This window comes from Capricornis sumatraensis, chromosome X (assembly GCF_032405125.1).
Source record: "Capricornis sumatraensis isolate serow.1 chromosome X, serow.2, whole genome shotgun sequence".
NCBI classification, from domain to species: domain Eukaryota; kingdom Metazoa; phylum Chordata; class Mammalia; order Artiodactyla; family Bovidae; genus Capricornis; species Capricornis sumatraensis.
The window spans coordinates 131,840,342-131,909,715 of record NC_091092.1 but is presented as its reverse complement, the minus strand read 5'-3'; the positions used below and the strand labels follow the sequence as shown (position 1 = coordinate 131,909,715).

The 69,374-nt window shown below is 42.0% G+C and overlaps 1 protein-coding gene and 1 pseudogene across 2 annotated transcripts; one reads left to right on the top strand and one right to left on the bottom strand.

Moving 5' to 3' along the window:
- Positions 1–8,793: 8,793 nt before the first annotated feature.
- On the bottom strand, positions 8,794–51,023 carry CLTRN (collectrin, amino acid transport regulator). Of its 2 annotated transcripts, none has more exons than XM_068962868.1 (6): positions 50,902–51,023; positions 50,236–50,294; positions 46,265–46,350; positions 25,669–25,782; positions 20,400–20,594; positions 8,794–9,254 (listed from the first exon to the last, which is right to left on the bottom strand). In XM_068962868.1, exons 1-6 carry the CDS (start codon positions 50,954–50,956, stop codon positions 9,098–9,100), a joined length of 666 nt encoding a protein of 221 aa, XP_068818969.1. In that variant the 5' UTR covers positions 50,957–51,023; the 3' UTR covers positions 8,794–9,097. The 2 variants fall into 2 exon arrangements, with proteins under 2 accessions (XP_068818969.1, XP_068818970.1); XM_068962869.1 differs by lacking the exon at positions 8,794–9,254 and adding an exon at positions 13,366–13,441.
- A 14,896-nt stretch (positions 51,024–65,919) lies between these two features.
- The window catches only part of LOC138071294 (carbonic anhydrase 5B, mitochondrial-like), a 9,157-nt pseudogene continuing 5,702 nt past the window's right edge, over positions 65,920–69,374 (top strand).

Below are 69,374 nucleotides of genomic sequence, written 5' to 3'. Positions count from 1 at the left end.
GTGATGTAATGGAGGTGTTAGTTAACACTATGGTGGCCACCATTTTACAATCTGTATCAAATCAACACATTGTACACCTTAAATTTACACAACATTATAGGTCAGTTACTGATATATCTCTATAAAGCTGGCAAACAAACAAATGAAACCAAGAGCTGCCCTAGGAATGAGCCCAACCACAGTCCAGATGTGGCTTCTTCCTCACCTGCCTCCCCGTCCCTACCTCCCATTCCCTGTGTGAGGACCTCGGCTTCATAGGCAGCCTAGCCCATCCTCCACTACTAACAGCCTGCCCAGTGAGTTCTCTCTCACTGCCAGCCCTCTCAGGACCCCATCTCTTCTAGCCCTTTATAATTTCAGTTTTGAATGGTTAGATCTAGGTGGGAGATAAGTGGGTGTTCATTATACTATTCCTCAACCTTTCCTTATGCATGATAATGTTTATAATAAAAAATATCAGGAGGTATAGTGGGATACCTGGGTTTGATCCCTGGGTTGGGAAGATCCTCTGGAGAAGGAAATGGCAACCCACTCCAGTACTCTTGCCTGGAAACTCCCATGGATGGAGGAGCATGGTAAACTACAGTCTGTGGGGGTCACAAAGAGTTGGACACAACTGAGCAACTTCACTTTACTTTTTACCTTTATACAGGGGCTGAGGGCAGATTGTGAGAGGTTGGGTTCTACCCGGAAAGAGATGGGTAGACAGGAGAGGTTTAAGCAAAGGAACGATATCGTCTGACTTTCCATTTGGGTGTTTGCTATTTATTTCTGTGTTGTGTAGTTTGTGAGATTTTAGTTCCCCAACCAGGGATTGAACTCAGGCCCTTGGCAGTGACAGCGCAGAATTCTCTCCATTGGACCACCAGGGAATTCCCTGGCTTTCCATTTTAACAGGATATGTCAAGGCTTCCTTCCTCCATTTAAATCTGACTCCATATAGGATGAGGAAAGTTGCAGTTCTGATTGCAATTTTACCAGAGCCTCTAAAATGCCCTTCATTACTCCCAAGCCAAGTATAAAGAGAAAATGACCTAAATCAAGCATAGCACAGGAATGGCCAACAATAATCTGAAGAGCTATACAAATGCTGAAGCAAAAATATAATCCACAGTTTTAAAACTTTCCAGTTGTGAAACATGTTCAATCTGTTTCAGATTCTAATTTCTCTGTATGCCACCACCCATGGTAATCTATTCAGTTTGGACCAAGAATAATCCTGGAAATCAGCCCACACATTACCCAGTTGTGGGGTTTCTGGCACCCCAATCCCAGCTCGTGTCCTCCACTGAGGACACAGCTAGCATGGCATAGATGACATGTTCAAGTTACTCTAGGAAGACAAATTGATGACAAAATCCTTTATAAGCGGAATAGAGCTAAATGTAGAAAAATAAGTTAAAATATGAAAACCAAAACAATGAGTGCTCAAACCCTCTAACAACACAGGAACATTTTTAAATGCTGCATGATTTGGGGCAAGATATTTAAATTCACTCAGCTGTTTCTACTTTCCTTAAGTAGGATTAGTAATAATTGCTTTTGAATAAAATAATGTGAAGCAGTAAAAATTCATGAATGAAATTAACCTTGTGAATAAAACCTATATATTCCTTATAAAAAGTAGTATTAAAACTCGAGTTCACAAAGAAAAGAAAACAGCATTTGTTTAGGGAAAAATTTTTACAATATGAATATGCAAATCTACAATGACTAAAGCTTAAGCAGGATAACCTATCTATCTGGAAAGAAACATAGCTCTGGGATGGAGGTGATGAAAGGAAATAGAGATATGTAAGGCATCTATTTGGATTCTCAACACAAATAAAAAAGTACTATACAAAACTCTGCGAAAAATTGCTAGGTACCCCAATTTCTAGCCCCCCACACCCTCAATTCTCCTGAAGAGACACCTGTATAATCCTTTGGGAGGTTTTCTAAATGGATTTTTTGATCTATTGGATTGTGCTGTGTCAAAGCACTGTATTTGAAACTGCAACCTGAGGTTTTTGTACTACTAAAATGAACCTTGGTATTCCCCTTTATAGCTAAGCAGATGATAATCTAGCAGGTAATACTATAATATGTGATGAGAATTTAATATGAGCCTCAGTCACCCTTGGAATGATGGCAAAGATATTAACATTGACAAGCCTCTGTCACTTCTGAGCAAGCAGATTTTAGTTCTTGCATTTATAGATTTAAATTTTCTTTAGTTCTTCAGAGACTTCCCTGGTGGCTCAGATGGTAAAGCATCTGCCTACAATGCGGGAGACCCAGGTTCAATCCCTGGGTCGGGAAGACCTCCTGCAGAAGGAAATGGCAACCCACTCCAGTACCCTTGCCTGGAAAATCCGATGGACGGAGAAGCCTGGTAGGCTACAGTCCATGGGGTCGCAAAGAGCTGGACATGACAGAGCGACTTCACTTCACTCACTTTAGTTCTTCAGAAAGCATGTTAGATTACCTGGAATTCTCCTAAATAAAAACCGAAAAGGCTTATCACATGAATTAATTGTTCTATTGCTGTCTTGTGGCCCCGTCTTCCCAGGACCTTTGAGTCTTTGCTAGTAACAGCCCCAAGTAACGAAGAAACAGGGATGGGTGACTCATTCCCACATACCTGGCAGACAAGTCACAGGTACCAATCCTCGATACAGGAGAATCTGAGTATCATCAGAATTTGACTGGATGCACAAAGTTCTACTGTGAATTAACTTGTCAATCCAACAAAACAGCTTGTCCATCCAGTCAGATAAAATTTTTTACCTGAATTGATAGGTAGGCCAGTTGATTCAACAAATATCAACTGGTTCAATGATAAGTCAGAGAATCAAAAAAAATCATTTAAAAATATAATCATTGTTACCTAATTGAATTAAAGTTATTACTGGAATAATTAGCTGAGTTGCCACAAGCTGCTCTGTCTGTCTCTTCAGGGGTTATATAGGATTATAGCCAATGGGGGGAAAATGAGGGATCATAGTGGTTAGAATTAATGTATATGGACTTGGATGATTTTTTCTTTGCAATTACACTAGTGGAGTTTTGTAGGTTTTAATACCTCTGGGCCGAAAATTCAAATAAATACTTCATCTATGTGTAGTTGTGTCTTCCTAGGCGGGCAGGCTATCTACTTCTGAGATTAAGCCAGTATAGTTATGACTTATTCATACAACAAAATATTTTCCTTAAATAAATCTTTATTACTTTTTATGGCCTCAAGTTGAGAAGTTTCACTATCAATTTTAATAAGTAAAAATTGCATTCACAGTGCACATTTTCTTTATTAATCCTGCTGTTTTTATTCTTTATTTCATTCTGTTCTCGCAATAGCTCTTTGGGCAGATAGGGCAAGTATTAGTTCCTTTTTAAAGCTAGTCTATTAACATCAAATGGAAATAAGTTATTTCACTGGACTGCTTCCTCTCCACTTTTATGAACCGCTACTCACCTGGGGCCACCCACTTAGTAAATGGTGGTCTTAGGATTAGAACTCAGGCAATATAGGGACTTCCCTGCTGGTCCAGTGGCTAAGACTCTGTTCTCCCAAGGCAGGGAGTCCAGGTTCAATTCCTAATCAGGGAACTAGATCCCACATTCTGTAACTAAGAGTTTGCATGCTAAAACTAAAAAGATCCTGTACGCTGCAAGGAAGATCCCACATGGTGCAACTAAGACGATGCAGCCAAATATATAAATATTTTTAAAATGATTCAGGAATAGAGGTAATACTGTGCTTATACCAAGTATTAATCTACACTCTGTGAGATCTGGGGCAGCGTCCTATCAGTAAACACTTGACTATTTCTGCATTCAATAATATTAAGTACAATAAATAAAGACCATTGAGTACAAGAAATATAGATCATAAAGAGTACTATATCTGTTTGGGTCAGGGGTTGCTGTCAAATGGTTTTTAGAGGGTTCTGGATTTTGGAGTTGCAGGATTGTGAAAGTGTGTTCTCTTAGCCTTGGTGCTCTCTCTCCATCACTGTGTGAAGCACGCATCATTTAAGATACAATGACTACTTAATGCACGTTTTATCTCTTATTCCAAGCCTTCTCTGAATACCAAGCAACCGTTGGTGGTCAGCAGAGAGAACCATTAAGCCCAAGCATTTTCTCCACCACCTTCATTATGCACAAGAGACAACTCTTAATTCTTTCACTACTGAGAGCTCAACCATACTTTACACATCTCTTAATTTTTCATCACTGGTATCTTTATTTCCCTTTCAATTTCTTCTCTGGATTCTTTAAGAACAGTTAGAGGGACTTCCCTGGTGGTCCAGTGGTTAAGACTCCATGTTTCCAATGCAGGGGGCACAAATTCAATCCCTGGTTGCTGGGAAGTAAGATCCTGTATGCTGCACAGGGTGGCCAAAAAAAAAAAAAAAGGTTAGAGAGAGGGGATGAGTAAAATGATAAGGTCATATCACAGAAAAGTCAAGAAGGGAGAGTATCAAAAGGTGGGGAGCAGAGTGCCCTACACTGTCAAAGGGTCAAAAAGATTCAGGAAGTTGAGGACCAAGACACTGTGACCTTGACAACCAGCAATTCACTAGTGACCTTTGAGGGGAGTTTCTTCAGGGTTATGGGAATGGAGGACTTCCCAGGTGGCGCTAGTGGTAAAGAACCTGCCTGCCAATGCAGGAGACACATGTAATGTAAGGGACACAGGTTTGATCCCGGGTTGGGAAGATCCCCTGGAGGAGGGCGTGGCAACCCACTCCAGTATTCTTGCCTGGAGAATCCCATGGACAGAGGAGCCTGGCGGGCTACAGTCCATGGGGTCTCACACAGTCAGACACGACTGAAGCAACTTAGCACACACACATGGGAATGGACCCCAGAAGGCACAGTTGGAGAGCATGTGGATGTTAGTGAAGCCAAGACAATAATTATAGACTTAATTTTTAATGAGCCAGGATTAACAACTTTTGAAGGTCTTCAGAGTTAAGTTGCTTTTACCAGTTCCATGCACTTCCTCACTCTTCCATTAAAATCTGCTTTTCCTCAAGCACTGACAATAAAACACAACCAAAGCTGGTTTGTATTACATTGTCTTCTTTTTGTTTGTTTTCATTAAACTGCTGACATTACAACAGTTCGTCTTCTAATATTTTACAACATAAATATACAATATTTCTGCTACACCATGGGTTAATATGCTCCTGTGAACTGGCTTGAAGGCTCCCTTACTATGTATGACATATTTACATGGGGAACATCATTCCTAAATTTCAAAGAACTGACTAGAGAACTAACAGCTTGAAACATAGGTTAACTGTCATCTTTGTCAATTTGATCTGGTTCAACCTCCTAAGTTTACAAATGCAACCTTGATATAAACAATATTGTCATATTAGTTCACTAATTATGGTGGACTATGAACTAATAGTGGAGGAGGACAGATGGAATCCAGGAGTGATGAACACGAGTCTTAACTGAACTTTTGCTAAGTTTTGCAAAAGGGGCCACTTGTTCAGTGCAGCAAGACACTTGACCATGGCACCTTCTAGGCTTGCCTGCCTATGGTGGCTAGCGCTCACCTTGGTTCTCACAAGAGCTCCACCATGCCCAGGAGCTCTTGTGCCACCCTTTCCAATGGTCTTGGATATGACCTAGCCATGTTGTTCTGGGAATCTACTTTCAGATTGGGCCAAAAGACATCAGACACTTGGGGAAAAAAAAAACCCTGGGATCTCTTTCTCTGCATCTGATTAAATGTCTCCATCCTAAACCCCATATTCCCATGCCCATATTCATTTAAACTAAAATTTCCTAAAAAAGAATGGTATTCTCGGCAATAAACTGAATCTAAATAATGAACAAATCCCTTCTAGGAAATTCTCTCTCTGTTTATATTTCCTGAACCTAGCATCTTATCTTACACAGAGCGTCTCCATTCAATAAATTCTTCAGGCAGGGAGAGAGGGATGGAGGGGGGGGTCAAAGGAAGGTTAGTAGAAAGAAGGAAAGAAAACTTCCATGCATCTGCTTATGTAATTGAAAGAAAACAAGATGCAAAATTCAAAAATTAAAAATAAATAAAAAACAAGGTGTAAGATGGGAAATAAAATACTAAGTTAAGGGGCCCATTGACTTTTGCAGTAAGGACTGGGAATCTGGAGTTTGAGGGATTTTACACTCTTTTTGGTTCTTCACCTGTGTTCTCTATTACTTGTTCCTTATCTAGGGATGAAAAATGTGTATACTTCACTTGATGATATTAATATCTGATCATGTATCATTCTAGATGCAAGAGTCCACTGCATTCTTTTATATAGTGATGTTTTGTATTGATTAGTCCTTATGGAAAATACAGTAGATGAAACTACACCCCCAAAACCAAAATCTACCTGCATTTACATTTCTTCTGTGAAACAAATCCAAATATCACCATCTCAGCTCATTTTTTCTGCAGTGACTTGGTTTTCACATGCTTCTGTCTTTCCAGTTTCATCATCGTTTTTGCTAAGGACTGGGAGATGAGCGTGACAGCCATATTTCCACTCAATTTACAACATTTTATTTCCACTACATATCACCTCACAATGTGTTCCTTTGTGGGACATTACAGGATCATTATTTTTAAAATGAAAGGTATGGTTTATGATTGACTGCTGTCTAATTACCTGCAATGTTTGTCAAAGCCAGTGCAGGAGACATAAACTCTATTTTGCTGTTATATTGATGGTCAATTTTACAGCGCATTTCTGCTAGCAAAGAAAACTTCCTTAGCAAGGATATTTAGTGGAACAGACTTTTGCAAGTGGAACAAACCCCCTCAGCTTCACGATAAACAGTGAAGAAAATGTTCTAGTGATCAAATTGGTCCATCCCATGCCTTCAAAATAAAAAGGGATATGGGAAGCGAGTTAGCGACTACTGCTATAACACCAACTGTTGGTGATGGCAGTGGGAGACTGAGCTGCAAATTTTCTATCAGTTCAGTTCAGTTCAGTTGCTCAGTCATGTCCAACTCTTTCGACCCCATGAACCGCAGCACGACAGGCCTCCCTGTCCATCACCAACTCCCGGAGTCCACCCAAACCCATGTCCATCGAGTCGGTGATGCCATCCAACCATCTCATTCTCTGTCAACCCCTTCTCCTTCTGCCCTCAATCTTTCCCAGTACATGTATAATAATTATTATTAGAATTTAGAACGATACCTATCTGGAAGTAAAATCAAGTCTATTAGTATGATTCTTTTAATTGGAGGATAATTGCTTTACAATATTGTGTTACTTTCTGCTATACATCAACATAAATCAGCCATAGGTATACATATGTCCCCTCCCTGTAGAACCTCCTTCCCACCTCCCACCCCATCCCACCCTCTAGGTTGTCACAGAGCACCAGGTTTGAGCTCCCTGCATCATACAGCACATTCTCACTGGCTATCTATTTTACATATGGTAATATAAATGTTTCAGTGTTCCTCTTTCAATTTGTCCCAACCTCTCCTTCCCCCCTACTGTGTCCACAAGTCTGTTTTCTATGTCTGCATCCTCATTGCTGCCTGCAAATAGGTTCATCAGTACCATCTTTCTAGATTCCATATATATGCATTAATATATGATATTTGTTTTTCTGAGTTACTTCACTCTGTATAATAGGCTCTAGGTTCATCCACCTCATTAGAACTGACTCAAATGTGTTCTTTTTAATGGCTGAGTAATATTCCATTGTATATATGTACCACAACATTTTTATCCATTCATCTGTTGATGGACATCTAGGTTGCTTGCATGTCCTAGGTATTGTAAATAGAGCTGTAATGAACATTGGGTTACATGCATCTTTTTCAGTTCTGGTTTTCTCAGGGTATATGCCCAGTAGTGGGATTCCTGGGTCATACGGTAGTTTTATTCCATTTTTTAAGGACTCTACACACTGTTCTCCATAGTGGCTGTTATCAATTTACATTCCCATCAACAGTGCAAGAGTGTTCCCTTTTCTCCACACCCTCTCCAGCATTTATTGTTTGTAGACTTTTTGATGATGGCCATTCTGACCAGTGTGAGGTGATACCTCATTGTAGTTTTGATTTGCATTTCTCTGGTAATGAGTGATGCTGAGATGTGTTTATTAGCCATCTGTATGTCTTCTTTGGAAAAATGTTTGTTTTGGTCTTCTGCCCACTTTTTGATTGGGTTGTTTGTTTTTCTGGTATTGAGTTTTATGAGCTGCTTGTATATTTTAGAGATTAATCCTTTGTCAGTTGTTTCATTTGCTATTATTTTCTCTCATTCTGAGGGTAAAATCAAGTCTAAAAACTACAATCTTCAAGCAGGGATACACACAACAAAAGTAATTTATTTCTAGGACTGGTGAGTAGATTAAACATAACGTAAAAATTAAACTTACTGTGTTCCACAGTGTGAAAACAAATTGCAGACCACAATCAGTCAGTTAATCAAAAAGAGATGATTAGTACTTTATTAAGTTAGCATAGACTGTACTTTTACAAACTGCAGAGCTGTCCTATTAGAGACTGATAGAAAAAATATAAGCAACTGTTGATATGATAACAGGATCAAGTTCCACCTTATATTTCAACACTCCCACTTTTATCCATCTAGTTTACAGTAATTGTTATTTTTCCTTATCTAGTCATATACAGAGTGATATGACATTTAAAAGGATCTACTTTCAATGATTTAGACACCATATTATAGGCATTCTCCACTGGAAAAATATTTTTTTCTTAGATCTTCGAAAGTGTGATATATATATATATATATATATATATATATATATATATATGCTGGCCTGACCTTATGACTAGAAATGCTTAAATACTAATGTATTTTTAAAATCAATAACTGCAAATGCCACATGACTACACTTATACACTGTGTTGTCAGGGAATTATTCTAGAATATTTTGAATAGTCAGCGGCTTATGATTCCAATGGTCTTCATGGGTATAATTCATTGCCTTTTCATTTCATGCCCATTCAAAATTCTTACAAAAGAAGAATGATGAAAACAAAATATATAGTCTTGCCTCGATAAACTGTGATGTTCAGCAGTTGCACAGACACAAGTGTTGAGTTTCGGGGGGAGGGTAAAACAGTAGCCCTTCAGAGAGGGGTGAGCCGCTCATCTTCTGTCACAAAAGCATCGTTAATGTGCCCTCCTTTCATGTCCAGGGGATCACAGGGGATGCCATTTTCAATCGTGATCACGTTTTCACACTTATCTTCAATGTCTTCCATTTCAGATGGTCCTTTGTTTTTCCTAAATGCACATAAAAAGAATGATTGGGATCTAGATCTAGGAAGAGAAAGCATGGTCTTCTGTTCCAACATGGAGATCAGGAAAGGGAAGAGGAACCTTAGAATGATTGGAAAAATGGGTGACACTGTATTTTCAAACAGATTTCAAGGATCATAAAAAGTTGATGAGGTGAAAAGATGGTATCAAGATCAGAAGTCTGCATGAATTATATATATATATGAAAGAATATATATATTTATACAAATGAGTATGTTTGTATATACACATATATTCATATGTACATTCACACACACAAATTGCATGAAGGAATGCGAGGAAAAGGTATAATCAGATTGAAATGAAATATCAAGAAGCAAACTCACATTACTTTGTAGAAGGATGTAATCATTATAAACTGCAGTTATCATTCCTTGCCTCTACTCATTACAAAATAGTTGCATTCATTTGTAAGTCAGGTTTTTGGAACTCAGAACACATTTTACTAATTACATTACAATTCATAGCTATAATCCCAGGTTATTTCAAAAAATTCAATTTAACAGGATAAATTTTTAAGTTACTCATTCTCAGACCCTTTGAAAACCCTGGTATCTCAACCCAAGTGGTAACCAGTCCCTTAATATTTCCCTGGGGTGTGGAAAAAGATAGCCTTGAATTCAAAGATTCTTCCTGTCTTTTGTGAAGGCCAAGACACTGAGCCAATTGTGCTTGATATCACAGAGGAAGGTGGAGAAGAGAGACATGAGTACGTCTAGGCAACCAGAGGGTAGAAGAGCTTCTCTGAGGATTATCATAGGTTGTTGGGGCACCATGGAGGCACGATGTTAGGCATGAGGCTTCCAGACCTGTCAAAGCTTCTCTTGTCCCAGAAATCTGTGGAAACTCCAAAGAGGCAGACCTGAGTGGATCACATGGCTGGGATGGTGGACATTGCTGTGGTGACAGAATGGACTCCCACCACTATGAAAGTCCCTTGGAACCTCAGTGAGTCTCCAGTGGGTGAGGGAAGTGACGAAGATGCCCCAGTGATGATCAAGGTCTATCAGTCCTACATGATAGTTCATTTTCAAAGTGCTTTAAAGAACATGGTGAAGGAAGGCAGAGAAAAGAGAGAACGAGAGAGCTCTTGTTTACAAAATAATGACAACCATAATTAATGATGGTGGCTACACTAAACAACAGATTTTCAGTGTAGATCCAACAGCCTTTTATTGGAAGAACATGCCACCCAGGACTTCCATAGCTAGAGAGGAGAAGTCAGTCCCTGCCTTCAGAGTTTCAGAGCACAGACTGATTTTCTTGTTAGCGGCTAATTAGCTGGTGACTCAAAGTTGAAGCCAATGCTCATTTATTATTCTGAAAATTCCAACGCCCTTAGAACAAAGCCTGGCTAACAGTCCATGTTTTCACAACATGGTTCACTGGATATTTTTAAGCCCACTCTTGAGGCCTACTGCTCAGGAAAAAGATTCCTTTCAAAATATTACTGCCCATTGACAATGCACCTGGTCACCCAAGAGCTCTGATGGAGATATATAACAAGATTAATGTTGTTCTTATGGCTGTTAACACAGCACCCATTCTGCAGTCCATGGATCAAGGAGTAATTTAGACTTTCAAGTCATATTATTTAGGAAATACACTTCATCAGGCTAGAGCTGCCATAGTGTTTGCTCTGGTGGATCTGGGCATAGTCAGTCAAAACCTTCCAGGAAGGAGTCACCATTCTAGATTCCATTTAGAACATTCATGATTCATGGGAAGAAGTCCAAATATCAACATTCACAGGAATTTGGAAGAAGTTGATTCCAACTGTCAGGGATAACTTGGAGGGGTTCAAGGCTTAAGTGGAGGAAGCAGCTGCAGATGTGGTAGAAGAAGCGAGAGAACTAGAATTAAAAGTGGAGCCTGAGAATGCGACTGAATTGTTGCAATCCTGTGACAAAACTTTAACAGAATAAGAACGTGCTTTTTATGGATGAGCCAAAAAAGTGGTTTCTTGAGATGGAATCTACTCTTAGTGAAACTGCTGTGAAGATGATGAAAAATCAACCAGGGATTTAAAATATTGCATAAACTTTGATAACACAGCAACAGGGTTTGAAAGGATTAGCTCCAATTTTGAAAGCAGTTCTATTGTGGGTAAAATTGTACCAAACAGCATTGCATGTTACAGACAAATGCATCATGAAAGAAGAGTCAATCAATGTGGAAAACTTTGCTGTGTTATTTTTAGAAATTGCACAGCCACCCAGCCTTCAGCAACTACCACTCTGTTCAGTCAGCAGCCATCGACATTAAGGCAAGACCCTTCTCTAATAGAAAGGTTGTAATTTGCTGAAGGCTCGGATGATGGTTAGCATTTTTTATCTCCAAAATATTTTTAAATTAAGGTATGTACAGTGATTTTTTAAGACATTCTGCTATTGCACAGTTCATAGTTTACAGTATAATGTAAACATAGCTTTTAAATGCCCTGGGAAACCAAAAACGTCATGTGGATCACTTGATTGCAGTCTAATAAAGCCTGCTACATCTCTGAGGTATGCCTGTACTTTTTTCGTTACTTCTTTTGCCCATTTTCTGTCTGGATTTATGACAAATAGCCACTGGAAGGCTCCTAAGACCTACTTTCAGGTGTTTTACTCACAGGTTGCTTTATATTTAAATCCTCTTCCTGAACCACCTGATGATGCAGGAAGAGCAGAAGTCACTAATACTCAATTTTATTTTTCAGGAAAAAGAATTCATGTTTTTAGCAGAACATCAAATAGGAATGATCCAGAAAGATAAGTTTTATTATACTTAGAGCAATGCACAGGCAGTGAATCAGTTTATTACAGGACATACTGCGAAATGTGACAAAGGGCTGTATTACTGTTAGATAACCTTTGAGCTTCTTATCATGTCCATCAGCCAGCAAGTTACTGACTCTGCAGTTTGTGAAGGCTACAATGTCGAGACTCTGAACAACTGGATCTAAAGTCACAAAAGAATAATATGTGCATAATTTGCCATGAACACAGCTCTCATTTTGATACATTTCCAAGGCTATTTCGCTCAGAATCCTTTTGATGAAGAAATCCTTCTTCTAAAGAAGAGAAACTTGTTCTCATTCATCTACTTCTTCCTTTTTCATTCTTTCCCATTCCTTTTGATTCCTGGTGGATCATTTTCCCTTTGTGACTGAGAGAGGGCAAGTTTCTTGCCATGATCTACAAGTGTCCTGCCCTCTGCAATTTTTCTTCTAATTCCATAAAAAACATTTTTTAATTGAAGAAACTGGCAAATGAACACTAGCAGTCATTACTTCTAAGACTACCATTGATTGCACTGCCACTTATTTTGGAATGCTCTATCCATTAAGATTTTTGTAATATGTGTTTCATACTTACATACACAAATTTCAGGGTAAAATTTGAATGTTAAAAACCTATTTATTGTTGTGAAAAAGTATTACTTACTCCAAGCCTGATGAAGAGCGATTTAGGGAGAAATTACATGACCTAGGGCTTTCCTGGTGGCTCAGATGGTAAAGAATCCGCCTGCAATGCGGGAGACCTGGGTTCAATTCCTGGTTTGGGAAGATCTGCAGGAGAGCATGGCAATCCCCTCCAGTATTCTTGCCTGGAGAATCCCCATGGACAGTGGAGCCTGGCGGGCTACAGTCTATGGGCAAAGAACTGGACATGACTGAGTGACTAAGCACAGCACAGCATAGGCATTTTTTATGATAACTTATAAATATAAATTTGTCCCTAGGATATCATTCCTACTGAACCATCACTTTTGTTTTTTAAAATCTATAAAAAGGGAGGGAAGGATGAGTGAACTTTGGAGTTTTTCTTTTTTATTGAGCGCTTTCTGTTCACTTTAGGACAAGAACTGTGTCTCTTCCAATGCATAATAGGCACTCAAAACATAGGTATCGAATGAGTGTTGGGTACTATGAATGGACATGATGTGCTCGATGGTTATAGAATGTCAGTTGCCTTTGCTTTCTGGACAACGTGGAGAGTGATAGGATATCCATGTCTACAGGAGGAGGGGCCAAAGAATTCTAGTCCTCTGGTAGGTGATTTCACCTGGCTGGAGGACCTTCTCATCACAGGAAATCGTACGTCCACCCAAAGTAGAACTGATTGTTGATTGCTGATGCTTAGAATGGACAGTGGTGTATCTTCACCCTGAGGAAGTAAAAACACAGCAGCCTGTCCTTACCTAGGTCTCTGGGACTACAACCCGCCAAGTTTCATTCCCAGCATTGGGGCTGTAATGGCACATTTTGACCTTTGACAGTAGCATGTACAATGGCAAAATAGTTTCAAGTGATTACAGTGAGATCTATGGTGTTGGAATGCTACTTGAATGTTATGAACTCCACCTATTTGAAATTAATAAACCAGTCCAGGTTTGATGCATGATACTGGATACTTGGGGCTGGTGCACTGGGATGACCCAGAGGGATGATACGGAGAGGGAGGTGGGAGGGGGGTTCAGAATGGGGAACACGTGTACACCCGTGGTGGATTCATGTTGATGTATGGCAAAACCAATACAATATTGTAAAGTAATTAGCCTCCAATTAAAATAAATAAATTTAAATTAAAAAAAAAAAACCATCAGTGAAGCCTGGCAAAAATCTATACCACTTGTAGTTCGTAAGGTATGAAAATGAGTATTTTCCTCCATCCATTTGAAAAAATAACTCTTCAAGAAATACAAGAAATATCACATGTGTGTATCTCCCTCCTCCCTTCCTCTTTTCCTTCTTTCCCTCTTTTTTCTCTTTCTTCTGGTAGATCCTATTCAAAATCTGCCTTGAGTTACTGTCTGAGTAACTTTGTGTAGAGCATCCATCCATCCATTCATCCAATTGTTTATCACCCAGTTACTCTCTAATCATCTATCCATCCACCCACACATCCATCCATCTATTAGTTTATTATCCAGCCAGCCAGTCATTGATCTGCATTCATTGATATAGCCATTTATCTGTCTCTCTCGCCAGCCAGACACTCATGTCTGTCCATCCATTTCTAAGCACATTGGTGGAGTGTCTATTTTGTGCTGAATTCAGTTCAACTGTTTTTACAAAATGTCTTTTAATTTGTGTCTGACTAGTTCCTCCTGAGAGATTCGGGTTAAAAAAAATGGTGATGGAGCTGGGCAGGAACACAGAACACAGAATTTTGTTTTTTAAAAATGTATCTTCTCAGTGCATCATATCTGGACGCCCTTGTCATTTTGTGTCATTGTTGGTGATAGTCACCAAACTTCTCCATTTACAAAATACAAATATCTCTGTATAATCAGTACATTGCTCATAGGAGAGACCTGAGAGTATCCTGAGATCCTGTGAGTATCCTATTCTCTAATCAACTTCTACTCAGTGATAGTATCCATTGAGAAGCCTCTGCAGAATCAATTATTATTATATGGTGATTTTCTGTTTCTGTTACACCTATCCAGACCACTGAAACATTCTCCACATCAGCAATAAAGCTGTTTCACTTTCTTATCATTTCTGTATTCACTGAATTAGCACTTTTTATTTCCGTCAAGAACTTTTCCCTCACATTCACAACTTGGCTAACTGATTGGTGTAAGAGGCCTAGCTTTCACCCTGTCTCAGCTTTCAACATGCTTTCCTCACTAAGCTCAATCATTTCTAGCTTTTGATTTAAAGTGAGATACATGACTCTTTCACTTGAACACTTAGAAGCTACTGTAAGGTTATTAATTAGCCTGATTTCAATATTCTTGTCCCAGGAAATAGAAAGGCCTGAGGAGAGGGAGAGAGATTGTAAAAGCTGGTTGGTGGAGCAGTCAGAACACACAATATTCACCATTAAGTTTGCCATGTTATATGGGCATGGTCTATGGAGCTCACACCCCAAATTCCAACAGTAACATCAAAGATCACTGATTACAGATCTCCATAACAAATAAAAAAATAATGAAAATGACTGACACATTGCAAGAATTACCAAATGTGACAGAGACACAAAGTGAACAAATGCTGTTGGAAAAATGGTGCTGATAGACTTGCTTGATGCAGGCTGCCATAAAACTTCAACTTGTAAAAAAAAACATGCAATAAAGTGAAGCACAAGAAAAGGAGGTCTGCTTGTATTGGGTGGCCCACGTGGCGAAGTGGTGTTGAGTTTGCTCAAGATAAACTAGTGGCAGCTAAAACCAGAAAGAGTATTTCTGTCTCCCTTCAAACAAGATAAGGTTGAAAAGCCAAGGCTCAAGAACAGCTAGATAAACAAAACAGGACACACAAATATGATTTCAAAACGGGCCAGAGTTAATGATTGGGGAATCGCAACTGTCGTCTACTCAGTGTAGAAGAGCCCTGGGGAAACTGCAGCGTTGCTAGGACAATTTTAGTGGGCGCTGCAGCATAGTGAGACTGGTGGGCTTTGGCGCCAAGGACATCTGGTTTAAATACTAGAATTGTTACATTCTAACAATATGTGTGTAGGCAGGTCTCTTTTTATCTGCCATGTGATAGCAAAACCAATAAGAATTAGTGTCTATTACACTGAAGACTGCTTTGTATACATCATCTTATCTAATTCCTACTGTAATACTATGTAGATTTTATTATCATCTGTTTTTGAAAGAAAGAACTAAGACTCAAACATGGAGAGCAACTTGTCTTTCAGAACGGACTGGTGAAAGGAGTGGACCTGGAACTTACTTCATCTTCCCACACTTCACTCAAAACACATATTTGATTCCTATGGAATGTGTACATTTAAGATTAGCAAAGTAAAACAATTATCAGCTCTAACATTTCTCAGTTCATTTATATTTCTATTTTCAAGACAGTTCACTCATTTGACTGAGACTTTATAAGAACATGAAGTTTCAATATGTGAAAATGTTGGCTGAACCCTAGTCTCTTACGTGAAAAAATTCACACAAACCCAAATGCACTTTTCTTTACTATTGACCTTCGGGAAGAGAAATAAAACCAGAAGGAAATCAAATGAATTTACTAGTGAATCTAGTCAACTGTGACCATTAGCCAGTGTTCAATGTCCTGAGTCCTCGACCTGGCTTTCTTACAAGTACAAGATTATCATCTCCTTATAGGCAAGGGCCACCCATGTTATCTCTGTACATCTCTTCCACAATACATTCTAGAGTTCCTGTCACAGAACGCATGGTCAATAAAGGAATGGAATAAGATATTTTTACCTCCCAGGGCCTCGCGGCATCTGGAGAAATGGCTACAGATCATTGTTTAAGGTCCCTTCCTAAGATAACAACATTATAACAGTCCATTTATATAAAAGATTCATGAATCACTTCTACTATATACATACAAGTCAAATTGTGCTGTGTCTGTGACTTTCCTTTCATAGCCCCAAATGCCAGGTTGCATAGAATTAGCACTCTGTAACTGCTTTCTGAGGGTGATGCTTCTTTACATTGATATAGCATTCCCCAGTGTCTAAAGCACTTGTGTGTATTCTCTAATTTTGTCTTCCCATCAGCATAACTATTTAAGAAAATACTATCCTCATTTTCTGTATGTGACTGCATCAAGGCACTCAGCCAATAAATGCTAGGGCCTAAGACTGGGACCCAAAACCAAGAGTATCGATCCAGTGGTTTTCAACTAAAACACACATCACATCATCAACTTCATCATCATTACCATTATCACATCATTCCCACCATTAAAGCCATCACTATCACCACCATCATCCACCATCACTGTCACCACCATCATCATCACCATTATCATAAAGCTGACCAAAGAGCTAAAATACCCACTTCCAGCCTGGGGCTAGACACGGATCTAGTACAGATGTCACTGTCAAGTAAATGCAGTTTGTCTTAGTTGCCTTTCCACCTACCCACTTCCTAATCGTTCTCTAAAAGAAAAAAATCGCTTTTCTAACTCTTCCTTCCACAAACCTCTTATTTCACAAACTGTAATTCTCAACTAGATGGTAATGGAGAAAGGAAGCAATCTCCTCAAATTTACTTCCCGAAGAGGCAGCAGTTGTGATGACATGCTGAAACCTGCTGGCTCAGGCTTGCAAGAGGAGACTGTTAAATATTCAGAAATTTCAGACTGGATAGGAAATCAGCCAATGCTATGAATCAGGGTATTGTTTTTTTTTTAAGAGAGAAGGCTGATTAGCCAGTTCACCACTATACAGTAAACAGCTGACCTAACAAGACCTCTTGCTTTTTAAAATAGGTGTTTGTTAACTAAAAAAATCTCAAGCAATAGGCCAATGAACTGGAGAAGCTTCTGCACTACTGTGGCAATATCTGGATGGAAAAGTGATCTTTTCCAGCATTCTTTAATCACAGAAATGGGTTAAGCTCATCTTGGATCATAATTACTATTTATTTAGTATATATTATACTTTATACACATTTCTCTCACCCAATCTTCACGGAAGCCCTGTGAGACATTACCTCCCTCGTACAGATGGAGAAATTTGATGATGCAACAAACCTCGCTCAGCTAACAGGTATAGCTAGTATTTGAGTTCACCTAATTTGGGCCACAGTGACTGCACACTTTCCACCCAGAGGTTCTGAACCATCAGTGGAAAGCTGTTATTGACACAGCCAACAGAAGAGTTGAAGCTTCACCTGAGAATTTCCCCAAAGGTAACTTAAAAGATGTACAGGTCTTAGAGGACACTGGCACTCTTCTCTGTAGAAGTAGAAGGGTGATTCAGATGACCCTGTGGCCCCTCCTGATCTTCTAGGTTTAAGGTGTTCTGTCACACAAACTGTGTTCATTACCATCTAACCTGTCGATTGCATTCTTGAACAAATCTATGTCTTCCTCAACACTAAAGGCTTTTGAGGGCAACGTCTATCTTTTCAACAAATAGACAAAACTTTCATCACAAAGATCAGAGCTCCTCCCACTTCAAACTGCACCCTCTCCCCACTTTTGAAGCGATACTTTTCCCAAGAGAAACCAGGCAAAATTTTTCCATATCAAGTGGAAAACCTAGCAAATCAATTTTTCTTCAGAAGGTTATCATGACTGTCCTGTCTCTATTTGCTGATTATTGATGCTCTCCAGGTTGACACAGGAGATTTGTCCATCTGTTTTCCTGGTTTGAACATGAACTACATTTGTGAAGGCAAGCTTGTAGCAACAGGGTCACTTCTCCCAAGCAACAGATTATGATGCTACACGCCCAACTATTATATTACTGGAGAGTTTGCTCAGAAGGAAGATAGCTGATCCCAGTACAAATGAACTGAAAGACCAGCAACAGCAGGATAATGAAATAACACTGAGAGCTAACACTTACTCAGCACTTGCTGTGTGCCAGGCGCTCGTTCGAGAATGCTACTCTATTAACGTTTAATTCCAACAAATTAATTCTTTCTAACACACCTCACTGTCCCTCGAGCAAAGTTATCTATGCACAGATAGTAAAGAAACATTTAACCAACTTGACTCCAGCACCACAAACCATGTCTTCCTCAGCTTGGCTTCCCTGACTCATTGCCTGTGCTTCCTGATAGCCATACAGTTAATGCATTACATCCCAGAGCAGAGTCCAGCCAATAAACAATTTGAATCCAAGCAGTCCATCTCCAAAGCCCATTCTTCCACCAGCTACACCATAGCATACTAGTGAGGAAATTGGGAAACAAGGGGATGAAGTGAATTCATGAAGGTTACAACTGCTAGAAAGCATGGAATCCTAGCATTTCCGGATTAATATAGAACTTAAAGCTATTAAACACAGGCATGCAAATATCAGAACAGAATTTTTCTAATATTCTAGAAAGCAAAAGAAAACTAATTAATAATTTGGATCAAGTCTCTCAGCATTGCATGTCATGCCAAGAGCAAGAAAATCAACCAATTACAACTTGATCTTAATCCTAAGTTTAATTCAGGGACTAGACATAGATCACATTCATTCCATAGCATTTCACTGATCATTTGTGAAAAACAATTGCAAAGCCACAAATTTAAAATGATTACCTTCTGCTAATAACCAGCGTGAACCATATGGAAAGTGGAAAATCTCAGGAGAAACATTTACTTGAACACAAACTTGGCCAAACACAACCTGCATGTCCCATGTGGGCACCAACGCTTTTGAAAACCAATGTGTGTGCCTGTGATGCCCACTTCACAGAATTCCCCTTCCTTGGTGTCAGAAGGGAAGGTTTAGGAGCATCAAAGTAGAGCTGAGGACTCTCTCCACTTACCCTCTGAATCACAGGTGCTTGTACACAAGATTATTTTCTCCTTGCATTGTGAAAGCTTTGTTTCCTCCCTACCTAAGTAACTCTTTCACCAGTCTGAAATTCTCTCTGGAAGTAATATCAATAAATTAGTGACCAAAGCTTGCATGTGCCCCAGAATTCAGCTAAATGAACTCCATGAGTGGTAATCGAAATGTAAGTAGTTGAATTGGAAGCCCTCAAAAAAGTGAATTAGCTGCATATTCATTAAAACATATCTCAATTGCACATCAACTGTTTCAATTAAAAGAATGCATCTCCTTCAGAGAATGAACTTGAGTGGCTCTGTGTAGAGCAAAGGAACCTACGTGTTCAACAAGTGTTCCAGGTGATTCTGATACAGGGAGATGATTCAAAGGCCACTGTGAAGAACATGGGTCTATATGAAATCACATGACTCGAGGGAAGCGCATCCAAAGGGAGGGAATGTAAAGACATCACAAAGTATCTGGTACAAGATGGTGGCCATAGGTACTGGAAGAGGCGGGCCAGGGAGGGTAGGAAAACGATGGTGGAACTAGTATGGAGGTGGGTGAGAACCAAAGTTTAACTCTGCCTATCCGAGAAGCCTGCTACGCTGTGTATATCCAGTGTAAAAAATCATAACCCAGACGTTAAAAACAACTCTAGATAGGAAACATTCACATGGTGTAGAAAAGAAAGAAAGATGGCAATAGAAGTAGTCATAGTCAAGTAAGGGACTCTGGACTCCAAAAAGTGTCCAAAAACAAAAGCGTAAGTGATATTTTGAAAACTGCCCATTTTTTCAGTTTATAATATAAGGGATTCACTTCAGGTAGGGGAAAATCCTCTCCTTATTTTTCCAAGTCATGAGGAAACAGGAAAATGCTCTTTCAATGTCTCCCTTTATAAATATCTTACCTTCTATGTTGCTGGATTCCTGATAAAATCAATAGCATGGTTGCCACAAGGACGATGCAGAATATCACACCAAATATAATAATCCAGATGGGCACAGATGGGTCAGTAGGTGGTGCAAGAGTGGAAGGGATTCTTAAAAATTCCAGAGTCTGGTCATTCAAAAAGAAGGCATTGTTGATCCTGTTTCTATTCATCCTAAAATACAAGGATGATTAAAAACAAACAAGAGAGAAGAAACATTAGAAACCAAAGGTAGAGCCCTGTGTCCCCGGGATTACCACCCCCTCTATAAACAGAGCATCTCCCCAGCAGAAGACTTCAGGTCGAACAGTCTGATGAGGGCAATCATGCTGTGGTTTTCCGCTCTAAGTGGTGGTGCTGGCTGCCAGAGAGGTGCTTGTCTATGCACCACTGCCCTCCATTGTCATGAATGTTCTAGAAGTCACGCGAAGTCCTGAGTTTTGAGCTCTGCCCACCACATTTTATTTCCTGAGAGGTAGCATCTAGATTAAAATGAGGGAACTCTATTTAGGTGGCTGACATAAACACCAACAGCCTGAAAACACAAACTAATATGTAAAAAGTGGATGATAAACATAAGAATAAAAGGAAATCAGGAGCAGAAAGAAAACATGAAGCCAGGAGGAGCTGCTAATCCATCAGTTTGATCTTTTTTCTTTTTTTCCATTCAATTCAACAAACAATTGCTGAAAACGTACTAAGTACCAGATCCTCTGCTAGGTGCTACAGATACAAATGGTAACAAAAACAAGTAGCTTACAGCCTAGAACAACAGCCCACCAGTCCCTCCACAATCATAGTGCAGTACAAAAAGTTCTATGAAAGAGGTAAAAATAGGCACTGAGGGAATACAGCAGAGGTGTCATCACAGTAAGAAGTCAGTGCTGGTTTCCTAGGAAGACAAGTTTTGAGCTGTGCTTTGAGGGACAAGTAGGAATACTTCAGACCCAAAGTACTCACTTCAGACCTGTAGTCAGCACGGGAACTGGAGACCTGGTATACAGTATGATTTGTTTTGTTAACTGCAAGTAGTTCCATATGACTAAAGTAAATGGTGCTTTAGGAGCAAAAGTTTAGAAAAACACGAAGGTAAATGTATTACGTTCCCTGGGGAAAATCTGCATTTTTGGGTAGTGGTAGCAGTCAGGGAGGGGTTGGTAGCAAAAACTTATTTCACTAAAACTAAATTTCTAGCTGGAATTTGTAAACTAGGGGCGATTGCTTAGAGATACTGTATGGCCTTTTCTGAATTTACACTAGACAAGCTGATTTCAACAACCTCTAGAGCAGAACTGAAAACCAGAATATGTGAACCTTCAGTTCAGGTCAGTCGCTCAGTTGTGTCCGACTCTTTGCTACCCCATGAACCGCAGCACGCCAGGCCTCCCTGTCCATCACCATCTCCCGGATTTCACTCAAACTCATGTCCATTGAGTTGGTGATGCCATCCAGCCATCTCATCCTCTGTCATCGCCTTTTCCTCCTGCCCCCAATCCCTCCCAGCATCAGAGTCTTTTCCAGTGAGTCAACTCTTCGCATGAGGTGGCCAAAGTACTGGAGTTTCAGCTTTAGCATCATTCCTTCCAATGAACATCCAGGGCTGATCTCCTTCAGAATGGACTGGTTGGATCTCCTTGCAGTCCAAGGGACTCTCAAGAGTCTTCTCCAACACCACAGTTCAAAAGCATCAATTCTTTGGCGCTCAGCTTTCTTCACAGTCCAACTATCGCATCTATACATGACCACTGGAAAAACTATAGCCTTGACTAAGACGGACCTTTGTTGGCAAACTAATGTCTCTGCTTTTTAATATGCTATCTAGGTTGGTCATAACTTTCCTTCCAAGGAGTAAGCGTCTTTCAATTTCATGGCTGCAGTCTATCTTAGCTGATGTCAAATTTTCTAGGAGCTGCATTAAAAATATAGTACTAGGCAAAACTGACTTTAATATAATATATATTTGCCCAATATATCAAGAAAGTATAATTTCAACGTATAATCAAGAGTAAGTTGGTTCACATTTTATTCTGGGCAGAGTCCTTGAAATTCAGTGTGTACTTGACAGAGCATATCTAATCTTGGATTAGAGACATTTCGAGGTCTTGGGAGCCACTTGTGGCTGCTGAGTTCTGTACTGGACAGTGCACATCTTGAACCTGAGAGTAATAGCTTCAGAATCTCTGCAGACCAGTACCAGGGTGTCAGGAAAGACCACCCTTAGTAAATGAAAGTCTACAGGGAGGCAAGATTACTCACATGAAGGAGAATCCTAGACAGGTAATCTGCAGCACAGGACAATCTCAGTGCAATTTCTATCAAATGATGGAATGGTTTCTTTTTTTGTAACCTAATTTCGATAATACAAAACTTTTCACAAAATGATGAGTCCCCTACCAACAGATAACAGTAAAACGAAAAGTTGCTCTGTGTTCTCATTCTGTCTACTTTGTTGCTTAGCAGTCAGGCTGATCAGAAGTTCCAGTTCAATACAAACTATATCTCCATTTACCACTGAAATCCCCAATAGGCGTCAATCACCATGGATACTTTCTATTCAAAATTGGCATTGAATAAGGCCAGGTCCTCAAAACAGACCAAAAGCAGACATCTGAGAACTGATCTTTCATCCCCCACCTAATTCCATAGGTGTGGATACTCTAGTAGAGTAGGGGAAAACCAAATCACTGGATGCGAAGGCAGCGTGCCTGTGTTCAAGTCGTCACTCTACTTTTCTCACAAGGTGACCTGGGAAAAGCAATTTACCTCCCTGAGCCTCAATTTTCTCATTTGTAAAGCAGGGATAATAATAACTACTCAGAAATGACTGGTGTTGATACTAAAAGCCAAAGATGCATCAGAATATGCCTCGTGAACCAGAAGATACTAAGCAAGCACTAGGTGGAGCTAGTATCATTTTGCCCGATGACATAGATTCTTCAGCCTTGAAATTCCTATTAGCTGCTTCCAGGTACCATGTCCTTTCTTTTCACTCTGTCCTGCCCTCCTGGTATTGTTTCCTTTAATTTCATACACTTCTCAGGAGCCCTATCCATACCCTGACATCAATTCCCATTCTACTGGCCATCATCCACCAAACAGCCCTTCCTACTGGGGCCTTTGAAACAGACATTTTGTTGGGAACATATTCATCTCCATCCTCCACCTTCAGCCTAAGCACTCACTCCTCCCCCCGACAATAACTGAAGCCTGCTTTAACCACAGTGCCCTCATTTTCCTTGTAGTCCTCCCTGATCACAGGGCTTAAATAAAATCCCCTTTCTCACAAAATACAGTATTCCTAATTTTACTCCCTAAGTAGTGGCTCTCAGCAGTATTCTTAGTGGCAAAAGTGCAGAAACAATTTAATTCAAACCTTCTTCTTAAACCATTTCCCATTGGTACAGAGCCACAATGCCTTCACTTCGGCAAGGGAAACAGATGATTGTTGGCACAAAAACATTTGGCATTCCATTATACACATATTGCCTTAAATGGTAACATTTTACAAAGAGCAAATGAGTTCTTTCACTAGATATAATGAGAAAAAAATGTGCATTTCAATAACCTGTAAATCCCTTTGTAAGGAGGGTGAACTTTGTTTCAATCTTTCTTTCTCAGGATCAAGATTATATTGGGAATTCATTCTCTAGCTGAGCCACAAGAGAAGCCCAAAGTCTTTGACAGTATTTATTTTTCATTTATATGAGAGTCAAGATTTTACCCTTGTTTCCCTAAAAAGTACTTTTTAAACTAAGGACTATACATTAACTCAAGAAGGTAAATCCTTAGAAACCCAAGAAATTGTATATCTTTCTTGATTTCTAAATCAATTTGCCCAACATCAATCATGTGTGGGATCTGAAGTTCTGACACACATAAATTGCACACTAATTGAAATAGAAACTGCATCCTCTGCTTCTGTGCAGAAAGGAATATATTTCACTTTTGAAAGTTTATTCTAATCCCAAGGAGAGGAGGAGGTGAAGTGTCAGGAAAAAAATGGGTAAAACTTCAAATGGGTGAAAAATATGACTGAGTGTCTGGCCAGTCTACCCTTCTGAACAATTTCCACCTTTTACTGTCTTTGAGTTATTTTTCAGATTTGTAAGTTGAGAAAACTAATATAATGTAAATGATTCTTGTCCACAGAAAATCAGGTGAATTGTGTCTGGTGGAGCACTGCCAATGGATAGACTGGCGTATCTTTTAGTAAATAAACACCACAAATCTTCAATTCCTATATTTGCATGCTGCCTTGAAGTCTCCATTAAAATGGTTTTAATATCTTACTAGTTTCCTCATTAACTTATAAGATAATAAAATCTTTGATGAAAGTGAAAGTGAAAGTCACTCGGTGGCGTCGACTCTTTGTGACACCATGGATATACAGTCCATGGAATTCTCCAGGCCAGAACACTGGAACGGGTAGCCGCTGCCTTCTTCAAGGGATCTTCCCAACCCAGGGATCGAACCCAGGTCTCCCACATTGCAGGTGGATTCTTTACCACCTGAGCCACCAGGAAAGCCCAAATTCTTTGATAGCACTTATTTTTCATTTATATAAGAGTCAAGATTTTACCTTTCTTTAACCCCAAAAAGTATGCTTTAAAGGTAAGGACTGTACATTAACTCAAGAAGGTAAGTCCTTAGAAACCCAAGAAATGTGAATATTTTTCTTGACTTCTAAATAAAAGTCAAAGGAATGACTTGCCCCTCGAAATGCTTTGCATTTAATCTACTCAACAACTCCCAGAGGAGAGTACCATAATTCTTTCTGTTTTATAGATGATAAGAGGAAAGCAAAAAGAGGGGAAGTAACTTGTCTGTATTCTGATAGCTACCAAGAGGCAAAACGACAACGATTCAAAACCTGAGCATTCAGGCTCAAGAATGCATGTGATGAGCCATCACACAATAGTGCCTTTCAGGGTGTTCTTGCCAGAGGCAGACAGAACGAAACCACCTTAGCTAATGCTAAAGCAGAGCTTCTCAACCACAGCACAACTGACGCTGGGGGTTGAACAGTTCTTTGCTGGGAAGTGCTGTCCTGGGCACTGGAGGGTGTTCACTAGCATCCCGAACCTCTGCCCACTCCATGCTGGTGGCCTCTGGCCCACCACAGCAAAATCACTGACATCTTAATCAACAAATCATTGCAAAGCGGAGAGAGGTCTTCAAAATCTATGAAAACAGCTGAATTAATCAACAAGTTGATTTACCAGGAGAAGGCATACTTAGCAGTGATTACCTGATGGCTGACTGTACCTCAACAGCAGGAAGGGTGTGATTTCTTGAAGGATCAGTAACTACAAACCAGAACGACACCCGCTGCGTTACATTGCAAAGCAGGACGTGGGAAATTCTGCAGATGATGAGAAGAAAAAAAAATACATTATAAGCAAAAAATACCAAATTGCATTGTAATTCCACTTCAGTGTTACGAGCATCTTAAGAGGTATCTTAGCTATAAATTAACTCATTTCTACTATTATGAAGACATGTCTCAATTAACAATAAAATAATATAGGAAATTTCCTTTATTTCAAAATCATAGGCTTGGGGATCATTCTTAAATAAGAAATTTAACCAAGAGTAAAACAAACCCAAAAACCAAAAGGAATGACTCAGTGGAAGGCGGCAGGAATTGCAACCTCCACCACCTGTTAGGTGACAGCATCCGTTTCCTCAACACTTGGCCTGGCCTCCCTAATACTGAAGTCTTTTCTGTTTCCTCATCAAGATCTTTCTAGTGTCCTCCTCATTCAGCCTTCCACCTCTCAGAACCAGACAAATCTGTTGATCCACTACTTGCTGCCTCTCTTGGCCTCTGTCTCTGCCCCTCTCTTACTTCAGTATTGGGGTCGGCCCAGTAACAGACCTCTGGACTGAAGTGCTCTAATCTTTGCAAGCAGGCTTTGAATACTTTTTGTAGGTATCAGCTTCCAAGTGTAAACTGGAAATGTGCCTCACTCTACCCTGTATACCTGGATCATTTCTTCTTTCACAAAAGAAAGGGCATTGTTCTTTAGATTAGAGACAGACTATATATGAATGGATGAAATGTATGAAGGTAGAAAATTACAGGAGAGTGCACACTAAACCAATATTGTCTGGGTTAAAAAGTGAATCCTGAATGACTTTCTCCAGTCCTTAAAAATAAAATTTCCAAAAGTGACATTAGCAACCATTCTAGAAGAAACACAGCGTCTGTGGATACAAGGAAATTCACTCCTTTCCCTTAAAGGAGCATTCAAGTGCATTGTGTTCATTTTTACATACTGAAAGAGAATGCCCTTCTGTCAATTTTCTGTAGTTTTCAAGACCTGGTACAGATTATCTATTTGTTGCCGAACTTCGTCTCTGTTCAACTGTGCCAAAAAGAAACACAGAGAGACTGTTGGGTGAAGTATACAAGAGTAGCTTTTACTGCTTTGCCAGGCAAAGGGGGCCACAGTGGGCTAATGCCCTAAAGATTGTGTGACCCACTCTGGACAGAGTAGTGAGGACTTTTATAGTTTTCAAGGAGCAGGGTATGGTCACCTCGTGAACAATTCTTGGATTGGTGGCATCAAGGTGAAGTTTCAAGCATCATTAGTTTTCAATTTCAACCAGTCTAGGATCTGCGTTCTTGTGGTCAGCAGTTTTCTTCAACTGGAGGGAGTTGTGCTCTTGCCAGGTCAGTCATTCAGTCATGTCTGATTCCGGGATCCCATGGACTGCAGTCCATCATGCTCCTCTGTCCATGGGATTTCCCAGGCAAGAATGCTGGAGTGGTTTGCCATTCCCTTCTGCAGGGGACCTTCCCAATACAGGGATGGAACCTGGGTTTCCCACATCTCCTACATTGGCAGGCAGATTTTTTTTTATACCACTGAGACACCCAGGAAGCCCTAAGGGGTGGGGTGGGTCAGCTTCCTGTGAAAACAACTTAGGAATGTGCTTCAGGCCTTTATCTGTATCTTTCAGGAACTTGGAGTCAAATGATTCTGCTATGTAGCCGAATTACAGTCTAAACTGCTACTAGTTCCCTAGCCCCAAAGCTATTCTTTGTTTCTGTATTTTCACATTGCCCAATCATTATCTTTTCAGTCACTGTTTTACTTCAAAAGACAAGAATACAAAAACTTGTACGCTGTTTCATTTTTGTCTCTTCAAATATAAAGCACAAAGATTTCAGGCACTCCTAGGCTGATCTGCCCAGAGCCAAGATCCAGAGCCTGCAGCGGTAGCTTGGAGGAACCACTCTGCTCAGAGGGCAGGGGCAGCCGCCGAGGTCCTGCGTCCGGGGGCACAGTCCTAGTGTGCGCAGGACCCCGAGCCCAGAGGACCCCGAGGTGCCAGCGCCACACACGCCAGCCTGTAGCCCGACGCCAACGGTTGCCTGAGCCTCTTGCGCTTCACGTCTGCTGACCTCGGACTCCTAGAAGCCAAAGCAGCTCGAAGATCCGACCCCACGGCCGGCCAGCATGGGCAGCTTCTTGAGCAGGTACCTGGGCTGGTGGCTGGGCAAAGACAAGGCCGCGCAGCCTGAGTTCCCAGGGCCCTCTCGCCTCCCGCTGGGCCAGGGCCCAGGCCAAGTCCTGTTGGTCCGCCGTGCGCCCCGGGGCCGCAGCAGCCGGCTCCAGGGCAACTCGCCCACCTTGTACCGTAGTCCGACCCGCAGGGCCTTGGTGTATCAGGCCTGGAGGCCGTTTCCCAGCTGGCTGCTCCTCCACCACTTCAAGGGGCTGCGCTTTTCCCGCCATCGCAAGACTTCCAGGAAGACTCGCCCGCGGAACCGCCGGAACCGCCGCAGCAGACGGAGCCTGGTGACCGTCCAGATCACCCTCCCTGAGCGCACGGGCAGCGTCTACACGTGCCTGCCCCGCCTGGAGCAACCGGACGTCTGTGCCAATGAGACCGGACTGAGAACCCTCACTGGATGCCAGAAAGGAGAAAGGAGCTTCGACGAGCCTCACTTGTTTGACTGTTCTGAGACCAAGAGACCGAGGCAGAGCCCGGAGCCCAGGCTGTCGGCCTTCAAGCCCGTGTGTAGGAACGGAGTGGTCCCTGCCTTTGTGCCCAAGCCGGGGCCTCTGAGAAGGAGCTTCTGCTGTGGGTTCAACAGCATCTGAGAAGCAGATGTCTGGCCCTGCCTGAGCCTTTCCTGCCTGCAGCCCACCCTGCTCCAAGGCCAGAACCCCCCACCCCCTACCCCCCCCATCCGCCACCCCCAACCCCTAGGGCAGAGTCACAGAGCCTCCCTGCAGAGATGGGAGCAGACCAGCACTCTGTCCTGGGACTCCTGCAGCCTGATGTCCCCCTCTGTCCAGAGAGCCAGGGACCGGACACCACCTCCCCATGAAACTCCCACCCACAGTTCTTTTTACCCAGCTGAGCCCTGCCCTACCCCTGCCTGAGTCACATATACTGCCAAGCCACCTCCCTCCACCCCAGCCAGCACACCAGCCCAGCCCCCGAGCCAGCCCGCCACCCTGCAGAGCCCACACTGAGGGGGCACCGCTAATTCCCAAGCCTTCACTCCTTCTTACCTTTTCCCCCAAGAAGACCCTTCTCAGGAAGGTGAGCTTTTCCCTCTATAACCTTTATAGAACTTAAAGGTTGTTCTTCTTTTACATAATAATAAAAAGTTTCATTATTACTATGAGGATTGTCATTGTCTTCCTTTCAAAGATTCAAATGTTAGGATTTTATCCACAGTATGTTTTCTCCACCTTGGCTCTGTTGGGCCAGACAATTCTCTGTGGGGTGCAGACCTCGGCATCACAGGGTTTTAGCAGAAACCCTGGTTTCTCCCCTCTGGGTATTCCTGGTGGCTCAGTTGGTAAAGAATCTGCCTGCAATGTGGGAGACCTGGGTTCGATTCCTGAGTTCAAAAGATCCGCTGGAGAAAGGAACAGCTACCCACTCCAGTATTCTGGCCTGGAGAATTTCATGGACAGAGGAGCCTGGCAGGCTACAGTCCATGCGGTCGTGAGGAGTCGGACACGACTGAGCGACTTTCACTCACTCTCTGGTACCTCTCCTCTAGCTGACAGCACATAACCTCCTTTGAAAATCACACCTGTCTCCAGTCACTGCCAGATGTTGCTGGGGGAGGAGGGGAGGGGGGTCGGTGCAGAATGACACTGGTGGAGTATCACTGAGGGACAGTGACCTCTGCTGGCAGGAACTGTCAAGCCTGGTCTCCCAACACATGCCATTTTCAAAAACACAGAGATGAACAAAATGAAATGGTGTGTGCTTGACAATGACATATCGCCCAATTTTAGAATGCTTGGGGTGCTAATGACTCATGTATTGAGCCTTATTAACAGGGGACCCCGGTTCAATCCCTGGGTCGGGAAGATCCCCAGGAGAAGGCATAGCAACCCAGTCTAGATTTCTTGCCTGAGAATCGCCATGGACAGGGGAGCCTGGCGGGTGACAGTCCATGCAGTGGCAAAGAGTCGGACACGACTAAGCACACAGCACATAACAATCAGACAATGCAATTTTTAAAAGGAGCTCTTCATTTAACATCTTCAGGTTGGCAAACTCAAAAAGGTGACTAATATCAAATGCTGGGCAGGATGCAGAGAATTGGAATCTCAAGCAGTGCTGTGGGTATCAATGAGTCCAGCCCTTCTGAAACAGCATTTGGAAGTTTTTCCTTGAACACAGTGGGGCCACCAGAAACACTCTTCCACTCACCTTCTTCCCAACACTCATAGATGGTGAGGTGGTTCTTGCCAGCCCCCTTAGTCAGCTGAGAGAACTGAAAGAATCTAAACGTCCAATAAAGAGGAAGGGATAAAGTCAATATGGTATTGCTACCATGGGACGACTATTCCACAGATTTAAGGCAGGAAAGAGCCCAGGGTTTCCTCCACGGCTGGGTTTGGGCCAGATAATTTTGTGCTGTGCACGCCCTGTGGGTTGCAGGACGTTTAGCAGCAAACCAGGCCTCTATGGCCTAGGTATCAGCAGGACATCCTCCAGTAATAACAATCAAACATGTCTCCAGACATTGCCAAACATTCCCTGAAGGACAGAAATGACCCCTAGTTGAAAACTACTGAGCTAGAGGTACATTTTTTTTTTTAAACAAAAGAACTCAAAAATATCCTGTCCAATGAAAAAGGTGGGAGTGGCATATTATGGGTGGCATAGCCATTCCTATCCATTAAGTAAAAACAAAGTAACAAGCTGGCATAATAGAGAAGGCCAGAACCAAGCAAGGGGTCATTTGGACACTTTGCCTGGATTGTTCCATCTGAAGCATCTTTAAATCTGTTCAAACATGAATTTCAAACTATTCCCCTTCAGAGAGTTGGAAGATAGCTATAAAGAGCAAAGTCCCTTCTCCCTCCCACTGAGTGTGTTTTCTAAGAGGGCAGAGACAGAAGGTAAGCACATAAATAAATGTGCACACTGGTAGGCAAGGAGGCATGCTATGAAAAGAAGCAAGGCAGGAGAAGGGATGCACACGACTCCATCCACCCCCTGGGGCCACGAACGCTGCCTCTGTCCCCATCACCAGGAAACTCCACTGTCCCTTCCCATGCATTCCAATTCTTCACTCAGAGTTTTCACCAGACGCAACTCAGGCTGTTACACAGCACCTCAACAAATACAAGGAAAAGCTGTTATCTACTTAGAGATAAAGACTTCCGGATCATTAAAACTGTTCCTATACTTGTTAAAGCCAACATTTTCAATGGTGACAGTTACTGTTACACAGCAAATGTCTTGGGCTGAAACTCAAGAAATCAAGCTTTTATTTTGAAGTTTACAACCTGCCCTTTGCTAGACTTGAGACAAGGCATTTCACTCTGCATCACCTACTAGAAAGGGACTGGGTGGGACCTTTGTGCATCAGTGAGGGTGCCGTTGACATTTTGAGGGGGAAATTCCTCCTGATGTGCGGCTCTCCTGAGCTCACCACCGTGTTGGTTATCTCTCCTCTCCACCGGCTCAGTGCCAGGGCATCTCCAAATAGGCATACCCCCAGGACATACCGCATTTCCATGCGCCACCTGGAAGTGCTATCTGGATGTACTGTGTACCATATGCAGGTGAGAGACACTAAGAAATTGCTTCTCAAGTGCCAAGGTCATGAAAAACAAAGCAAGTGGCAGATGGTGTCCTAGAATGGATCAGACTAAAAAGGGGTGCTCTCGGAACAGAAAAAAAAAGGACACAGGTTTCTAAAAAGGGAAATTAAAAAATTCCATAGTTTAATAATATTGAATTCATGTTAATTTCTTAATTTTCATATATCTGTCATGGTGATTTAACCCATTAGGAAACAGGTCTAGAGCAGAGTTTCTTTCTCATCCTCAGTACTGTTAACATTTTAAGCTAAATAACTCTTGCCAGTAGCATATCGAACTGTGAAAACCAAAATGCTCCAGACATTTCCACATATCCTTGGGAGCAATGGAAGGATGAAGTCCCCCCAGGTGGAGGGCCCCTGGTACACAGGAGTCCGGTATTATTTTTCAACTCTTTTCTAAGTATATATATAGATAGAGAGATCTTTGTCAAATTTACACAAACACATACACATATTCAGAGAAACAGAGGAAAAATTTACACATATTCATAGAAACAGAGGAGCAAAGCAGTGATTTTTAAAGTTACCTGGGCATACTAAAATGATCTCTAAGCATAAAAGGCGGCAATGGAAAAGTAACAGTTCTTACTGGCTTCATTGATAACCACATAACAGATACAAATGTACTTTGAAAATAAGCTGAATTCAACCGAAAGATATTGAGTTCATCCATATGAGACTGGTTGTAATAATTACACAAAAATTTTTAACAGTTCTTTTACATACTCAAATGGACCAAATATTTGACAAAGGAGCCAAGAATATACAATGGAGAAAAGACAATCTCTTTAACAAGTGGTGCTGGGAAAACTCGTCAACCTCTTGTAAATGAATGAAACTAGAACACTTTCTAACACCATACACAAAAATAAACTCAAAATGGATTAAAGATCTAAATGTAAGACCACAAACTATAAAACTCCTAGAGGAAAACATAGGCAAGACACTCTCTGACATAAATCACAGCAGGATCCTCTATGACCCACCTCCCAGAATATTGGAAATAAAAGCAAAAATAAACAAATGGGACCTAACTAAACTTAAAAGCTTCTGCACAACAAAGGAAACTATAAGCAAGGTGAAAAGACAGACTTCATAATGGGAGAAAATAATAGCAAAGAAGCAACTGACAAAGAATTAATCTCAAACATATACAAGCAGCTCATGCAGCTCAATTCCAGAAAAATAAACGACCCAATCAAAAAATGGGCCAAAGAACTAAATAGACATTTCTCCAAAGAAGACATTCAGATGGCTAACAAATACATGAAAAGATGCTCAACATCACTCATTATCAGAGAAATGCATATCAAAACCACAATGAGGTTCCATTTCACGCCAGTCAGAATGGCTGCTATCCAAAAGTCTACAAGCAATAAACGCTGGAGAGGGTGTGAAGAAAAGGGAACCCTCTTACACTGTTGGTGGGAATGCATACTAGTACAGCCACTATGGAGAACAGTGTGGAGATTCCTTAAAAAACTGGAAATAGAACTGCCATATGACCCAACAATCCCACTGCTGGGCATACACACCGAGGAAACCAGAACTGAAAGAGACACGTGTACCCCAATGTTCATCACAGCACTGTTTATAATAGCCAGGACATGGAAGCAACCTAGATGTCCATCAGCAGACAAATGGATAAGAAAGCAGTGGTACATATACACAATGGAGTATTACTCAGCCATTAAAAAGAATACATTTGAATCAGTTCTAATGAGGTGGATGAAACTGGAGCCTATTATACAGAGTGAAGTAAGCCAGAAAGAAAAACACCAATACAGTATACTAAGACATATATATGGAATTTAGAAAGATGGTAACCATAACCGTGTATGCAAGACAGCAAAGGAGACACAGATGTATAGAACAGTCTTTTGGACTCTGTGGGAGAGGGAGAGGGTGGGATGATTTGGGGGAATGTCATGGAAACATGTATAATATCATGTAAGAAACTAATTACCAGTCCAGGTTCAAAACAGGATGCTTGGGGCTGGTGCACTGGGATGACCCGGAGGGAGAGTATGAGGAGGGAGGTGGGAGAGGGTTCAGGATGGGGAACATGTGTGCGCCCGTGGTGGATTCATGTTGATGTGTGGCAGAACCAACGCAATATTATAAAGTAATTAGCCTCCAATTAAAATAAATAAATTTAAATTTAAAAAACAAATATTTATTAGGATATCTCCCATTCTATGTCTTAAGAAGCATCATTTCTCCAAAATTGATATCAGCAAAAAGGTGATTAGTTTTAGCTGCTTGGGTCTTCCTCAATAGAAGAACATGTAAGTATCCCTCCTCCATGATGGTTTGGCCAAAAAAAGCCTAAGGTTTTAAGCAAACACACCAGTAAGCTTGTGCTCTACAAATTACAGCTACAGAAATAGACAGAATTGCAGAGATGTGTTTCCATTTTCTTCTGACTGAAGCAGTTGACCTGGGATGGAGTAAGCCTACTTGTTGTGGAGAAAGGGCCAGGGGAAAGCACACCCCTGCTTCTGGAGGCAGCTGCAAAGCAGAGGCTGCACGTGAAGATGGAGACGCCCCAGTGGGCTGGGGTTGCCTCCTGGTTTGGAAGATCCTTTGAGAAATTAACCACTGTCTTGGTTCCCACAGGGGTAAGACACTGAAGTCCAACACGAGCTAAACCACAGGAAGGGAGACCTCCTTCTATTGTGACCATCCGCACTACATTCCCCAGGGAGTATCCACCCAAGCAGTCAGGTGCAACGAGAGGGAGAAATGGGGGGTCACACATCTTCTCATGTTCACTGTAGCCCAGGAGGCCCCTGGGTTAACAGCCAAGATGTTAAGCATGCTTCATTCACTCACAGATGCTCACTAAGAGCTAACAATGACTGGCCACTATGGTTAGCGGGGGTTGGGAGAAGACTTCAACTGCAAGGGCATTTAGTGCTATTAAGACTCTTGGAGAGGGTGAGATCATGGAAACTTACATTACCATATGTAAAATAGGTCAATTCAGTTCACTTCAGTCGCCCGGTCCTGTCTGAGTCTGTGACACCCCATGGACTGCAGCCTGCCAGGCTTCCCTGACCATCACCAACTCCCGGCGCTTCCTCAAACTCAGTCCATTGAGTCACTGATGCCATCCAACTATCTCTCGTCCTCTGTTCTCCCCTTCTCCTCCTGCCTTCAATCATTCCAAGCATCAGGGTCTTTTCCAATGAGTCAGCTCTTTGCATCAGGTGGCCAAAGTATTGGGATTTGGCTTCAACATCAGTCCATTGGAAGGACTGATTTCCTTTACAACTGACTAGCTTGATCTCCTTGCAGTCCAAGGGACTCTCAAGAGTCTTCTCCAACACCACAGTTCAAAAGCATCAATTCTTCGGCGCTCAGCTTTCTTTATAGTCCAACTCTCACATCCGTACATGGCTACTAGAAAAACCATAGCCTTGACTAGACAGACCTTTCTTGGCAAAGTAATGTCTTTGCTTTTCAATATGCTGTCTAGGTTGGTCATAGCTTTTCTTCCAAGGAACAAACGTCTTTTAATTTCATGGCTGCAGTCACCATCTCCAGTGATTCTGGAGCCCAAGAAAATAAAGTCTGTCACTGTTTCCATTGTTTCTCCATCTATTTGGCATGGAGGGATGGAACCAGATGCCATGATCTTAGTTTTCTGAATACTGAATTTTAAGCCAGCTTTAAGCCAGTAAAATAGGTAGCCAATGGGAATTTGCTGTATGACTCGGGGGAATTATGAACTCAGACAGGAGCTCAGTATCAACCTAGCTGGGTGGGGTGGGGAGGAGGATGGAGGGAGGTTCCAGTGGGAGGTGGCATGTGTATACTTATGCCTGATTCACGTTGAGGTTTGACAGAAAGCAACTAAGTTCTGTAAAGCAATAATCCTTCAATTAAAAAAATACATAAATTTTTTTAAAAAAACACTCTTGAAGATCAAGTTCATAGTGTGAGCCTAACAAAAGATTAAATCCAACATGGAAGCCAAAACTCCCAAGTTGCCAGAATCTGCCCACAAGCTCCATGCTCCATCTGAGAATTGACCCAGGATTGTGGGGAGAACAGGACTTCTGAATTCCATGTTGCTTGTCGACAGTCTTTGTCAGGAGGGGTTCTAATTTCTACCCACAGGAGAATTTCATAGACTAAGCTTTGAACACCATTTTCAATTTTATCAGCTGACATCCCCTGGGAGCCTATCAAGCACCCTGTCCATCAGCAACACAAGACTTCTCCGGGCCTGGGGCCTGAGGCCAAGGCTGTATTCCCAAAGAGCCGTCCATGTGGACACTCAGGGACTGTGAAATGAATGGATGGATGGATGAACTAACAGAATGGAGAAATGAGCTCCATCGTTTTTATTCACTGTTTCTACAATATCCCAAAAAGAGAGGAACAGAGAAACTAAGTTGGGGGTAGCATAGCAATAATAGAAAAGGAATAAAGGGAAGGAGGGAGATTTCTTTCCCAAACCTTTGTTCCCCAGCCACAAATATTCAGACAGCATAACACAGAGGACTCCCTAGTATACGAAGACTCCTGAATATCATGCAGACAGAAATAGCCAAGAGGAAGTGTACATGTAAAGAAAGTTGGTGCTAAAGTAAGTAACATGAAGACTGATTTACAGATTTCAATAGATAAGTTACTTAGCGACCAAAAGATGCAAATTCCTTCCATTCATACATCATACATCCAACCAGCATGACTTCTTCCACAGTCTTTCTTCCCAAAGTGACCAGAGTGAATGTCCTCTAGGGTTTGCATGAAATGAAAAATCAGCCAACAGCACTTACTGAACTAGTCTTTCAAAGCATGTTTTGATGTAATAAATAAACTGAAATGCCTAAGTTTTTAAAAGGTCTCATCACGACAAATAAAATCTTATTACAATACATGGTGACAGATGTTATTCATACTTATTGTGGTGATCATTTCACAATACACACCAATATCAAGTCATTATGTTTTACACTTGCAGCTCACATAATGGGCTCTATTACAGTTCAATAAAAATAAACACAGAGTGAAATTGCACTAGCACAGCTAAATGGAAAACACACATTTTCAAGATTTGTAAATATACGTGGGTCTGATGGAATTCTTTGTATTCACTTGAATAATAATTTTGTCAAACTGTGTCAGAAACAGCAATACTTAGACATAAACAATTGCTTCTGTCAGCAAACCACTAAAAAGACAGAACTGTCCACTCCCTTTCCTAAAGCGTGGGGAGCCCTGGACTGAAGGGAACTGTCTAAGAAGTGGCTCCACTGCCACTTCTCATCAGTGGCACCAGACAGGGCCAACTGGGCTGAGAAGAATCAGGCTCTTGTTTCTTGAAATCAAAGGACTAAATAGGAGCTGGGCTGCTCTTTTACAAGCACAAGACTGTTAATCCCCTTACCATGGATACAAGAGCATGTTGTTCCTTCTTAGATCACAAGGCTTATCCCTGAATAATTAGACAGAGGGAGAAATTCATTCTGTGCCCTACATCATTTTACTCAGAAAGAGAACACCGTGCTTGAGTTACACTTCTTCTCTGCTAAAAATGATAAATCATCTGATAAAAACAGTATTTGAGTAAAGGAGGCAGATAAATTTCTCAGTTGACCTGGAAAATGGGCTAAAATTTTGTCATAATTTCCTGAGATAATACTTTCAACATTTAAAACTTCCTGTGAAAATCTTTTCAAAAATCTGGACTAAACTTTACAACAAAACCTTGAAAACACCTGTTTACTATTTTCAAAGTCCCAAGAAAACTGAATGTAACTTGATCCAATAAGAGCAGAACTTTCTTCCACTTAGTCTTTTACTTGAATCATCCCCCCTACTTTTAAGAAAACTCGTGGAAGAGCAAGAAAAGCACCTGATATCAAGATCTGTCAGTAACGATTTCAAAAGAATTGGTTCTGTCACATTTCATTCATCTTCCATGTGTGCCTGGGCCAGCTTCTCGCGAATGTCCTCTGTGGGACCTGGATTTATCCATCACTGAAGTCTCAGGGCCTATGTGGCAGCCTACACAGCAGGCTTCCGATAGTGGCTACCAGTTTCTCTGGCTCCCACCCAGCAGTGCGGCACATGCAGCCTCAGGAGAGCCCAGTGAAGAAGAGTCTTCTGCTTCTCACACCACAGCCTTGGGTGCTCTGTCAGCTCTCTCTCTCCTTCACTCCTGCAGCATCTGGAGGGACTGATGGAGCTGGCGTGGCATTTCTGGCTGTTTAAGAGCTCAGGCCAGTCTCATCAAAACCTAGATCAACTGTCTTCGCGCCTCTAACACCCAGTTTCCCTCCCCACTGGGCTGGCCTGTGCAGGATGCATTCTGCCCTCCAGGCTCCACTCCTCCTGCCCATAGCCCCTGACCTCCCCCGACTCCTGCTCACTGAGGGATGGAAAAGGGACAGGGGCGGGGGCGGGGATCTGCAGGAGAGGACGAGGCCAGCTTCGGTTCCCCAGGTGGGCTCCCCGTGTGCCCCTGCCTGCTGGTGGCCTCATCATGGCGGGCCCTCCTGTCCCTCCAGAGTGCACTTGGGGCCTTCGGAGAAGGTGTGGTGATCTCTGCACTGGCCCTTCCCCTGGCACAGACGATGGCTTCCACCTCGCCCTGCCTGCCCACTCTCCGCCTTCCCTGGGCCCTGCACTTGGATCTTGGGCCCCACAGGCCCGTCCAGCTCCCTTCAGTGGCCTCCACTTGGCCCCAGCAGCCATCCGAAGGCAGACTGCTGGCAAAGCCACTCTCGCTCATGCAGGCTCGAGCTGCCTTTGCCTTCAGCTTTCTCCAGCTGAGAGGCAGGTGCCAGTCTCTATTCCACGCGCATGATGGTCTCAGTGCCTGGACACACTCATGGTGTCCAGAGCTCTAGGCGCTGCTACTCTGGTGCTGCTCCTCGGCACGTGTGCAAATTGGGGAACGACGTGCCCATCTCTCCTCTCACTGACGACTCCTCTCTCTACTCGCGGCTCTGTGTGACCTGGGGTGGGCAGGGGAGCAGGCAAGTTTGGCACCAGTGTGGCCTGGGCACCAGATCCTCACATGGGCCCAGCTGTCAGCTCCCTGTGGGCTGCAAGTGCACACTGCTGCCACCCAGCCCACCCGTCCTCTGGGGAAGGTGGTGGAGGTGCCCCGCCCCCTCTCTGCAGGCCCACACCTCTGCCTTTGGGACCCCTGACCTTCTCTTCCACTGCCTGCGTGGGGTCATGCTGACTGGATGTAAGTCCCACATGGAGGCAGCCAGGACCTCACTCTAGAAGGAACACCCTCCTGCAGAGTCCAGCCAGGTTCTACTGGGTCAAGGGTAGGCTGCTCGTAGGTTCCCAAATATGCAGAGGAGACAATAACCCTGTGTCATGGAGGTGATCATGACACCTCTTCATTACTCTGTTCATTGCTATCTTTAGCGAGTTGTTGCTGACTTGCTAAGTCATGTCTGACTCTTTGTGACCCCATGGACTATAGCCCTCCAGGCTCATCTGTTCATGGGATTCTACAGGCAAGAATATTGGAGTGTGTTGCCATGCTCTCCTCCAGCGGATCTTCCTAACCCAGGTATCAAACCTGTGTCTCCAGAGTCTCCGGCCTGGGCAGGCAGGTTCTTTACCACTGAGCCACCAGGGAAGCCCTCATTAGTGAGTTGTTCTTTACATTTTCCATTCAGTACACCTCAGTATCTTTAAGTTTTCTGCAATATCCATAGAATAAGCAACAAGCAGGAAAAAAATTTTTTTAAACTGGCAAACGTTCACAATTTGAATCCCTGAAGCCATCCTCAAAGGGATACATGCCACCCCTCTCGAATTCAATCTGCCTGACACTGGCACAAAAAGACCTCTGAAAGGCAGATTTAAAATCTGATCCATTTGCCAAGCTACTGGTGTTTTTCTGTTACCTGTCACACTTGGGAGAGGCAGTCTGCCTGGGAAGTTGTTTTCAATCTATCTTGTGTCGTGTGTTCCCCTTTCCCAGAGGGCCACATGCTCGGGTAAAGATGCAGCCACCTTTAGGGCAGCACATGTAGAATCGGGCCCAGCACCTGTACTGCATCTTAAACACATCCTGATTCATTAGGCAGCCCTCATCACTCAGCCTTCTGACAGCAGTACTGCTGAAACTCAAACTGAGCATTTACAGGGAAAAATTTGTTGAACCCCAATCTAGTTTTGCACTTTTCAATTTTTTCAACTGACATTGGCAACAAAAGCTACAGTATATACCCTATGCACCCAGTTAAAACATCTCAGCAAATAAACCAGATCATACATTCATAGACTCCTACAAGGTGCAGGCTTGGGAAAATAAAAAATTTCAAAAGTGAATTTCTCAAAATTAATCTAAAATATTATAAATTTAAATTAACTTTTCCTAAGAATGGAAGCATGATTTAACATAGTCACAAGATGAAATTTTGCACTCAGAGGAAGTAAGAGTATAATAAAAAAACAGTATATATAAATTCTGCTGATCAAGAATAACAGAGATTAAAAGAGACTAGTTGAGGGGTTTTAGCATTGTGAGATGGCCAATGGCTTTTTTCCTTATGTTTTTCTTTTTTTAAATTGAGGTATAGTTTATGTACAATATTATATAAATTTTAGGGGTACAACATATTGATTTGCAATTTTAAAGGCTATACTCCATTTACAGTTATAAAATATTGGCTATATTTTCTGTGCTATATAATATATCCCTGTAGTTTATTTATTTTACATACAGCAAACTCTACCTCTTAATTCCATGCCCCTTCTTGTCCTTCCCCCTTCCCTCTCCCCTTTGGTAGTCACTAGGAGCCACCCTGTGTCCGAGGTCAGAGGCGGCAGCCGGGAGGAGCAACCCCACGCCCGAGGCCAGGGGTGGCGGCCAGGAGGAGCAACCCCATGTCCAAGGAGTGGTGGCTGTGCGGGCGCAGGAGGCCTAGAGGAGCCATCCCACGCTGAAGGTCAGGAAGGGCGGCGGTGAGGAGATACCTCTCGTCCAAGGTAAGGAGCAGCGGCTGTGCTTTGCTGGAGCAGCCATGAAGAGATACCCCACGCCCAAGGTAAGAGAAACCCAAGTAAGATGGTAGGTGTTGCAAGAGGGCATCAGAGGGCAGACACACTGAAACCATACTCACAGAAAACTAGTCAATCTAATCACGCTAGGACCACAGCCTTGTCTAACTCAATGAAACCAAGCCATGCCTGAGGGACAACCAAAGAGGGGCGGGTCATGGTGGAGAGGCCTGACAGAATGTGGTCCACTGGAGAAGAGAATGGCAAGCCACTTCAGTATTCTTGCCTTGAGAACCCCATGAACAGTAGGAAAAGGCAAAATGATAAGATACCAAAAGAAGAACTCCCCAGGACATTAGGTTCCCAATATGCTACTGGAGATCAGTGGAGAAATAACTCCAGAAAGGATGAAGGGATGGAGCCAAAGCAAAAAAATACCCAGTTGTGGATGTGTCTGGTGATAGAAGCAAGGTCCGATGCTGTAAAGAGCAATATTGCATAGGAACCTGGAATGTCAGGTCCATGAATCAAAGCAAATTGGGAAGTGGTCAAATAAGAGATGGCAAGAGTGAACATTGACATTCTAGGAATCAGCGAACTACAATGGACTAGAATGGGTGAATTTAACTCAGATGACCATTATATCTACCACTGCGAGCAGGAATCCCGTAGAAGAAATGGAGTAGCCATCATGGTCAACAAAAGAGTCCGAAATGCAGTACTTGGATGCAATCTCAAAAACGACAGAATGATCTCGGTTCATCTCCAAGGCAAACCATTCAATATCACGGTAATCCAAGTCTATGCCCCAACCAGTAATGCTGAAGAAGCTGAAGTTGAACAGTTCTATGAAGACCTACAAGAACTTTTAGAACTAACACCCCAAAAAGATGTCCTTTTCATTATAGGGGACTGGAATGAAAAAGTAGGAAGTCAAGAAACACCTGGAGTAACAGGCAAATTTGGCCTTGGAATGTGGAATGAAGCAGGGCTAAGAGTTTTGCCAAGAAAATGCACTGGTCACAACACAAGAGAAGACTCTACACATGGACATCACCAGATGGTCAACACCAAAATCAGATTGATTATATTCTTTGCAGCCAAAGATGGAGAAGCTCTATACAGTCAACAAAAACAAGACCAGGAGCTGACCATGGCTCAGATCATGAACTCTTTATTACCAAATTCAGACTGAAATGGAAGTAGGGAAAACCGCTAGACCATTCGGGTATGACCTAAATCAAATCCCTTATGATTATACAGTGGAAGTGAGAAATAGATTTAAGGGCCTAGATCTGATAGATAGAGTGCCTGATGAACTATGGAATGAGGTTCCTGACATTGTACAGGAGATAGGGATGAAGACCATCCCCATGAAAAAGAAATGCAAAACAGCAAAATGGCTGTCTGAGGAGGCCTTACAAATAGCTGTGAAAAGAAGAGAAGCAAAAAGCAAAGGAGAAAAGGAAAGATATAAGCATCTGATTGCAGAGTTCCAAACAATAGCAAGGAGATAACAAAGCCTTCTTCAGCGATCAATGCAAATAGAGGGAAAGAACAGAATGGGAAAGACTAGAGATCTCTTCAAGAAAATTAGAGATACCAAGGGAACATTTCATGCAAAGATGCGCTCAAGAAAGGACAGAAATGGTATGGACCTAACAGAAGCAGAAGATATTAAGAAAAGGTGGCAAGAATACACAGAAGAACTGTACAAAAAAGATCTTCACAACCTGGATAATCACGATGGTGTGATCACTCACCTAGAGCCAGATATCCTGGAGTGTGAAGTCAAGTGGGCCTTAGAAAGCATCACTATGAACAAAGCTAGTGGAGGTGATGGAATTCCAGTTGAGCTATTTCAAATCCTGAAAGATGATGCTGTGAAAGTGCTGCACTCAATATGCCAGCAAATTCGGAAAACTCAGCAGTGACCACAGGACTGGAAAAGGTCAGCTTTCATTCCAATCCCAAAGAAAGGCAATGCCAAAGAATGCTCAAACTACCACACAATTGCACTCATCTCACATGCTAGTAAAGTAATGCTCAAAATTCTCCAAGCCAGCCTTCAGCAATATGTGAACCGTGAACTCCCTGATGTTCAAGCTGGTTTTAGAAAAGGCAGAGGAACCAGAGATCAAATTGCCAACATCTGCTGGATCATGGAAAAAGCAAGAGAGTTCCAGAAAAACATCTATTTCTGCTTCATTGACTATGCCAAAGCCTTTGACTGTGTGGATCACAATCAACTGTGGAAAATTCTTCAAGAGATGGGAATACCAGACCACCTGACCTGCCTCTTGAGAAATCTGTATGCAGGTCAGGAAGCAACAGTTAGAACTGGACATGGAACAACAGACTGGTTCCAAATAGGAAAAGGAGTATGTCAAGGCTGTATATTGTCACTCTGCTTATTTAACTTATATGCAGAGTACATCATAAGAAACGCTGGACTGGAAGAAACACAAGCTGGAATCAAGACTGCTGGGAGAAATATCAATAATCTCAGATATGCAGATGACACCACCCTTATGGCAGAAAGTGAAGAGGAACTAAAAAGCCTCTTGATAAAAGTGAAAGAGGAGAGTGAAAAAGTTGGCTTAAAGCTCAACATTCAGAAAACGAAGATCATGGCATCCAGTCCCATCACTTCATGGGAAGTAGATGGGGAAACAGTGGAAACAGTGTCAGACTTTTTGGGGTGGGGGCTCCAAAATCACTGCAGATGGTGACTGCAGCCATGAAATTAAAAGATGCTTACTCCTTGGAAGAAAAGTTATGACCAACCTAGATAGCATATTCAAAAGCAGAGACATTACTTTGCTGACTAAGGTTCGTCTAGTCAAGGCTATGGTTTTTCCTGTGGTCATGTATGGATGTAAGAGTTGGACTGTGAAGAAGGCTGAGCGCTGAAGAATGATGCTTTTGAAGTGCTGGAGAAGACTCTTCAGAGTCCCTTGCACTGCAAGGAGATCCAACCAGTCCATTCTGAAGGAGATCAGTCCTGGGATTACTTTGGAAGGAATGATGCTAAAGCTGAAAGTCCAGTACTGTGGCCACCTCATGCGAAGAGTTGACTCATTGGAAAAGACTTTGATGCTGGGAGGGATTGGGGGCAGGAGCAGAAGTGGACGACAGAGGATGAGATGGCTGGATGGCATCACTGACTCGATGGACATGAATCTGAGTGAACTCCGCGAGTTGGTGATGGACAGGGAGGCCTGGCGTGCTGCGATTCATGGGGTCACAAAGAGTCAGACATGACTGAGTGACTGAACTGAACTGAGGTTGTTCTCTATATCTGAGTCTGTTTCTTTTTGTTATTTTCACAAGTCTGCTTTATTTTCTGGATTCCACATAGAAGTGATAACATGCAGTATGTGTCTGACTTAAATTTCACTAAACATAATACCCTCCCAAGTACATCCACATTGTTGCAAATGGTAAAATTTCACTCTTTTTTCTGGTGGAGTAGTATTCCATTTGTGTCTGTGTGTGTGTACACCATCTTCTATATCTGTTCATCTACTGATGGGCACTTAGGTTGCTTCTGAATCTTAGCTAATTTAAATAACATTTCTATGAACATTGGGATGTGTGTATCTTTTTGAATTAGCATGTTTCTTTTTTCTGATAAATAACCAGGAATGGTCTGCTGGGTCATATGTTAATTCTATTTTTAGGGTGTTTTTTTTTAACTTTTGAAAATAACATCTTTAAAGTTTTTGCATAGGTAAAATATTAAACTTAAAATAGGTCTTAGTACATCAAAATACTAAGTTCTCTAATTGTATTCCAAGATGGTCTTTAAAACATAATATCCCATAAATTACAGAATAGCAACCTTGGTCTGCAATTGTACACAGTGAATTTTTACAAATATAATAAATATATTTATGCCTGTACACATATTTTTAGTTTTTTGAGGAAACTCCATACTGTTTTCCATAGTAGCTGCACCAATTTACATCCCCACCAATAGAGTACTAGGGTTCCCTTTTCTCCTTGTATTTTTCCTTTTTGATTTTTTAGAAGGCAATCTTCTACTTTTTTTATTTTAAAAAGGATATTAATATCATTTCAGAAAGAATGCTTCAGTTTAAAGGCATAAGTAAAAGCAAATATATCTTTTCTAAAAATCTATAAAATAAGAGTAGAGTTCACTTAGGGCATTTTTTTTTAACCTTACACCCCCTTCTTTTAATTTTTTGAATCATGTGAATATGTTACATATTTTAAAATACGTGTGTGTGTGAACACACAAATCCACATATTGTATGTTTATTTTGTTCCTCCAAATGTTACTCTTCTGTTTATTCCTTATATTCACAGCTCATGCATAATACATTGTGGCTTTGAGTAGGACCAATAAATAGAAACCCTCTCTGCTAGGTTTTTAACAGAAGACAAAAGAATGAAGCAAACAGGAGACTAAAATAAAAGACTTCATTGGAGGATATGACTTTCATCAGCAGGTAAATTTCCTTCCGAATTGTAAAAAAATTCTGAAATGAGATAAATTCATCTCTAACGACCCAGGTAGAGCTGAACAGCTATCACCACATACTGGAGTAAGAGGCAAGATATTTAACACTTTAGGATCTGGTACCTACCAATCTAAACAGTCCATAGCTGTAGAAAGCACAAAGAGCCGTGAGGGTGTGTGAGCCTGCCCAGGCAGGGCCTGATTCTGTATTTAGTGTGAGGAGCAGCACAGAAAAATGTGTGCTGAGAGTACGCTGGCTTCCCCTTCCAGCCCATCAATCAGATCAGTTCAGTCATTTCACCTCTCAAGGGGAATAGTGAAGGAAGAGGGTAGAGAAAAACCAGGAGTGTTACCCTAACCACAAATAGAGATGAAAAGAAACATCACAAATAGGGAAGATTCCTCTGGAAGAATAGACAAAAATGTAAAACTATTAAAACTGTACTAAAACTTTTAAGAAAATAAACAAGGTGCTATGACAGATACCAACAGTACGATGAACCTATACATATGTAAAATTATTTTCAAAATGAGTGCTATGGATTTATCCTCCTCCCCAAATTCATATGTTGAAGCTCTAACCCTAAATGTGAATGCATTTGGAGACAGGGCCTATAAGGAGATAATTTGAGTTAAATGAGATGTCATTTAACTGATAGAAAGGATTACCACCCTCATCCAAAAAGACTCCAGAATGCTCGTTCTCTCTCCTGCCAGTTCTCCTTCAACCAAAAAGAGGTCATGTGAGCATACAAAGATTTGGTGGCACCTACAAGCTGAAAGGAGAGGCCTCAGATCGAAACCTACGTTGTCAGCATCTTATTCTTCAACTCTCTCAGCCGCCTGAACAGTGAGAAATAAATTTCTGTTGTTTAAGTCACCCAGTCTATGGTATTTTATAATGGCAGCCAGAGCAGACCAATACAATGAGAATAGAACTCTTCTCTTTCCATCTATCTATCGTACCAACAAGAGAAATATACATAAAATAGAAATCTAGAAAGCTTATGACAAAAAAAAAGAAAGCTTCTGACATATAACTACAAATTTTTATATTTATCTCCATAGTGCCTATTGAATGAAGAGCATTATTTGAACATGATATAAACTATAAGCTGACCTAGATTATAAAGGTTTTTTAAATGTTAAATTAAAACGTGGGTCCCTTAAAAATAATATTTAAATAAATTATTTTCAAGATTGAGTTTTACTTTAATTCTATCTCAAATAATATTGCAAGCAATCAATTAAGACTTTTCACTGTTTACTTACTCAGTTGTTTCTCTGTTGGGAACTTTTCTCATGGAGAAAGCCACCATTGCCTTGAAGAGATACTCTTCATTTGTATCCCAAGCATACTGAAAGAGAAGTAACACAGAGAATGAAAAGTAGAGAGGCACGGAATAAGAACTGGTCCATTGGGTTGTAACTGCGGCCACAGTGGTGTTGGTGTGTGTGTGTCTGTCTGTGTCTCTCTCTTTCATCTCACATAAAAAAAGACTGGGGACCATGATAAATCATGTCACCATAATGTTTAGGATAGAATCTCCTGGTTATTCTATCACTGCAAGTGTGGTGTGTTTCCCACTGCACACTCTTCTTCAAAATCTGCAGTATTAGTAACCAGTCAACAAACAGGGCATTTGGACATCTCATCCTGTATGCAAACAGTTGATTCCTTTTCATCCTTTCTCTCTTCCCTCATAAACTGACTCCCCATCTCAGCTTCCTTTCCTGTATTAATACAAGTTTTCATTTTCTTAGCTGAAAACTTGAGTGTATGTGCATGTGATGGGCTGAATTGTACTTCCCACAAAGAAATTTGTATGTTAAAATCCTGACCCCCAGTACCTCAAAATGTAACCATATATGGAAGACAGTGTCTTTACCCAGGCGATTAGGTTAAAATCAGATCATTAGGGTGGGTCCTAATCCAATATGATGGGTGTCATTGTAAGAACAGGAAATTTGGACACAGACACAGAGGGAAAACATGTGAACACAGCCACCTACAAGCAAGGAGATGGTCTGGAACACATCCCTCTCTCACAGAACTCAAAAGGAATCAACCCTGCTGAAACCTTGATCTTGGACTTCGAGCCTCCAAAATGAGAGAAAACAGATGTCCATCGTTTAAGCCACCGAGTCTGTGGTACTATTACAGCAGCCCTAATCCCAGGGACGGGGGAGCCTGGTGGGCTGCCATCTATGGGGTCGCACAGAGTCGGACACGACTGAAGTGACTTAGCAGCAGCAAACTAAGGTGGTTGACCCACATTTTAGGTGTGTAATCTAGCATAACTGGAGAAAATCACGAAACAGTGTGGCTTAACTCAATTCATGGTGACCTACTCCCAAACTGCCTGGCATCCCCTTAGGGGTTTCCACCAGTTGTCTCTCCCTCATGGTTCACAATGACTGTTTCAAACCTCCTTCAGCCCCCACCACACCCTCCACACCTCCATGCTTTCCTTCATTCCTCACTTTCACTAAGCACTCTTGTTTCTTAAGTAATAGATACATCTCGAGTCATCCACTGACGCACATCCCACCTCCTGCCCTCCTGACACCAAGTACAAAACTTCTTCCACAGGCACATGTCGTATCCACATCCTCCCCCAAGGGCCACATGTGGTGTTTCTCCTCCGGTCAATGGCTACTCCATCCACCGCTATTAGGAATGCTTCCATTTGGCCCTTCTCTGGATCTAAACTATATCAGTTTCCCTCTGTGCATTCAATGCTGACTGGAAGCTGTTCATTGACTTTGAACTATGCTTAAGTCTTTCCCATTAAAATAACAAAGCCAAATCGCTTTATTCAGTCCTCCTTCTTCTACCAACTGTCGTTTCTCTCCTGCCCTTCGCAACCAAAATTCTTGCAGGAGCTGTCCATCCTTCCGTCTGCAGCTGGTCACTGACCATGTATCGTGAACCCCCTCCACCCGCCTTCCGGTCCCTGCACTCCACAAAGCAGCTCTCTCGTGCTACCAATGATCTTCACGTTGCTCCACACAGTGAGCAGTTTTCAGTCTCCCCTCGCCTGGCCCCTCAACAGCACTCAACGCTCTTGAACACTCCCTTCATCTGAAAGCACTCTCTTCCCTCTCCTGACACAGCATCCTCCTGGTCTTCCTGCTGTCCCTCTGCCTCCTCTGCAAGCGCTTTAAGAATCACAAAGCTCAAGGCCAGCCCCTCTCCTCTGGCCATCCTCCACCTTCTTCATCAGCGCTGTCATCATCCCTTCAGTGCAAGAGACGCGGCAATGGATATCTCAAGCCAGTTCAATAATGCCTCAAACTCAGTAAGTCCAAAAGCCATGGTTTTCTTATCTATTCTCAGTTCCCTGAGTCTTAAAGGGGCCATCATCCATCTAGTTGCTTATCCTTGACCTATCCTCTTCCTTTCCTTGCCATCCCATCCCATGGCTCTCAAATCCTTTCACTGCCCCTCTCTCCACCAACACACTGGACTCCAAATGGCCATCATCTCTCACCCGTACTGCTCCAATCGCCTCCCAACTGGTTCCTTCTGTCTACTCTAGTCTCTTTGAGTCTTTCTTCTACTCTGTGGCCAAAGTGTCTTGCAAACACACATTCTGTCATGACACCTTCTTCTACTCTGTGGCCAAAGTGTCTTGCAAACACACATTCTGTCATGACACCCCTTCCACGAAACCCCCACTTGCTTTAGAAATAATAGCAAAACTCCTCAATACAATCCATACATTCTTGGGCCTGACCCCTCCTTTCTCTCGAAGCTTATTACACGCGATGCTCCTCTTCACTGCTCCAGTTCCAAACACCTTGGCCATCCTTCCACCCTTCACTCTTCCTACGTTCCTCCCTTGTAATAAGCCTTGGCATGTGCTAGTCCTTTCACCCTCTTTCCTTGTATTCCCCAGGTTCACTTCTACTAGTGTTTTAGACCTCACAGTAAATGCCAGGTCCTGTGGCCTCTAATGAGGCCAAAGTCCCTGTGGACTTCTCTTTCCTGAAATGCTTGTCAAGATCACACACTTGCATTTGGTTCATTGGATATGCAACCAATCCCATGACTATAAGCTCCCCAAGGGCAAGGATAAGTCTGGTTTTAGCTGTACCACATCCTGAGCATCCAGCGTGGTGCCTGCCCTCAGAGGATTCTGGGAAAAGCAACCCTACGCACTGGCAGAGATGGTGGATTCTGCCATCAAACCTGACCACCGCCCCCTGCTGACTTGAGATCACGAGTAGGTCACTTAATGTCTTTGCACCTCTGTTTTCTCATCCACCTAATGAGAATGGGAATACCCATGTCATCTTCCTCAAAAGGCTGTTGTGAGAGCTAAATGAGCTAATGTGGGCAAAGTGATTAGAAGGGTCCCAGGTAGAAAGCAAGGTAAGTTCTCAAGGAATGCTGGTGTTAGAATGATTATTACTCATTGAGTGAACAAAATGGTGGATTGCCTTGCAAACCGAATATGTCCAAGTTTCTTCAGCATTTCTTTTTACCATCTCTAGCCTGAGGCATCTTACTCTCACCTTCTATTGGGGAAAATTTTCACAGACCACACTGGCAAACTGAAACTAGAATGACACAACTCCATCTCATTAATTCGAGACTCTTTACTGTTCCTATCGGAGAAGGCAATGGCAACCCACTCCAGTGTTCTTGCCTGGAGAATCCCAGGGACGGGGGGAGCCTGGTGGGCTGCTGTCTATGGGGTCGCACAGAGTCAGTCACGACTGAAGCGACTTAGCAGCAACAGCAGCTTTACTGTTTCTATAGCTACCATGGCCCCATGAGTGCTTTTTAACTTTAATTTCATAAACATATATTTCATGCTGCTATCTTGATATTTTGAGAATTGAGGACAAATGACCACAGAAGTGGAACATTTTGTGCCATGAAAAATCTTACGTGGGTGAAACATGCCCTATTTTCAATGATGAGAAAAGTGACTGACAAAATTCGAATGACCACCACGGTGAGGAGCAGAGCCCAAATCAGGCCTGTTTTGGGGTAGTACAGAACTTTGCATATTTTCCAGCATACACCGCAGATTAAATACTTCAGGCAAAATCACTTTATTAACAATTTCTATTTTACTACAAATCGTTTTGCTTTAAGAAAATATCAGATTTGACATCTTTAAAAGTAGTTTGTGCAAGTTTAAGATAACTATGCACACAGGCTCATAATCAGAGAAAGCAGTGTTATTAGCAAACAAAATTTTAAAGGAACATGCAGGATCTGCACTTACTGCTTTATCTCCCAGGGCTGTTCTGATACTAAGTCTCACTTTAAAAGCATTTTCTGCATCTGCCAGAGAGAAAAAAGACAGCAGTACATGATGACAAAATCCGTCAAAATGGAGCCTGGTAAATCCTAATATTTAAAGCAACTCAAATCAATAGACCCTGGTTCAATTCCTAGGTTAAGAAGATCCTCTGGGAAAGGGATAGGCTACCCACTCCAGTACTCTTGGGCTTCCCTGGTGGTTCAGCTGATAAAGAATCCACCTGCAATGCAGGAGACCTGGGTTTGATCCTGGGTTAGGAAGATCCCCTGGAGAAGAGAAAGGCTACCCACTCCAGTATTCTGGCCTGGAGAATTCCACGGACTCTACATGCTATGGGGTCGCAAAGAGTAGGACACAATTGAGCGACTTTCACGTTCACTTTTTTTTTTTTTCCAAATCAACAGAACACAGATTGCAATTAAACTGTCCTTAATACTTCTGAAAGTTTAACTGCAATCATCTTAGATGGTTGAAATTTTTCTTTCAAACTCATAAAACATTCATAGGCTCAAGTTTCAAGCCACAACACATCGGCAGATTTAGAAAAATAAAGAAGTCTTTCAGTCAGAGACTTGTCAATCATTCAGAAAACTGTTAATCTATTTCAAAGTTTCAAGGCTTACGTACCTGGTTGACAGAGATCGGCACGAATAGCAGTTACTAGAAAAAAGAGCAGCCACATTCTTTCAGAGTGGAAAACACAAGGCAAACGGAGGGAAAAAAAATTCACCCTTCACTTAAAGCTGCCTTAGCCATTCTGTGACCCAGATTAGAATATGAGACAAAGAAGCAAGTCACCACCTAAAAGGTTTAATGATTAACCCCGATCATTTGGGTTAATACTTTGATAGAAGCAGCCCATCTCCTGTCAGTTATTTATGAAAATCTGTTTGGAAAACAGATTAGCTGTCCTTCCCAAACTCTACCTCCAAAGAATGTTTTCTCTGCTGACTCAGAAGTTGGAATCCTCCCCGGCCCTTTCTTCTGTTGTCTGGTTAAATGCACAGTGGAAAGAATTAGTCCTTTCTGGAGGTTTACAATGTGAACTCTCTGCCTTCTCAGGGCTGAAATATCTGGCTTACAGATAGACTATCTTAATTTAGGAAACAAACATCACTCCTTTCTATCTCTGGTGAACAAAGGACACCCTTCCAAGACTGGCTTCATCTGACTGTCACCTCCACAGGTAAACATTCAGGAGAGCTTCCAAATCAAAGAGAATGCTTTCGGTCAGCCCTAAGGTCTGGTAGTTGTGTAAAATTAATGACATAGAGCAGTGCTATCCAATGGAACATTCTGTGATGATGGAAATGTTCTATATCTGCAATAATATAGTATGTATACAGCACATATAACGTACTAGCCACTAGGCATAGGTGGCTGTTGAGCACCTGAAATGGGGCTACTGCTGCTGAGAAACTGAATTTGTATTAATTTAATGTAAAAATATGTGGCTAGTGACTATGATGGTCAGTGCAGTTATACAACAGTAATTAGGAACTACCTACCATGAGCTAGGGCTTCCCTGATAGCTCAGTTGCTAAAGAATCCACCTGCAATGCAGGAGACCCTGGTTTGATTCCTGGGTCAGGAAGATCCCCTGGAGAAGGGATAGGCTACCCACTCCAGTATTCTGGCCTGGAGAATTCCATGGACTGTATAGTCCATGGGGTCGCAAAGAGTCAGACACGACTGATCAACTTTCACTTTCACCATGAACTAGCTTCGCTGGACTATTCCTTTAATCCTCAAAACAGTGCCCTTCATTGCTGCATTATAATCATCTTACATACGAGAAAACTGAGGATTCAGTGTTTAAGGCATTGGTGGCAACAGGAGGAGTGGAATGGGTGTCGCTTTACCAGCCTGGGTGACTTACACCTGAACCCTATCTCCACCATGCTGAACCAGACTGTGTTTTGGGTCATCCTTTGTCAAAACGGACATTGTAACAAAATCTCAGAGATGCTCTGAGGACTGTGGCAGTGAGTAGAGAAGAACTGTCCCCTCATGGGCATTCTACAGATACCAATCAAGCCCCCAACAGGCCAGTGTTGGAGCTTTCCTCTCTATCATGGAGCCTCTGCATGAGTTCAGTCCCCAAATTCTACACTGTTGCTTAAAAACCATGAATGGAAAAATCAGATTGGATGACCCCACTATTAAATATAAAATTTGGATTTTTAAAGAAACAAAAAGAAAAATATCAATAACTACACTTCTCATTTCCCCTTCCTGGTTAGGGTGATAGTTTATTATAGATGACACACTGCTGTCAGCTTGGACTGTGAAGAAAGCTGAGTGCGAAAGAATTGATGCTTTTGAACTGTGGTGTTGGAGAAGACTCTTGAGAGTCCCTTGCACTGCAAGGAGATCCAACCAGTCCATTCTAAAGGCGATCAGCCCTGGGTGTTCTTTGGAAGGAATGATGCTAAAGCTGAAACTCCAGTACTTTGGCCACCTCATGTGAAGAGTTGACTCATTGGAACAGACTCTGATGCTGGGAGGGATTGGGGGCAGGAGGAGAAAGGGACGACAGAGGATGAGAAGGTTGGATGGTATCACCGACTCCATGAACATCAGTTTGAGTGAACTCTGGGAGATGGTGATGGACAGGGAGGCCTGGCGTGCTGTGATTCATGGGGTTGCAAAAAGTCGGACACGACTGAGCGACTGAACTGAACTGAACTCCACTTGAGCTTTTCTTCATCTCCTTCACCTCGGTTGCCAGGATACAGAGTCAGGAAAAGTGCTAGAGAGAGACGTGGCCCAGTCTCTCTGGGTTCTGGAATGAACCCCGTCATTCCAGAAATTTCACTATTGGGGGAAATGGAAATTTCCTAAAAGGAAGGGCCTGCATAACTAACCCCTGAAAACAAAGTCAGACTACATGAACTTATCTTAGGAAATGTTAGACCAGATATCGGCATCCTGCAGGGAGGAGGGTGGCAGGGAATAGATAGAGATTGTAACAAAACTGATTATTTGCATATAGTAAAGCCCTGGAGAGGTAAGAATCGGATTCAGACTTGCTTTAGCCTTAAGACTTCATAAAAATATCAAGTATCTCTTTTGCTTTCATTTAGGAGGACTGCAAACAGTAAAACAGTGAACTGTATTTAAGCCATTCATTTGAAAAGAGAAGAAACTCTCTTCTCTTTTGAATTACTATTTCTCAATGTTTGTTGCCTCATTTTAAAAATCAACAGAGACAAGGGCAACAGAAGTTCTGTACAGAAAATACAGAGAAGCAAAAAGAGAAAAGTACAAAATACCTATAATATCACCCATACGGATGACCAGTGTGAATATATTTTAATAGTTGTAACACACGTTCCTTAGCCTTGGATCTTCTTGTGTGTTCCCTTGTGACGCTATTGTCATTTGGTCTCATTGTAGTGGCCCTGTGAGAACACGACAGCATCACAGTGGGAATCACACGGGCCCTTGTCTTCTTCCTCACCCTAATGGGAATGCTGCTCCCCATGGGATCTGGTGAATCTTTTACTTTTTTAAATATAATTATTTATTTATTTTGACTGTGCAGTGTGGCTTGTGGGATCTTAGTTCCCTGACCAGGGATTGAACCCATGCCCTTGACAATGAAAGCACAGAGTCTTAACCACTGAACAGCCAGGGAATCCCCCAGTGAGTCACTTTAAATTTGACATATCGTAAGATAAAAGCATCTTTTATTCCTAACTTACTGAAAACTTCCTTTTGTCAATAAGTGACATTGAATTTTATCACCTGCCTTTTCAATATCTATTAATATGATCCTAGAATTTTTACCACTTGGCATGTTATATTAAAAAATTTCTTTAGGTTGATCCAATCCTTAGATAAGCTTAGTTTGATTACTTCTAACCTGCTTCTGGACTTACTTGCTGTGTTTGTTTTCTTTAGCTTTTAAAATCCATTTTCATAGAAGAATACCATTTAGGTTCCTATTCAAGTGCTGATCCCTTTCCCAGTCCTTACAGTACCACCCTGAAAAATGGTACAGAACGATTTGTAACATTATCTACATTCACAAAGACTTGAAAATGCAGAAGAAATTAAATATTCAGAGTTGAAGAATCTGGACTATATATATTTTGGAGGAAAAGTTCTTAATTTTAAAACTTTCTTATAATGTCATTAATTGCAGGTTTCTTATTTCTTTCCCTTTTCACTGTTTACAATATCAAAGAGAAGCATTCATTTCATTAAGATTTTCCAGTCTTCTCATAGACTGTATACAATATATATCTCATAAAATACTCCATTCATTGTTATAGTCCCTTTATATTTCCCAGTTATATATTCATTTTTTCCTCACTTTTCCACTGTTCTTTCCAGAGATTTACCTACTCTTTTGGTTGGTTAATCAAAGAAGATCTTGCATTTAATTTTTAATTCTTCTGCTTCCTGATTCATCCAACTTTACAGTTATTCTTTACTCTCACCATCATACTGGTTTTGTTGTTCTTTTTATAACTCTTGAACTGGCTAATAGGCTTATTTATTTTTAATCTTTCACAGTTAATATGAAAATATCTGTGGCTATGAATTTTCCTTGGAATATTGTTCTGGCCACATGACATAACAAGTACAAATGCCCAGTGATCTCATTCTATTTTCTAAATAGTCTACAATTACAGCTTTAATTTTTCTATACCCCAGTATTAAGAAAAGCATTAGAAAATTAGAAAAGTATTTGTCATTAGCAGAAGAAACAGCAGCCAAAAATGAAATGATTAAAAATATTGCCTTTTATAGGTCCTGTAAGATGAATAGAAAAAGAAAACGTATAGTGATAAAATAAGATACTGTCAATAACTTGACTTAAAACAAGGTCTGGATCAGTTGGAATGTACTAAAAAAGATTTTAACAACTAAAGAGCTTGAGAGTTTAGTAAAAGTGGTGAACCCAGAACTAGATGCTATCGTTCTTGACTCTCAACATAGTGGGGTTTTTTCTTCCACTTTTCAAAATCTTGCACATACTTAGTCTTTATTTTCGTGCACAATTGTAAGTATTAAACCTCCAGAAAATTCATATCAAACTTGTTCCCTACAATGCTCATTTCAGCAATTTTACAAATAGGAGCTTAATAATTTATCAGTAACAGTGGTAATGATGACAACTAAAGTGGTTTCAAACATTCAGAATATGGCCCTATTACTGCCACTGTTTAGAGTTTCAAGAATGCAGATAAAAAGTTGAGACTACTATTGCCATGAGCAATACAAAAGGCAGAGTCTCCTGAGACAGGAAAGAGAAATTGATTTCTCCGTGCTTTTTCATACTCCACACCACTACTGGAAAGCAGTTTCTCGGCACATAACTACTGATCTGGAGAATGAATTAAATATGAGATCAGATGAAAAGAAAACACATGAGTTGGTCTTTTGACTCACATAAGATGCCTTTTAAAGTTCATCAGAGCTGTAAATGCATGTGACGGATATATGCTCCATTTACCTGCGATAAAACAAGATGTAGTATGGAGGACAAATGCAGCTTTGAAATTGTAACTGATTGCTTCATTGTCACAATCAGGTAATTTGCAAGCCTAGAATAACCTGAATACTGTGAGCTTTCATTTTTTTATCTTTAAATATTTTAACTACTGTTACAGGTCTATCTCAATGATCACTTCTTTTAAGAAATATTTCTTTTCTTTTTGTTATACATTGTTAGCTGTTGTTTGTTGTATACTTGTCCACTCTAACTTTTCATTCTCTGTCCTGTGTTTCCACGGCATTTTGTTCACATTTGCACATGGATCTATTGCCAACATGATTTGCTTCTGGAACCTTCAAATTTTAAGTTCCTGGAGGGCAGGGATTATATTTGGTTCCATTTGCATTTCTCATGGCCCATGAATATTTGATAGTAAAACAGCTGACTTACTTCAGTCACAAATAGGCATTCTAAGGCACTTAAGACCATGGAAATGAAGTATCATGAAGTACACTGCAATTTCTTTGACCATCTCCACCAGAGAAAGACAGTTCCCAGTACTCTGACAAATCAGGAACCCTGAGCTTTGGAAAACTTCTGTCTCTACTCCCAGACCTTAAGCCCTTTTTAGATGAGAAAAAAAATCCAAAGCTATAATATTCGAAGGCTAGTCAAATTTTGTAGGTTAATCAACAACTGTAACTTTATTAACCTTACCTTCTCACCCCCACAGGGTAACAATTTTCAGCTTCAGAGAAAGTTAATCACTAATCTTTAGAAATAAAGATTAATTCAGACAAACTAAGTGAGTATAATTCTGCCAATTTTATATTCCTAAGGTAGCAATTTAAAGAACACTTTCATAAACAGAATGCATATGTGACTGACTGTCTTATCTTGTCCATGAAGACCAATACATTCAAATGAGTCCCACGTACAATGTAAATTGTTGCAGGTACTATAGAAAGCAGGATGCAGATTCTTTAAGAAAATTAAAAAAAAAAGAAAGATGAAAACTCTAATTTGAAAAGATACATGAACCCCAATGTTCACAGCAGCACTATTTACAATAGCCAAGACATGAAAGCAACCTGAATGCCCATCAACAGGCAACTGGCTTAAGACGATGTAGTATAGATACACAATGGTATATTAACCATAAAAAAAGAATGAAATATTGCCATTTGCAGCAACATGGATGGACCTACAGACTATCAAACTATGTGAAGTCAGACAGAGAAAGACAAATATGATATGATAACACTTTTATGTACAATCTAAAATATATTACAAATTAATCTTTATATAAAATAAAGATACTTATAGAAGGCAAATTTATGGTTACCAAAGAAGAGAGGGGGTGGATAAGTAACAAGGATTTACTGCTATTACAGAGAACTATATTCAGTATTTTATAATAACGTATAAAGGAAAATAATATGAAATATATATACATAACTGAATCACTTTGCTGTACATCTGAAACTAACACACTATTGTAAACCAATTATACTTCAATGAAAATAAATAAAATTTTTTTAAATAAGAATTTTTAAAAAATGAGTCCTATGCAATAAAAACAAGATTTTACTGACATAGCCAACACTGCTTGGGTGTTGTATTAAGAGTTTTCTCATGGTTTCAACAAGTCATGATATTTTTTGTCTGGGTAAAAACTACTGTAACCACGCTCTATGGAGTACTATTTTCCATCCTTAAATCTTGTATCTGACTGCCAGTTAGTGTTACCCAATCACATTTAGCCCTGCCACTAGGTACCGTTGTTACCAACCTCCATAAAGAGGTAGAGGGCTTCCCAAGTGGCACAGAGGTACAGAATCCACTTGCCAATGCAAGAGACGCGGGTTCCACCCGAGCTGGGACGATCCCCTGGAGCAGGAAATGGCAACCCATTCCAGTATTCTTGCCTGGAAAATTCCATGGACAGAGGATCCTGGTGGGCTATAGTCCATGGGGCTGCAAAGAGTTGGACACAACTAAGTGACCAAGTATACACGCACAAAGAGGTAGAGAGGCCCTGTATATTTTAGGTTCAGTTCACTTCAGTTACTCAGTCGTGTCCGACTCTTTGCGACCCCATGAATTGCAGCACGCCACGCCTCCCTGTCCACCACCAACCCCCAGAGTTCATTCAAACTCATGTCCATGGAGTCGGTGATGCCTTCCAGCCATCTCATCTGTCGTCCCCTTCTCTTCCTGCCCCCAATCCCTCCCAGCATCAGAGTCTTTTCCAATGAGTCAACTCTTCGCATGAGGTGGCCAAAGTATTGCAGTTTCAGCTTTAGCATCAGTCCTTCCAATGAACACCCAGGACTGATCTCCTTTAGGATTGACTGGTTGGATATCCTTGCAGTCCAAGGGCCTCTCAAGAGTCTTCTCCAACACACAGTTCAAAAGAATCAATTCTTCGGCACTCACCTTTCTTCACAGTCCAACTGTCACATCCATACATGACTACTGGAAAAACCATAGCCTTGACTAGATGGACCTTAGTCGGCAAAGTAATGTCTCTGCTTTTGAATATACTGTCTAGGTTGGTCATAACTTTCCTGCCAAGGAGTAAGAGTCTTTTAATTTCATGGATGCTCTCATTTTCATAACAGCTTAAGCTACCCTCATTCTGGTTGATACACAAAGTACATGAAGTAATCAAAAGATCAAAGTTTTTGCCCTTGTGGCCAGTGACAATGACCTTGATCTTTCTACTTTATGAAATCATCAAAAACTTACAGTAAGAAATATTTTTAAAGACTGCCTAAAAGACATGGATGTAAGACCTCTATTACTACAAATCGGAGATGCCAGATAAGTTTTTGCAACCACTCATCCATCCTGAACCCACAAAAGACACTGTTAATCTATTATAGAACGTTTTACTTCTGAGCCCGGTCTCAATCACAAAACTCCAATGCAGTTATTTAGTCAGTCGACACGTGAGTTGAAACTTACTTGCCATCATGGGGAATAATGATCTTAACGCTGCCCTGACTAAGCCATACCATTAAGGGTCTGTGATCTCAAATAAACAGGAAAGTGTGGGTGGTTCACAGAATTGATTTAATGAACTGTGCTTTGTTACTATGGCAACAGTTTACATTGAGGGGATCTGTATGAAATTCTTTAAGACACTTGCGTCCTACTTAGTTCATAGCATCATTATGATGAGAAATTAGGATTTCTGTTGGGACTAAACATCAAGAAAAACTGTGCATCTCAAAAACAAACAAATGAACCTGCAGGGCATTATGCTAAATGAAATAAGCCAGACAGAGGAAGCAAATACCTTATTATCTCACTTATACGTGGAATCCAAAAACACACACACACACAAACCTGAACTCACAGATTCAGAGAACAGATTGGGGGTTGCCAAAGGCAGGGGGTAGAGGTGGGTAAAATGAGTGAAAGTACTCCGAGTTAGGCTTCAACAGTACATGAACCGAAAACTTCCAGATGTTCAAGTTTGATTTAAAAAAGGCAGAGGAACCAGAGCTCAAATTGCCAACATGCTGGATCACAGAAAAAGCAAGAGAATTCCAGAAAAACATCTACTTCTACTTTATTGACTACACCAAAGCCTTTGACTGTGTGGATCACAACAAGCTGTGGAAAATTCTTCGAGATGGGAATACCAGACCACCTCCCCTGCCTCCTGAGAAATCTGTATGCAGGTCAAGAAGCAACAGAACCAGACATGGAACAACAGACTGGTTCCAACAGACTGGTTGGAAAAGGAGTACGTCAAGGCTGTATGTTGTCACCTTGCTTACTTAACTTGTATGCAGAGTACATCATGCGAAATGCTGGGCTGGATGAAGCACAAGCTGGAATCAAGATTGCTGGGAGAAATATCAATAACCTCAGATATGCAGATGACACCACTCTTATGGCTGAAAGTGAAAAGGAACTAAAGAGCCTCTTGATAAAAGTGAAAGAGGAAAGGGGAAAAAGCTGGCTTAAAACTCAATATTCAAAAAACTAGATCATGGCATCCAATCCCATCACCTCATGGCAAACAGATAAGAGAAACAATGCAAACAGTGACAGACTTTGTTTTGGGGGGCTCCAAAATCACTGAAGATGGTGACTGTAGCCATGAAAATCAAAAGATGCTTGCTCCTTGAAAGAAAAGCTATGACCAACCTAGACAGCATATTAAAAAGCAGAGACATTACCACAAAGGTCTGTCTAATCAAAGCTATGGTTTTTCCAGCAGTCATGTATGGATCTGACAGTTGGACCATAAAAAATGCTGAGTGCCAAAGAATTGATGCTTTTGAACTGTGGTGTTGGAGAAGACTCTTTAGAGTTCCTTGGACAGCAAGGAGATCCAACCAGTCCATCCTAAAGGAAATCAGTCCTGAATATTCACTGGAAGGACTGTGCTGAAGCTGAAGCTCCAATACTTTGGCCACCTGATGCAAAGAATTGACTCATTGGAAAAGACCCTGATGCTGGGAAAGAGTGAAGGCAGGAGAAGTGGATGACAGAGGACGAGATGGTTGAGTGGCATCACCGACTCGACGTGAGTTTGAGCAAGCTCCGGGAATTGGTGATGGACAGGGAAGCCTGGCATGATGCAGTCTATGGGGTCACAAAGAGTCAGACAGGATTGAGCGACTGAACTGAACTGAATGAAAAGCTACAAACTTATTTATAAAGTAAATAAGTCATAGGGATGTAATGTACAGAAAGGTGACTGCAGTTAACAACATCGCGTTGTATATCTGCAAGTTGCAAAGAGAGTGAATCTTAAAAGGTCTCATCACAAAAATCTGTAACTATGTGTGGATGTTTATTAGATTTACTGTGGTGATCATTTCACAATTATATCAATATTGAATCATTATGTGTACCCCTGAAACCAATATATTGTAATATGTCAATTAAATCTCAATTTTAAAAAGAGAGGCATTTACCAAGTCCTCTTCCACTATAACCAACCCCGTTACCACATCTTAGCTAATTTTCTCTTCAATTCTTATCCCATCCAAACCCAAGCTGGGAAACCTCAGGCTATAAGCTCCTTGAAGTCTCTCTTGGCACTGGAAGATAGTACTCCATAAATATGATTTCAGTGCATGAATAACTGAATGGCTAATGCAAAGTGTTCTTCCCCTAGAAGGGGAAGACAAAGATTTGTGGACAGGAAGGGGGGGGGGGGGAAGCTGGTAATAACCTCTTTAATCTTTTCTCTGTGAACCCAGAATTGTAAATCGAGACAGTAAAGACCTCTCGAAGAAGGGGTCCACACGCATAAATCTAAGTGTGGTGTTATCTTCACAGGCCCTACACAGCAGGAGGGCACTAGGTACCTTTAAAAAGTCGAAGGAGACATTAGGAAGTAGAGGAGTGTGCTTAATCCATGCAGCCCGCTATTTAAACTCGGTTGGTGAGCTGGTACGAACATAGTTTCAGTTGGTCCTCAGTTACCTTTCCTACCCTGTTTCTGCTCTTGGAGTTGTGGTGTTTGGAACCCGGAGAAATATGAAGCAAACCTATTTTAAGGCGAGAAGCAGAAACCTGCAAGTTCGTTTCACCCTGTAAAAGCCGCCAACATCTAGCTCTGAGAGACCTGGACGATTTCCTCCAGAAATTCGTAAGCTCCGCCCGCTTCTCTGAGGCTTCTCAAGATCAGGCTCGGCCAAGAAGGGGACAGCAGGGGGCGTGGATCTGCCAAGAGTGTAACCAGAAATGGATGTCCTGGGAATCCAGGGAGTGGCCACGACGGAATACAGGGAAACGCGCGTGCGCGGAGTTAGTGTGATCAACGAACACGTCAGGCTCATGTGGTGCGGCAAGGAACTGAGGGACCGGCCTTGACACCGTGGGAAGGAGCGTCAGCGACGGGCACGTCGGGAGGGGAGTGGCCTAGGAGTAGCACAGAGGCGTGACCTGAAAACGTTGGACTCAATCGGAACGTGAGGGGCGTGGCAGAGTCGTTCATAAGCGCAAGACAGAGTCGGTCGAGCCTGCGGGGTGTGAGCTCAGGCAGAGGGCAGATAAACTATCAAAGTGGAGGCAGAGACATAAGCACAAAGGGAGTGGCGTGGTGTCAGCTCAACAAACATGACCCGAAGGAGAAAAAGAATGTGAAAGGATTCTGATCAGTGTCGGTGGGGAGGAGTGGCGTATGAGACGCGAGTGACGTAACAGAAAGGCGGGCCCTGGTGTAGGCGCAGCGTAAGGACGTACCGTGAACGTGGCCGTGGATGGTCTGTGGGGGCGTGGCTTTGACGCTCTAAGGTGTGCGACAAAGATGGCCCTGCTCCAGGGAAGGGTGGGTCCAGGCAGAGGCCAGAGGCGGGACCAACTTACCGCACAGGCTCCTTACCGCGGCTGGAAGCCCGGAGCGATGGCAGCAGGGGTATAGTCAGGGAGAAGCGCAGGTGGAGGGCTGGGCGGAGAAGAGTTTCGGGCTCCGACACGGGGAGTGTGGCCGGGGGCGGGGGAGGATTTCCGGCTTCGTCGGGACGTGGGCGGAGCGCGCGGGGCCGTGACGTGGGGTAAGCGAAATGACGTGTTGCGGCGTGAGGGGCGTATCTAGGCGACAGGGGCCGTAGACAAGATGGCCGCACGCATGACCCTCGCATCCCGGTGGCAAACAGAGGGGTTTCCGCTCTGGGAAATCTTCGGATAAGGTCGGGCGGTTAAGTGGAGCGTGGGCGCAGGGAAGCGTTACCTAGCAGAGAGAGCAGGGATCCTTTTCTACACATTACCACGCGCTGCAGTGGGCTCCGGACCCGGGAAAGCTTTTGGCCCCTCTAGAGATGGCCAGTCCCGGCGGGGCTCCTCTGTTGGACGGAGGAGAAGGAAGCAGGAAATCACTCCTTCCCTCCTCTAATCCTGTTCCACTGCTATGAGAGTCGCCAGAGAACTACACCCCCTCCCTTAGAGTTTTGTGCATTTAAAAGTAGAACAGGTGTCCCAGAGAGTTTGGGAAGTGAGGGGCTGGCAGTTTCAGTGATCGAGTCCTACCAAACTGGGATTCAGTCATACCTGCATTGTTGATCTCCCTGACTATGCCAAGGGCTACGGACAGATTAACAACCACCCTCAGAGCAGAGGATCAGCAGCTATGTCTTGTGGCCATATCTAAGCCTTCTCTACTCAGTTCTTCTGTTGTTTTTCTTTTGTGTCCAGTCCTGGAGCTAGAGGGGAAGAGTCTACCAAATACAGATGTTGTTGGTGGCTGTGATTCTTTGTGGCATGAGTTAAGAGCTACTGCTCTCAGACTTCTCTTGTGGTCCAGTGGTTAAAACTCCAAGCTTCCATTGCAGGGGGCACGGGTTCGATCCCTAGTCTGGGAAACTAACGTGCAGGGAGGCCCAAAAATAAAGTAAAAGATACTGCTCTAAGGATGCTGGAAATTCCTTGTTATTAATGTAATTTCCTCTTGTTTATTTTTGTTGAAAAGCGTGAAAAACATGGGGAGATAACAAAGATGTGTTCACCATATGTTGAGTAGGATTCATTCTCTGTCAACCACTGTAAACTGCATTGCTTTCTGCTTCCCCTTTTTCCTTTGCTGACAACCTGGTCATCTTCACTGTGCTGTTTAAAATTCTTGATGGAATATGGAGGAAGCTCGGGAATCTGGTGAAAGCTTTCACCCTACCCATAAGCTGCCCCTGCACATCCCTCAGAATGGTCTCTATTCTCAGCCTGCATTGAAGTCCACAGCTTACCAAAGTTCATTCATCTCCTGCTTTCCCCTCTCCCTGCTTAGGGCCCTAATAAAGAGCTACACTGTTCCTGAGTATCTTGGAAATGAAAACCTTTCAACTTTCTAAGGCTTTCCTACTTTACTCAGAAATTTAAACTCAATACCAGGTCTAAAAATTCATCTAAAGGCCGAAAGAAGCAAGAGCACCGTTGCTGTGCTTGTGCACATCTGCCCTGATGTTCCTGGAGCCAGGCAAAAGGCTGCCACCACTTATACTTGGAGTACAATAAGAGTTGAGTTCCTTTTGACTAAATATGAATACTGAGGACTTCTGATGGAAAGAGGGAAAATCCACTGGAGCAATTAGTTGCAGCACACTAAACAATTATAAACTTAACCTTTGATAACCCCATATTGGGATCATACTCTGAAAGAAGTGAGTCAGAGGAGGAAGCAGATCTTTCTCAGTCAAGATAAGGAAACATATAATTAAAATTTCAGAGAACTGGAAAAGGCTATCTTCCTTTCTAAATCAGAAGGCAAAAAGTCAACAGTCCATTTGATAAGAATCAAGAAATTTGTTTTCAACGTAGTAATAACCTTTAGTTGGGTTTTTTTTTTCTGTTTTGCAAAGTATAAATGGCTTAATCAGGCAGAGTTAGAGAGCCAAGGCATTTAATAACTAATCTACAGATTATTTAAAAGGGTTTTGGAATCTATTTTCATTCATGGATTTCTGTCTGCAAAACAGCAGATAAGGAAGGTGTAAGTAAAATCTAAGAACATAAATAATAATAGCAAAGGGGATGTAGCACAGAAAGCTTACCTTCCCTGGGGTCCATCCATGTCATGGGCACATCTTTCTGTGCCTATAAACAAAATACAGCTTGAGAATACTGTACATTTATACATTCCAGGATTCACCCGTGGCCTATTTAATAATGAGTATTAGTTTACTTTTAATGCTAAATTTTGCAGTTTAGGTACAAATTCATAAACATTTTTCTGATAAGGATCTTTCTGAAGCATATATCTTGACATAAATAATCTCTTGTTACAGGTATTGTAGCCTGTGCTGTGCTTAGTCACTCAGTTGTGTCCGACTCATTATGACCCCATGGACTGCAGCCCATCAGGCTTTTCTGTCCATGGGGATTCTCCAGGCAAGAATACTGGAGTGGGTTGCCATTCCTTCCTTGAGGGTATCTTCCCGACCCAGGGATCGAACCTAGGTCTCCCACATTGCAGGCTAAATTTTCTATTCGGATTTCCCTGGAACCCTCCTTGCCCCTGACCTTTCATGCTCCCTTCCTTCCTTGATTGCATTTGACTTCCTTTTCTCTAGGCCTCCCTAATCACTCCATTTTGTTAGTCTCCCTCTAGACACCTGTTACCCCTGGGGGAGGGGATTTTGTTTCTCTTTCTAGCCTCACGTCTCCTGAGCAGCAGCGCTGCATTGCCAACTCTTCCCAGACCTTTGCTCTCGCCTGCCCCTGCCCCAGCACCTCAAAATCCAGTAGGGTTAGCAGTAAGAGCACCATCTTTCCCTCGCCCGCTGTGCCAGGTTCTGTTTCTCTGTTCAGGGATTCATCCTCATTCTACCATGAGTTAGACTATTCTACCATATTCTCTCAGTTGAATTACTGGAATTTCATTTCAAACTCCACATACCCAAATCTGATCTATGGATTTCCCACCCAAAACCTTTTCCACACACAGCCTTCCCATCTCAGTTCATGGCAACTCCATCCTTGCAGTTGTTTAGGCCAAGAATCTGCCAGTCTTCCTTGACTGCTTTCCTTCACATCTTACAGGCTGTGTCCCCAAGATACGGCCAGTGCCCAACCACTTCCCACCACGTTCACTGCAGCATCCTTAGTTGCAGCCCTTGGATTATCCTGAATGGAGTCCCTGCTTCTTTTTTCAATTCTGGTCATTTTCCAATAGGCCACCCTGAATGATATTTTTAAAATGTATATCAGATTAAATTCCTCCTCTACTCCAAAAACCTCATTGTGTTCCCATTTTGCATAGAGCAGTAGTTCCCAATCAGAGGTGACTCCTGTTCTCCAGGGGACATCTGCAATGCCTGAGGATATTTTGGGTTGTCACAGTTGGATGGAGGGTACCACTGGTATCTAGTAGGTGGAGACAAAGGATGCTTCTAAACATGCTACAGTGCAAAGACCAGTTCTTAACAACAGACTTGTCTAGTCAAAAATGTCAACAATGCCTAGGCTGAGAAACCCTGAGAAAGAACTTTTACAGTGGCCTAGATGCCTTCTTGATACAGCATCCACTGCCTCTGGGCCTCATCTCCTACCACCCTCCTCCTGGGTTACTCCACTCCTACCATATTTACCTCCCCCTTCCCCATACAAACAATCTGAACGATGTTTTCCACATGATCGGGACCTCTGTTGTTTATGGCTTTGCCTCTTCTGTCCTGCCTCTAGGTTATTAGGTTTCTGCAAGCTACTGGAGAGCTGATCAAGATTTTAAGCTAAAGATGGTGGTGATGAGTTACCTGAGGGTCATTCTTCAAGCCTCTCCATGCAAGACACTGTGGAGAAGGTTCCAGATTCCGAGGTCCACGCCTGCAAGGCCTTGCAGCCTCTACACCTGCACTTACAAATCCCGGAACCGAGTCTGTGAGTACACGGCTGCCTGGACAGAGCGGAAGCCTGGTTGTCTCCTAAGAGTCACGTGTGTTGAGTGTGTGCAGCTCTGATGTCAGTGGCATTCCAGACTGGGATTAGATGCCTTGAGGAGAATACCCCATTATTTCTCTGTTTGTTAAAATATGAGAAGTTTCTTCCCTAACTTTATTGAGCTACAGCTGACCTAAGTCTGAGGTACACATCATGATGATGTAGTCTGGAACGTTCCATCTCTCATTAGAAATTGCAGAAGAGTTACTTGTAGCTGACCACCTGGCCCATGTGTGCTTCGCTGTGACCCCGCAGATCAGGGGAGGTGGCAGATGGTCTTCCCTGACTCCACGGCACTGCTGCCATGGGGGTGGCTCATTCTGTGCTGTTGGGGCTGGACTGTGCGCTGCAGATGTTGCATGGCATCCCTGACTGTCTCAAGACCTCCCTAAAGGTCCCCTGGAGGCAAAGGGACACTGGCACAGAACCCCTGGGATGATAGGAGAGGATAATGTGTGTGATGGTGGAGACATGAGTTTAATGCACTGGTTAAGTGTATCTGCCAAATAGTTATTTTCTATATTTTCCACCATTCACAGTGAATTCACACAGTTTTCCAATGTTGGTTTGCTTCCATATTGTAGGTTTCTCAACTTTTCTCCCTTGGGTTTATTCTCTCTGACCTTATTTGCACATTAAAAAAGGAATTTATGAGAATGCCAGTCTAGCTAAATCCATTGCCTTGAAACTGCTTCATATATATATTTTTATTCTAAGTTTATTTTGTTTCTTCCATCACTAACTGTGTTCTCATTAAACTGAACTGGCCTGAGTCATAATAAATTTCTGGTTGCTGGGTGTGGCTTCCTACCAGCAAGCCCACATCCTCCCCAGAATGGCTTCTTCTCAACACTGGTACTTTGCAGTCTAAGGCTAAAAATGGAAAAAAGTAGTCATATTTATCTAGTTACTAAATCTTGTGTGTGAGGGTATTCCTTATTTTCTTGTTTGTTTATATTTACAGAAAGTATTTCCTTTTTCTATTTACACAATGATGAAAGTAAATCAAGTATGCTCATGTCTTTAGGACAGTTTGCTCCTTTTAGTGCTGACAAAACCCCAAAAGTAGTGGCTTAGGTAGGTGGGGTATTCTGTCTGTTTTTCAATAAACATTTTTTATATTTATTTTTATTTATTTGGGTTTTAGTTGCAGCACTCGGAATCTTTGGTTGCAACACACGGGGTCCTTTTTGAACAGCATGTGGGATCTAGTTGGAAATTGGAAATGCAAGATCTTAGCCAATGGACCACCAGGGAAGTCCCAGGGGGACTTCTTTTGGTTAATTTCCCACATCAGATGAAATGTTCTTATTTGTTACTTACTAGAGGAAACAGGTGAGACTCACTGTTTGATTGTAGTTTTCACATATTACACTGTCCCTCCTTGTTTCACCCAGGAGAATATTGGTCTTTGGTGCCCTGGGCCACTGAGCATGTCCTGTTTGGATATCCTAGTCCCTCATCATTTGGTTAGGAAGACAATACTCGTGGATTCTGGAAGCTTAGTACCCCAGAGGAAGGCCCAATACCCTTGTGACCCAAGACCACTAGGGGTTAGTTAATGTTCAAAGTTGTTAGCGAGCGCCTCCCACACAGTGAGAACTCAGTGCTGGCAGCTACCTCCAGTACCACAGTTGTCACGTCATCACCACCATCATCATGTCATATGCTCAGCAGCCCCCTCAGATGTCTGACCATTTTTAGGATCTGGGGAGCACAGCGAGGACTGACTGAGGAGGAGGGTGATGGCAGATCGAGAAGCAGCATTTCACTGGGGCCTGTGCCCCATGCTCTACCTTCATTCCCCATCAGCCCCAGGGAATCACTGGTGTCAGCTCAAACTGCTATTTGCTGTGCTCTCAAGCTACAGACAGTAAATATTCACAGTCCTAACCCTGCAGACTGGTCATATGATAAAATAAAGCTAAAAGCCTGCACCAATTACCCAAAATGAAAAGAAAATCAATTACATTTCATGTATCATCTAGTGAAATTTAGCCTAATTTTTTGTCTGACAAAAAACATTTAGGTATGAGATCTTAGACCATTGGGAAATAGGTTTAATAATACTAATTTTTAATTTAATGAAATATAAAAAATATAATCTAGAATGGAAATGGTACAGATTTGTTACTGTTCTATTGATTCTTAACATTTGTGATCTCCCTAGTTTTAGACAGAAGAGGAACATTTATTTTTAAAACAAATTGGAATAGAATAGCAATGTATAAAATGTAGCTATTAGCCACATGTATGTATTTACATGTAAATAATGTATTCAGATTGTATGGCCACCTGTGGAAATTTCCATTAGCAGAGAAACTTCTATTTGACAGGACTGGTCTATTTTATAACTGAACTATGTTAGAAAACTGTTCTATTATTTCTCTAATTTCGAAGAACACTAATAAAGCCTGGAGAAAAGCTTGTTTTGCAGTGTCTTCACAAAGAATTCCATTATTCCCCTGATAATATGGGCTGGGATACCCAGACTATATTGTTTTCCATTAACTTTCAAATTATCTTGAGATACAATGGATGCATTAAGAACCTTTTGGATTTAATTAACAGCCTCAGGGGTATCTGCAGCTACAGAGCACTAGCAAAAAGCCCTAAACTGACCACCAGGAAACATGGGCCTTCGTCTGCTGTAGGTAACTGCATGTGATGCTGTGGTTACCTGGGCTCAGCGTCAAAGTGCCTCTTACAGCCCTGATGCTCTAACAAGGCAGTCTGTGATTCTGTGACCATCCTCAACAAAGTCACATGGAGGGTCCCTGTGTATACCCTCACTGCAGTAGACCTAGGCCTGCTAGGATGGTGTTCAATTTGATGAGGAAATAGCACATCTCAAGAAAAAGGACAGTACAGGGCAAGGCACAGGAGAAAAGGTTAATGACGGTATAGAGCAGTGATGTCCAAAAGATATATAATGCAAGCCACATGTACTCTTCTTATTTAATAGTCACACTAAGTGAGGGATAAAGAAACAGGTCAAATGCTGAGGTGGCACAGTGGTAAAGAATCTGCCTGCCAATGTAGGAGCCACAAGAGATGCAAGTTTGGTCCCAGGAAAGAACCTTCTGGGGCAGTAAATGGCAACCCACTCTAGTATTCTTGCATGGAAATTCCATGGACAGAGGTGTATGGTGGGCCTTCAGTCCATGGTGTCGCAAAGAGACACAACTGATCATGCACACATGTGCATAATATACTCAATATATCCAAAATATTATCACTGTAACATGTAATC

Excerpts from the sequence above, each read along its gene's own strand:
- CLTRN (XM_068962868.1), bottom strand. The coding sequence starts at position 50,956 with ATGTGGCTGCTCTTTTTTCTAGTAACTGCTATTCGTGCCGATCTCTGT. Across the intron at positions 46,351-50,235 it reads CAGCCCTGGGAGATAAAGCA|TATGCTTGGGATACAAATGA; the intron begins GTAAGTGCAGAT and ends CTTCTCTTTCAG. Across the intron at positions 25,783-46,264 it reads CCCAACAGAGAAACAACTGA|AATTTCCCACGTCCTGCTTT; the intron begins GTAAGTAAACAG and ends CATCATCTGCAG.